The sequence below is a fragment of the Podarcis gaigeae genome, assembly GCF_964106915.1.
Source record: "Podarcis gaigeae genome assembly, chromosome: 3".
Taxonomy (NCBI): domain Eukaryota; kingdom Metazoa; phylum Chordata; class Lepidosauria; order Squamata; family Lacertidae; genus Podarcis; species Podarcis gaigeae.
This window is the reverse complement of record NC_139680.1, coordinates 53656223-53728311: the sequence shown is the minus strand read 5'-3', so window position 1 is coordinate 53728311 and position 72089 is coordinate 53656223. Positions and strand designations below refer to the sequence as shown.

The window sequence follows — 72089 nt, the reverse complement described above, 5'->3', positions numbered from 1 at the left end:
CACTCCTCCCCTTCCGGCAGGACGTTCTGCTCCGAACTCCTTCCCCTCTCTGCTCCCTGTTCTGCTCCTTCTGACACACTGGTAACTCCACCCCCTTCACTCCGTTCCGACGGAGAGGCCGGTCCCGATCTCCAACCCCCACTGGGGATTCCCTCTTCGTTCCCCTGCTTCTGACTGCTTCCCTCTCTACTGCCCCTTGGCCTGACCAGGGGGGCTCCCTTTTGGGAATCCTCGGATTCACTTGACGGACTCACTGACAACCTCGGGTCATCGTCGTCCTCTTCCTCGTCACCCTGGGACCCCTCCCCCTCGCTCTCTGTCCCTGAAACCCTGACATCCATCCCCCCCTCGAAGCCCCCCCTTCCCCCCTCCCGCCCATCGGGTGCAGGTTGTAGGAGCTGCAGCTCTTCGGAGGTGGATGCAGGATACAGGTTGTGTACCTCCATATCCTCTGCTTGCAGTTCGGTGTATGAGTGTTCGAATTCGGGTTCTTGACCCAAAGTGTTCTCTTCTCCCTCTTCCATTGGTACCTCGTCTGGTGCTGCCGGCCAAGGTCCCGTCAGCCATTTCCTGCGCCAGTCCTCCTCTGGTTGCTCGTCCCACCAATAGGAGGTTTCTGTGTCCACCCCTGAGCACGATCCCCTGGGCGGGCTAGATTCTGGCGTTCTCTCCTCGGCTGAAGAAAAACCCCGGAAAGTACTGCCTGAGAGTGTGGGCGTAAAGAGCCAGTCATCAAAGTACTCGGCTGGCATGGGTCTATGCGGGAAAAGGGCATGGAACTCGTCTTTTAGAAGAGGTTCGTCTAAAGCGTAGCCCGGCACCCAACCGTTGGCACTGGCTGGAGTGCCCTCTGTGGCTAGAAAGTATTCTACCCCCTCTTCCCCCCATCTCGAGTCCAGGATTTCTGTGACCTCGTTGAGTGGTTCGGCCCTAGGCGCCCTCTCCCTCTCCTGTGACTTAGTGTGTAGTTGCGGGACTGTTTCAGACTCCTGAAACCTGTGCGGTGCCTTGTAGGGGGTGAGCACCGACCTATGAAATACCGGATGCACTCTGGAACCTTCGGGGAGGGCTAGTCGAAAGGCTACAGGGTTGATCTTAGCCTCCACTTGGTACGGCCCTAACTGCCTGTGCCCTAGCTTCTTCTTGGCCAACGACTTGGCTGGCATGGCTTGGGCGGCTAACCACACTGAGTCCCCCACCTGGATCTCCTCCCCCGCTCTCCTGTTTTTGTCTGCCTGCACCTTATATGCTTGCTTGGCCAGCTCCAAATGTCTCCGCAACTCTTCGTGCACCTCCTGCAGCTCCGCTGCAAACTGGTCGGCTTCTTGCGCGTCACCCCCGTGGACGCGTGCTTCGTGTTGTTATAGGCAAACTCTGCCATCGGCAGGTAGTCCACCCAAGCTGCGGGTCGCTGATTGGCGTAACATCTCAGGTACTGCTGCATGATCGCGTTGACCCTCTCAGCTTGGCCGTTGGTCTGTGGGTGTCTCGCCGACGTAAGGTTGATCTTGACGTTCAGGATACCTAAAAGCTTCTGCCAAAAATTGGAAACAAACTGGCGCCCCCTGTCGGACAGGATGGACTGCGGCAGCCCATGCACCTTGAACACGTGATCAATGAAGAGTTTGGCAGTCTGCTCCGCCGTCGCCACCTTTGCGCACGGAATGAAGTGCGCCATCTTGGTGAACAGGTCCACAACCACCAGTACCGCTGTCTTCCCTCTGGAGCTGGGCAGGTCAGTAACGAAGTCCAGGGCTACCCTCTCCCACGGTTGCTGTGGCGTTTCCAGCGGTTCCAACAGCCCCGCTGGCTTCTGGTGTACTGGCTTGAACCTCTGACAAGTGTCACACCTGGCGACGTAATCCGCTACCTCTCCGCGCATCCGGGGCCACCAAAAGTCCCTTGCCACCAGTTCTATTGTCTTCTCCTTACCGAAGTGGCCAGCACTGGGGGCGTCGTGCAACTGCTGCAGAACCTTTGCGCGAAGCTCGTCGCTTGGCACGTAGAGGGCACCTTTGCGAGTTAGCAGTCCGTCGCGCAGTTGGAACTCTTCTCCACTCTGCACACCTCTGCGCAACTCCTCCATTTTGGACTGTGCGAACTGATCCACTTGCAACGCGCGTCGCACCGCGTCCAGATCTACTGCGATGGCAGCGCACGACCACGCCTGCGGTGCGAAAATGTGCTTGGCTGCTACTGGCGCCGCTTCATCGAGATATTGCGGTTTCCTGGATAGCACATCGGCTATAACGTTGGAATCTCCTGGGATGTACTCTATCCGAAAGTCGAAATCCGCGAAGAATTCCGCCCAGCGCATGTGTCTCTGGCTTTGGAGCTTCGCCATGCGCCAATACTCTAGGTTTTTGTGATCCGTGCGGACCTGTACTGTGTGCTTGGCTCCTATGAGGAAATGTCTCCACGCTTTGAAAGCTGCGTGAATGGCTAACAGCTCCCTGTCCCATATGGTATAGTTTTGCTCCGCCTTGCTGAGCTTTCGGGAGTAAAAGGCACCGGGTCTCCAGTTTCCATGTGGATCTTCTTGCAGGAGTACAGCTCCAACCGCCCTGTCTGACGCGTCGGTCTCCACTCGCATGGGCCTGCCTGGATTCACGTGCAGCAGTTGCTCCTCGGAGGCGAAAAGGCTTTTAAGCTTCCGAAAAGAGCGCTCTGCCTGTTCCGTCCACACGAACCTCTTCTTCTTGGAACTCAGAGTGTCCGTGATCGCTGCTGTCTCCTTTGCAAAACCTCTGATGAATTTGCGGTAGAAGTTGGCGAAGCCGACGAATCTCTGGACTTCCTTCCGATTGCGTGGGCTCTTCCAGTCCAACACCGCGCGGACCTTGACGCTGTCCATGGCCAGCCCCTTGTCGGACAGCTTGTAGCCCAGGAAATCCACCTCCGTCACATCAAACTGGCACTTCTCTAACTTGGCGTAGAGCCTGTTCTCCCGTAGTCTTTGCAGGACTTCCTTTACGTCCCTCTCGTGGGCCTCTTCCGTCTCCGAAAAGATCAGGATGTCGTCGAGGAAACACACACATTTCTTGTAGAGGAGTCCCGCTAGCACGTGATGCATAAAGGCTTGGAATACGTGAGATCCATTTTGGAGACCAAACGGCATAACTCTGTATTCATACGTGCCCAGAGGCGTGAACATGGCCGTCTTCCACTCATCGCCCTCCCGGATGCGTATGAGGTTATACGCTCCACGCAGATCCAATTTGGTGAAGATCTTCCCCTTCCTCACGGTTGCTAGGAGATCATCTATCTTGGGCATGGGGAAGGCCTTGGGCTTGGTCATACTGTTTATGAACCTGTAATCCACAATGAGTCTTTTTTGGGACGTGTTTTTCTTCTTTACAAAGAACACAGGACTGCCCCCCACTGCTTTCGATTCCTGGATGAATCCACGCTTCAAATTGTGCTCTATGAACTCCCTGAGCTCTTGCATCCCCTCCTCAGACATGGAATACAGTTTTGCAGTCGGCAACTGCGCTCCCGGCACCAGGTCGATGGCACAATCATGAGGTCTGTGGGGCGGCAACTGGTCAGCTTCCTTCTTGCAGAAAACCTCCAGGAACCCTTCGTACTTGCTAGGTACTGCCTGCACCATGCCAAGTCGCAGCTGGTGCTCAGCCCCCTCCTCCTGGCAGGACTGGATGCAATTTTGAGCACAGTACGATGAGCAAAAGGTGATCTGGCGTTGGTACCACGCTACAGCAGGACTGTGTTTCTCCAGCCAACTCATGCCTAATACTATAGGCGTGTCAGACAGTTGGGTGACATTGAAGCTAATGACTTCTCGGTGATCTCCTATCCGCATCACCATGGGAGGTGTCTGTTGCACAACTTGCCCTCCTAGCAATTTCCTGCCATCCACTGTGACTACGTTCAGAGGCGTTGTGGCGGGCAGAAGCGCTATGCGATGCTGCTTGACGAATTGCATCCCCACGAAATCGGCATTGCTCCCCGAATCGATCGTGAGGGGCACTTCTAGGGTGGTCCCATTTGGCAACTGAAGTGTTGCAGTGAGTTGCACCGCTGGCTTGGGTGGTAAAGGGTCTGTGGGTTGCAAAGACGCTGGGGACTGTTCTACAGATTCGCCTGGCTGAGCCCCAGCAATTCTGCTTGCAGCCAGGCATTGTCGTTTCCCTGAGGTTCCCCTTCCTGGATCACTTCTGCAGCTACCGTCGCTAAAGCTGCAGTGTGTTTCTGGAGCCTCTGGGGGCACTCTTTCGCCATGTGCAGTGCACTGTCGCAGATGTAACACTTCCTGGTCCCTCTAGGAGGCTTCGCCTTTACTGCACCGGAAACTGGGGCTCTGGCTGTTGCTTGAGCCTTAGCACCACCAAGTTCCATCGGCTCCTCCCCCTGCCTCCCCAGCGGCGAGGGATGTGACTGACTGAACTCCCTGGGGATGAAAGAAGACGTCCTCGCTGGTGTATGCACCTGACGTTCTTCCTCATTGTGCCAAGGACGTCCCTCGTGACGTATCCCAATCGCCAGCGCCCTCTGCACCACCTGCTCCAGGGTCTGAGGTCTGTCTCCCCTGGCAAGTTCGTCCTTTATGGGACCGCTGAGACCCTCCCAGAACAAATCCCTCACAGGTGTGCAGTCTTTTTCCCAGCGTAACGCAGTCAGTAAAGCAAAAAATCTGGAATGGTACTGACGCACAGTGGCTTTGCCTTGCCTCAGTCCAAATGTCTCCCTGCGTGCAAGATCCAAATCTACGGTTGACTGGAAGCAGGCATCCATCGCTTTAATGAATTCATCAGAATCGCGGCGGGCAGGGCCATCTTCACGCCACAAATTGCGCAACCAGTCTCTGGCCGGCCCATGCAAGTGAGAAACAATAAACCCCACTTTCTCCTCCTCATCTTTAAAGTCATGACGAAGCAAGTGTAATGCATACAAAACGTCTGCTCTGAAACTGGGGTAGTGCTTCAGGTTCCCATCGAAGTGGGTGACTAGGCTGCCCCCCCGCCTTCCAAGTCCAATGCCCTCTGATCTGGACCCTGGGAACCCTTCCCTGTTTGCACGCTCCCACCTTGATTGCAGGTCCTGGCAGCGCTTCTCCATTTCATCATGCTTCTTCTGAGACGCAAGGACTGCAGCGGTGAGTTCGGAAACTGTAGTTCGCAGTGCTGTCAGCTGATCCTCCGCACTCATGGCTGTCACCGTTTGTGAGCTTTGCAAAAAAAAATTTTGCGTTCTTTGTGAGGGGACTTACTGTCAGAGCCACCCGAGGTCCCAGCTCACAAGAGACCAAAATCCAGTCCAAGTTATATACAAAAGGTTTTATTGAAGAACATTGTTGTCGTTACATCCAAGCTCCGTGGCTCAGCATCTGTTACCCTTAGATGTTTGAAGTCCCCTCTGAGTCAGTCCCGCCCCTGCACCAGCTTAAGAGGCTTGTACTGCTCCACCTTTTCCTCTCCTTCCTTTTCCGCAGGGTCTTCCTGCCCCCCTGTGCTCCCTCCCTTCGGGACTCCCCCGAGGCTGAGTCTTCTGACGCCTGCTCCCCCCTCCTTCGTGCTTTGGGACCAGGCTCCTCCTCAGGGCTCTCCTCATTTCCGCGCGCCTCCACATTTGAACTTGGCGCGCGTACGTTGCCTCTGACCTTCCTTTCGACCGTTACGCTACTCTCGGTACTACACTCCTCCCCTTCCGGCAGGACGTTCTGCTCCGAACTCCTTCCCCTCTCTGCTCCCTGTTCTGCTCCTTCTGACACACTGGTAACTCCACCCCCTTCACTCCGTTCCGACGGAGAGGCCGGTCCCGATCTCCAACCCCCACTGGGGATTCCCTCTTCGTTCCCCTGCTTCTGACTGCTTCCCTCTCTACTGCCCCTTGGCCTGACCAGGGGGGCTCCCTTTTGGGAATCCTCGGATTCACTTGACGGACTCACTGACAACCTCGGGTCATCGTCGTCCTCTTCCTCGTCACCCTGGGACCCCTCCCCCTCGCTCTCTGTCCCTGAAACCCTGACAATTATTATTATTATTATTATTATTATTATTATTATTATTATTATTACTGTATACACTTATCTGGCAGTAAGACTTACGGTATTATCCTCAATGGGGAGAATACTTCTGAGTATACATTCATAAGATTCTTCTGTTAATGTGCATCCCGGTCAGGAGAACATGGGAATTTATTTTTAACAGTGCAAACCTTTAAATGTCTAAGATCATGCAATAGCAACAGGCATATTTTTTTTTTTAAAAAATGCTTCTCTGCTTTAGTAAACACATGCGACACCATTCTTCTTTGAATTTTGTATCTGAAGTGTAGAGTTTAATAAAATAAAATAAGTCACTTGCAATATATATGGCCCATCTCTTATAGTGGCACATTGGTTTAAAGGGAATAACAATATTTTTTGTTAATTGTGGGATCGTTTTGTTCATTTAAGGAAACAATCAGCAAGCTATCTATATATCTGGCTTAAAAAATATTGCAATGACATCATATTTCCATTTGTATGGAGATCACCTCATCGGCTCTAGATAATTATAAAGAAAAGTAATGTGAATGCTTCTCCAGTGGTCTATACTTAGCCAGGTCAACCATCATGTGTCTGCTCTGTAAATACTCAGTTTGACTTAGAAGTCATTATTTTAACTTTTCCTTCTGTACTGCAAAAATACCCAGAGTGTTTTGCCAGCACAGTGGATCTAAGATAGTTTGCCCTTTAAGTCTCCATGAAATGCTTTGTTAATCAAGGAATCTGAATACCAAGACGGCGCAACGTGTTTCATGAAAAGTGAGGATTGAAAGGCTAAATATTGCTTTCATACTCCTGAACTAACAGTAAGTATCAAGTGATTTTTCTAAGCTGTTTGTCATCATGGCTGGGGAATGTGTTTTTGTCTCCAAACCTGTTTCCACTCCCACCCCACGCTAAGCTTGGTGCCTAAATTTATCTTTCCAACTTTTACTTTTAACTAGAGATCTTTTCAAGATTATCTGGTCATGTGAAATTAACACAGGCATTGCTTATGCCTCCTAAGCGACAGCGAGCGTGAATGTCAGTCACGTGCTTCCTTTCCTAGTAGCGAAGAAAACTAAGCAGAGGCTGTAATAAAAAAAGGAATGGGTTACTAAGAATATGTACAGAGAATAGCAACAATAATAACTCAAACCCATTTAGCTGTTTCTTTTTGTGTCTGTGTTCAGATGCACAAATAAGGCTGCATATGTTGACACAAGTCAGGACTAAGGAACGCAATGTTTGGTTGGCAATTGTAATTTTGGGAGAATCGAAAAAGAACAGAAAATGAAAATGGGGCAAGATCCGTCCTCTAATGGGCACAGCTGCATGTGCAAGAGGGGGTTGCAGAAGCCTGCAGTAAGGACCAAGGACCCTAAAAAGACACACAGAGGGAAGAATTAAAAGCCAAAGCAAAACCACTTTTATAGTCCCTGTCGCTGCACATCTCCACCATTTGGTGGGCTTCTTTCTTACAAAAACATCCTGTATTACACCCTGTGTAATATTGTATAATTGTTAGTGCTATATTATATGAAACATTCATTGCTGTTATCTGTAGTGTCCCCAAAATCTGTGTATTTCAAAATACATTGGGCCAATAAAAATTTATTTCTGTGCATCCTTGCAATGTCATCTCTCTCTCTCTCTCTCTCTCTCTCTCTCTCTCTATCTCTCCCACCTCCCCTATTTTTCTGCCTTTTCCTTGATAATCCTTTAGTGTGTCTTCATGAGAACTCAAAAGGCTATTTTTATGGAGGGACTTATGGAGCTGTAAAGGAACTACCTTTCATCAATACTATATATTTTGAAGACACAAATGTCTGCAGCTGTTCCTGCATAATCCAAAAAGCAGTTTTCTAACAGCCAATGTTTAAGGAGAAATTTTGTCATGTGTGGTGATGTATTCTAATGCAATACATCTGCATAATAAATATGAACCTGCTAGCATTTTGTTTCTACGATCAGGGAAGATCAACTGCAGTTTCACTGTGCTAAATGCCAATTTAATATGGCACGTTGAAGCTGGTCCCCTTTCAGCTAGAATTTATAGACAAGGAAGGAACATTCCTGCCATTCTACTAATATTTGCAGATCTAGAGCCTGTTCCTGTTAGATGTTGAATCCCAAATATTTTCTTCTTAAATCAAATTTAAAGAATAAATTTTAATACTGAGCATTAATAATTAACACATTTGTGTTTGTATGTATCTATGCTGAGCTCCATGCAAACAAACAAAACCACTTTACCTGTCTATGCTCTTTATCCATTTTGAATCAAATTAAAAATCCAATCACCTGGTGGCCTTTTCAAATCTGGGAATATGTCAAATGTCATGCAAGGGCTCTTTTCAAGAAGGTGCCCATATATGCAGATCTGCTCTGTATTTGTGGGGGAGGTCATGATTACAGGACTCAGTGAATCCCTCTTTCCTCTGCACCTTTTGTTCACTTTCTGATGATCTGCGTAGTGAACATTCATCCTGATTCATTTGCACTAAGTTTGCAGGGATGTGTGACTCTCTTCGCTATTTTTTTTAAAGCATTCATTCTTATTTGCATGTGGGGAGGTTGTACAACCTGAATTTGCTGATATGTGTCTGAAATGCACTTGAAAATAGCAGCAGCCCAGATAGACCAAATAATATACAGTCTACTGTGTGTGTATTTTGATGTCTCCTTATGTATAATTTATACTTCAGCACAGTAGCTTGTAACCTTCTCAAAGCTGAAAAAGTACCAACAATCATTTGGATGAACTTGTATTGAATTGTAAACCAAACCAATTCAGTCTGTGAAGAGATGAGAGTGAATTGGAGTCAGTTCCTTTTTGGACCTGAGACTAGAACAAGTTACTTTTTACTTTCTAAGCTCTGGTTTTGTGGCCATTGAAATAAAACCTGATACCAATGTGTGGGCTAAATGATGGGCTACTTTATTAAAATCGAACACAAGCAGAACCTGCAAGGGGAAGTTATCGGTGTGGGAGCTAAATAACAAAATTTTAAGCAAAAGCTTGCCTGGGTAGGCGAAGGCAATTCCACCTCCCCACACCTCCAGCCTCACCAAAGCTGAACAGAGCAGCCTTTCTGCATCAGTTCCCCTGGTGCCTAAAACTCTGAATGGATGAGGCAGGTTCTGGTCAAATGTGGCCCTTAATCTGCATCCAGGCTGTAAAACCTAAAGGTGCAGGGCTTGGGAGCCATCCATCACCCCTACAGATGCCTAAGGGGATTACACCATACAATAAAAGCATATGGCCTCCTGCAAAGAATCCTGGGAACTGTAGTTTACCCCTCACAGAGCTATAATTCCCAGCACCCTTAACAAGCTCCAGTTCCCAGGATACTTTGGGGGAAGTCATGTGCTTCAAATGTATGTTGTGCATGCAGCCTGAGTTGCAGAGTGGGAATATAGTATCTTTGTGACATTGACAGCTATCATATCAGGGCTGTGAAGCTTTCCTCAGGGTTAATCTATCAGGGACTGCTTGCTGCTGATAGGTGGGGCCAGACCCCAAAGTGCTCTTTCTTTTTCCCTTTCAATAACCTCCCCCATTTCCTTGCCATCCGCATAAAAATAGGCTGAGGGCCACAGGCTGCCCACTGTTGCATTGTCCCAATCAGTGTGTAAGTCAGAGCCATGGGTCAGATTTAAATTGATGGCCGCCAGACACGGGGTGGAGAGAAGCAAGCACGATGCAGGTGTGTGTGCCAGCACATTGCTCATTTGCGTAAAACCACAGTTTGCTTTTTAACCAAGTCAGAGACTATCTCATAGTATGCAACTCATATGCGTCTCAGTATGTGTCAGTGCTGTCTCCATTGCTTCTGGCAAAGTCCTCACACAAAATCTGCAGACTTTCATGTGATGTAAACGGAGAACTTGTCTCTCTTGTGCAACCCACAGGTTTCACCTTGTGCATTAGCGAGTGGGGCTAAAAATGGTAGCTGGTCTAAAATCACATGCATCTTTTGCAGTTGAACACGAAGGTCAGGGGTTGATACTGTATTTGCCATTCTCTGTGGCACCACCCCTTCTCATTTGGGCAAGTGCATTGGTGAACTCTTGATCATTTTTATCAAACGATGTTTTAGGGTGCCAGTCACTTTCTATTTCCTGCAACAGGTTTGAATTCAGCGATTCCCAAATATGGTATGCAAAGCTGCATTCCTCTCAACAAAGAAATGATTTGCCACTCCACTAAAACACTTTGATGTGTTGCATGAAGATTTCTCCAGGGTCTCCCTCTGCTCAGATTCTTAAAGAAACCTGCAAGCCCCACTTCTTGCCCCATAGCCTTCTAACAACAGCTAAGGAAGACAAAAGGTAAGAGACCAAATCCTCTCCATCCCCCTGTAACTTAGGGTTTCACCTGCTCTTTTCTTCCTTGACTCAGTCTAGAGCCATTATTAAAGGTAAAGGTAAAGAGACCCCTGATCATTAGGTCCAGTCGTGACTGACTCTGGGGTTGTGGCGCTCATCTCGCTTTATTGGCCGAGGGAGCTGGCATACAGCTTCCGGGTTATGTGGCCAGCATGACAAACCAGAGCAGCGCATGGAAACACCGTTTACCTTCCCGCCGGAGCTGTACCTATTTATCTACTTGCACTTTGACATGCTTTCGAACTGCTAGGTTGGCAGGAGCTGGGACAGAGCAACGGGAGCTCACCCCGTCATGGGGACTGGGCAGTAAAGACCATTCCACAAACCTGGAGTCATTTCCACATTATAACAATAAGCGTAGCCTGATCATACCCTTTTTATACCAGAGCAAGTCTCACTATGTTAATTGAAGCTTACTCCTTAATAAATGTGCAGAAGATGTCAGCCTTCATATTTATATAGTATTTTTCACAGTGGTCAGAGTATTTGCATATATTATCTCAGTGATCCTTAGAACCCTGTAAAGCAGGCAGGTATTGCTTACTCCATATTATGTAGGCCATCTAGTGATTTCATGGGCAAGCTGATATTTGAACTGGGGACATCAAGCTAGCACATACTCTTTCCACTGTGCTACTGCCATTTAAATGTTTTGCCTGTGAAATACATTGGTGGTGGGAAAATAAGCAGGTCATAGTTACTAATGCAGATTTAAGCAGTGGCGCCATATTGCCTAGTATATCAGGATGATAAGAAGGGGCATCTTTATTAATTGTCCTGTATGGCAAATGAACACCATTTGGCTTCTGCTGTAAGCAGCTGTCTGTAATAGACATATGTGCATAAATGGAGAGTCTTGTGCGGGTGGCACTGTGGTCTAAACCACTGAGCCTCTTGGGGTTTCTGATCAGAAGGTCAGTGGTTTGAATCTGCGCGACGGGGTGAGCTCCCATGGCTCTGTCCCAGTTTGAAAGCACACCAGTGCAAGTAGATAAATAGGTACTGCTGCTGCGGGAAGCTAAATGGTGTTTCCATGCACTCTGGCTTCCGTTACAGTGTTCCATTGCACCAGAAGTGATTTAGTCATGCTGGCCACATGACCCAGAAAGCTGCCTGTGGACAAAGCCAGCTCCCTTGGCCTGAAAAGCGAAATGAGCGCTGCAACCCCATAATTGCCTTTGACTGGACTTAACTGTTCAGGGGTCCTATATGTAATTGTTTCAAAAGTGCCAGAAAAGGAATAACAGTAATCAAAATGCATTTCTACAAGACCGACCTTCCATTTTCTACAGAACTGTGGGAACTTGGGAGATACAGGAGTTTCAAAGCAATTTGTTGTTGTTTTTACTGCTGCTACATACCATATTTTTTGACCATAACACTCACTTTTTTCCTCCTAGAAAGTAAGGGGAAATGTCTATGCGTGTTATGGAGCGAATGCCTGCGGGTGGCGGGGGGGATCTGCTGCAGTCGTGAGCAGAGGATCCATGGTTCCCCTTCCTTCCCTCCTCCGTGGTTACAAAGCATGGATCCACATGGATCCTCAGGATTTTTGCATTGAGCTACTCCAAACTCACTGTCAGATCACATGTCTGTGGCCACAGCATGAACCACAAAAATCATATATCCACTATTTCGTTTAGAATTTTTTTTTCTTGTTTTCCTCCTCTAAAAACTACGTGCGTGTTATGGTCTGGTGCGTGTTATAGAGCAAAAAATACGGTATATAAGATGTTTCAATAAAGAAAGTTGTCCCCACTGGCTGATACAGAAATACCTGCAATATCTTTTCAGCTTTAAAGCAAGCCTGATCTTAATTATGCCTTCTTACGCCTATGGTATTCTGAAAGAAGCACCGCTGAGTTCAATGGGGCTTAGTCGCAAGAAAGTATGTATAGGATTGCAGCTTAAAATCTTTAAGCACTGTTTGCCTTGACAGCCGATGCTCTTGTTGAGATGGATGTCATGGCTGGTGACAACTGGGAGCTGTTCTTGGAGGCTCTCTTGCCTTTTTAGGCTATGAGGGTCTCCGTGTGTTTAGGATAATGTGATTGACGGCTCCACTCCGGCCCCAATTAGCACCCTATAATTTATTAGCTTCTGCTTTCAGATTATGCGTTAACTTCACAAATATTTCAACCACGGAAACAGCAGCTATCAAGTGTCTCCTGCTTGATCCAACTTGTGGGGGCTGCAGTTAAATACAGAGAGCGCTCTCCGGCTCTGTCAGGAGAGAATAATCATTTGCATCTTTGCTGTCAGACTAGTAGCATCGCAGCAACAGGGGAAAAGGGAGGGGAGGCAGAGATCAAATTAAGGTTCAGATCATATTTTGGGGTCTCAGTTTGCAGGGGAGAGGTTGAACCTGTTGACTCGGCTAAGGGAGGCTTTTGTTTGTCTAACGGCTGCCGCTTGCATAAATATCGCCGCTTCAGTTGCACGCAAACAGCAACTGTGAGAATGACAGGAGTCACCACTAGTGCCATTCCATTGCCCCTGACTGCTGAAAAGGAAAGCAAACATAAAAATAAACTGCATGTGAAAAAGCTGAGGGTAGCATGCACAGAAGAACATGGAGCCCAGAGTCTGAAAAGGGGATAATAAATCTGTGTAAAAGAGATATACGTAGCCTCTGATTTCTTGTGTTGTCCTTATCAGATAGGATCCTGATAAATGATGATGAAGGGCTGGCTCATGTGTGCATGCACATCAGTGGATATGTTTCACCACTCAATGGATTGCAGTTTAATGTGTGATTGGCCTCCATCAAAATAGTGTGCTTGATGTAATGCAAGGTGGTTCACCAGTGATGACTGCCACACCTATGCAGATCATTAGAAGTTGAGCAGGCAAATATGGATTCACCCTAAGCAGTTTGTACTGGTGAGGTGTGAACACATCCAATCAGGAGGAATTTGCACTTAAGGCCATTCTGGCTAGATGCCTGCTGTGTTGAGCTCTGCAATTGCAAGTCACGTAGCACCAGAGTAGGGAAACTGGCCCATTAGATGTTGCTTGACTACAACCCCCATTTGTCTCTGAACACTGGCTTTGCTGGCTTGGGCTAATGGGATTTGGAGTCAAACAAAGTCTAGAGGGTCACAGGTTCCCCATCTCAGATGTAGAATCCATATAAGGAGCTGGGAACCTTTGACCCTCCAGCTATCGCTGAATTACAACTCCCAGCATCCCTAGCAAACATGGCCAGTAGCCAGGGAAGATGGGAGTTGTAGTTCAGCAACATCCAGGGGGCCAAGGTTTCTCCACACCACCTAATGCATCCATAAAGACCTATTGCATTCTGACTATATTTCCTTTCCAAATATGCTTAAAGATGTCTTCAAATTAGATTACCTAGGTGAACACAGCCCACCAGATTTATGATAAAGCTAAAGCAGCCACATAAGAGCTAATGTAGGACATAGAAACCTGGTCATAATATTTGCTAATCTTTATTTCTCTTCCAACTAGGAGCAGCTCTGCAGAGGGCTAGGCATGTTAGTCTCAAGAAACAGCCTTGTGCATCTTAAGGACTAACAAATTTATTCTGGCATAACCTTTGATGGTCTGTAGTCAGGCAGGGATCTTTTACATCATCTGCATCCTTTTAAAATAGAGATTGTCAGGATTGGACTTGGGACTGTTTGCATGGAAAGCATGTGCTCTATGGTCCCTCACCAATAGTATAGTGACCAACCAACTCAACTCCAAATCAGGAAGCTTTGAATCTCATATCAACCCCAAACACCCTAGAATATCTCAGTCTAGTCCTTGTCACTCTGTTTCAGACCATCCTCCGTCATCAAAATAGGAATAAGAGCAATGGCTTACCTTGCAGGGGTTGGGGCTGGTAACAACTGCAAGTGTATGCGTTCTGAAATCCATAGTAGGACAATAACTTTATTAGGCCAACTAAAAGGTCACATATGGAGCCATAACTTTTCATCAGGTTAAATGGTCCAAATAACAAGGGGGTGGGAAAGGAAGAAAGGTTAGCTGATGGTGAAGCCAAGGAGTCGAAGTGTCTGCTCACAGTCTCTCAGCATGGCACGTGGGAGGAGGGGGCAGACATTCACACGAGGCTCTCTGTGATGTGCTATTCAGGTTAATCCATGTAAAAGACTGTGAACATTTGGAAGTGTTCATCATCATTGCCGTTAGAAAGCTCCCAGGTTTGGCCAAGGAGCCTAGGAGGCCGCTTTCTGGTGAGCTGCATTCAGTGTAACAGGCCACACGCCTGCTCTAAACTCTTACCAGGTATTAGCACAGATCCAAACAGAATTGCAAGGGGAAAGCAAGAGGGCAACGCACATGGGCATAGCCAGGATTTTTGTTGGGGCAGAAACTCAGTTTGCTATGTGATTTTATTGAGTTTTATTTATTGGGGGGGGGCAGCTGCCCCTTTCTTCCCCTCCTGGCTACGTCCATGGCAAGGCAACTCCTCTGCCATGTAAGATGATGGCAGTGCAGACAAGGTTTCCCAGGGACAGGCAACTCTCGCTCCCAGGAGATGATGTTTGTGCGCACAAGGATTGCTAGGACACAGCTTCACCCTGCAGCAAAAGCTCATCTCAACAACCCTGTGGCAAAAAGAAATGAGAATCCAGTGCTAAAAGAGGTAGTTTAAACAGTTCTAGCAGCAGGGGGACCCAAATACAAACTCAAGTTGTCATCTGTTATATTCTTTCAGCCGCATCAGTGCTAAGAAAGATTCTTGGGAAGCAAACTCTTGTTAAAATTCCGCCTCCAAAAATAAAACAGGGACTGGGAGCTGCTTCCCTGCCTCAAATGGAGATTTCCTTCTGTCTGTCCCACCATATTTTCCCGAGAGAGAACACTGTCTTCCAGTGCAATGCACTTAAACTCAAAGGTGGTGGTTATTTTGTTTTTTTCCCCCAACAACACATATTTATAGTGAATACAGTGATGTATCACACAGTGGCTGGGAACTAAGGAGCCCCTGATTCAAACCGCAGCTCAACTAAGTGGCTTGAAGCAAGCCATCTCTCTCCCAGCCTCTCTCCTGCCTTCTGCAATAGGGGGATGTTGATGTTCGTCAGGCATCTTCATTGTACTGTTTTCAGCAACTTCTAAAAACTCTTTTGTTTAGATGTGTCAACCCAGACATGGAATTTTATTATGTATGTTTGGTTTTATCTATATTTTGATAATTTTATTATGTCTACTGTTTTAAATTATGCTTTAATTGCTATTTTTAAAATTAATAATTTAAATTATTAAATATTTGTAAACTGGTTAGAAATGGGTTTTTAATTGTGAAGAATATAAAACTTTCTAAAGAATAATGCCAGCCTTCATTCCCCCCCCCCCCCCGGACTTAATACTTAATTCGTTCCAGAGGTCCGTTCTTAACCTGAAACTATTCTTAACCCGAAGCACCACTTTAGCTAATGGGGGCTCCCACTGCTGCTGTGCCGCTGGAGCACAATTTCTGTTCTCATCCTGAAGCAAAGTTCTTAACCTGAAGCACTATTTATGGGTTAGCAGAGTGTGTAACCTGAAGCGTATGTATCCTGAAGCGTATGTATCCTGAAGCGTATGTAACCCGAGGTGCCACTGTAAATATTATTCATTCATTCATTCATTCATTCATTCATTATTTTCAATAAAAAAGTTGGGTGGAGAAATTTTGTCAAGGAAACCTGAGCCTGAGGCAGTTTAACAACAGATTCAGAACATTTTGTGGCGTACCTCTCATTGTGCATATACCGCACAAGCACATAGCACAATCTTCATGCACAGTTGAGATGTCATGCTCTACACTCAAGCTGGCACACTTTCCCGCTACACTGAAGTGTGACCTAGAGGAATATTTGTGACATTTAAAGTGACTCTTAACTGACGTTAGCTAAGAAGGAGCATCACACACTTATCTAGATAAAATGATTATGCCATATATCATTTCCTACACTTGCAAAGCTCTAAATGGCCGTCCTCTCTAGATAAGCAGAATCCCCTGCCAAGTCTGCCTGAAACATTAGCAACCAGGGCTGCCCCCAATTTTGATAGGACTTGTTCCACGTCCATAAATCTGGCTGAATTATAGCCCTAAGGGAAAGCTAAAGATAAGATTCAAACTTTAGTGGCCTGGGGGGGAAACTTTTCCTGACCTTTCTGTATTGCTGGCAGTGCCCTCTGTTCTAATGAGAAGCCACCATATAGACGTGCTGCTATAAACACTGACCTTGGAACAGCTGCAGCATTTACAATTAGATGTAGAAAGATCTGAAGCAAACTGGAGCACAACCTTCCCCTCAGCTGTTGCTCCTTGCGAGAGAAGACAGGCGAGGGGAGAGCAGAGTGGGAAGGCCATTCTCTGGGGGTGACTGGCAGGCTAAGAGGTCAAGCCATCCTCCATCCTCACAAGAGAATGCAAACGTGGGGAGAAAAGGAAGCCTCGTCCCGCCAAGATCACTACCCCCTTTGATCCTAAGAGTAACACACAATATGCAAAAGTAACTAGCCAGCCAGAATACAGCTCAGCACCCCTGCCTCTCTGGGATAGCCACACATGATGCAGACGGAAAGCAGGCTGGTGTAATAGGTTTGGCAGAATCTTGCCCACTGACAGTGCAGTCCAACACATGTTTTCAGTGGGGACGTGGGTGGCGCTGTGGTCTAAACCACTGAGCCTCTAGGGCTTGGTGATTGGAAGGTTGGTGGTTTGAATCCCCGCAATGGAGTGAGCTCTCATTGCTCTGTCCCAGCTCCTGCCAACCTAGCAGTTCAAAAGCATGCCAGTGCAAGTAGATAAATAGGTACTGCTGTGGCAGGAAGGTAAACAGTGTTTCCGTGCACTTTGGTTTCTGTCACAGTGTACCGTTGTACCAGAGGCGGTTTAGCCATGTTGGCCACATGACCCAGAAAGCTGTCTGTGCACAAACACCAGCTCCCTCGGACTGAAAATGAGATGAGCGCTGCAACCCCGTAGTCACCTTTGACTGGACTTAACTGTCCACGTGCCCTTTACCTTTTACTCTTTAGTAAATTTGTTTAGTTTGTAGCCCAATCCCATTTCTTTCTAAATATGGTTAGGGCTTGGAAGCACAGACAACAGCTGGAAATTTTTCGTTGTCATCTACCATAGCGAGCTGTCCCAGAATTTATTTGTTTAACTGCTTGCCTGGGGTGAATATTTTGACCCACTCCAGCAAAATATATTGGCTGTGCAATTCTATGCATATTTACATGAAGTTAAGTCCCACTGTGTACAGTGAGACCTAGTCCCAGGTAAGTGTGTATAAGATTGCAGCTTAAGTGATGCATATTGGGGGGGGAATCCTAATTTCACATACACACTGCTGGGGGCTCAGCTGGTGATGACCTACCAGGAAAGAGATCTTGGTGTTGTGGGAGACAGCCGAATGAAATGCTGACCCTGTGTGTGACAGCTGTGAAAAGGTTGAATTCCATGCTAAGGATCATTGGAAAAGGAATCAAAACTGCCAATATCATAACTCCTTTTCCAAGTAAGGTTGGGAAAGATTTCTGTCTGAAACCCTGGAGAGCTGCTGCTAGTCAGTGTGCAGACAATATTGAGTGAGATGGACCAGTGGCCTGAAGTGGTATAAGGCAGTTCCCCATCTTTGGGGCATTTGAACTTTGAGGGGGGAAGATGAGTGAGAGAGGACATGATAGAGTTTTGCAAAACTACACGTGATGTGGAGAGAGTGGTGCTTTTCTCCTCTCCAGGTATCTGGGGTCATCCAATGAAACTGATCAGTTGAAAATTCAGAGCAGACACTTTAAACAATTCTTTTACACACTGTATAGTTAAATTGTGGAATTTGCTGCCAAAGGGTGTGTCAAGCACCTCCACTTTAGACGGCTTCAAATAAAACATGGAGGTTAAGGATATCACTGGCTACTGACCATAGTAGCTATAGGCAGCATCTAGGATTGGAGACAGCATAACTGCACGACAGCAGAATAATGTTTCTGGACCACAGCAGGAGAACACTACTGCCCTCATGCCCTGCTCTTGGATTTTCTATGCCTGCCCACTATGCAAAAACAGGATGCTGGACTAGATAAGCCTTTGATCTGATCCAGCGGGGCTCTTGTATTAACATTACCCACACCAACAAAACCCTTGTGAAACATTAACCTCTCCAGTCTGTTTTGCTTTCAAAACTCATACAATCAGATGGTGAAAGGAGACATCTTTAATTCAACTTTCCTACAAATAAACATCTCATATATGTCCCTTCAAAAAAGAAGAGAAGAGAGACCCAGTCACTGATCACTAGAAAGATACATACAGTGAGCATTCATATTAAATGGGGCCCTTTGTCTATCCAATTACTCCCCCACCCCAATTTTCTCCAGTTGTTACTTGTGTAGCCTTTTCTTTTCTTTTCTTTTTTGAAGGGTCTCTTCTTTCATCATAAAACGTTCCTTGTATAAAAACCTTATATATACACATATGGATGGATGCATTATCCAATGCAATTGTTGTGCCAAACTCGGAGAAGTGCCACCTTAGTTGTCAAGTTTCTAGAATTTGAACAGTTGTCTCTTGAACAGCTGCATTTGTGTAAGCCGGGAGGGCAGGTGGCCTGTGCTAGTCACTTGCCACTCATCACTATGCTGAAGACTGAAAGGTCTCTCCATTTAAAAAAAAGGGAGAAAAAATCCCAAACGTGCCTAGGAGTTTAGAATTCCTTTCTTTGTTTCTACAGTGAAAAGGACAACAATCCCATTTACAACGTCTGAATATCTTCTCATGCTGCTTTGAAAAAGGACTGTGGAGGTGTTTTTGTTTTTTAAAAAATGTCAGTCAAAAAGAAAAGTCCATGCGATTGTGCCAGCAGCAAACACTTTTTGCTTCCTAAAGTCAGCAGTTTCAAAGTCCTTCTTTGTTCATCTTGACTCTTTAGAATGGCCTGGCCACTGTTCATGGATGAGGGTGCCCAACCCCATCATCACCCCATCATCATCTTAGGTCCTGTTGGTTGAAAGTTGAAGTCTAAGCAGCTTTTAACTCCCACTGAATTGCCCGTGTTCTTGTCCTTGTAATGTGACACGAGATACTGAAAGATGGAGGGGGACAAAGAAGATGGAGTTGTGGGGTGGTTGGGAACGCTTTAGAATCAGCAGTTCAGCTCAGGAGGGATCCACCACAGAAGGAATAACGGCGAGCTGTAAACCAAGATCAGAAGCTGTTACAAATCGACTCGATTCAGCTCTGTCACCACCAGTCCTACTTAGGCAGAGATCTGACTAGAGGGGAAGAAGAAAAGGTGGAAGGGCAGGTCTAAAACCAATAGAGGTCCTTGCTTTTATCCTGAGGCTGTAAACCTGAGAACAGAGAAAAGAGAGAGAGAAAGAGAAAGAGAAAATGGAAATAAAATAAAACAGAAAAGGGGGAGGAGTATAAATATATAAGGATGGGGCAGGGGTGGGAAAAGACAACCACCACCATTTTCTTGAAAGGGTAGGTAACCTATCTAAAAGCATAGCAACGCACTCTCAAAATAAAAGGAAAACCCAAGTTCAAATGGATAGCTTCACAAGAGAATTTAGGGAATCCTGGTGGAAATCCGGTTTTGGCACTGTCCCTCACCTTTAGTTCCACATCTGTAAAAATGGGCACTTGGAATTGAATCAAACATTTTCTAAACAGAGAGGTGACTTGACTATAAACTAGGCATTAACAATGGGTTGCCATGATGAGCCCTCACAAACACAAAGAGCTCACCCTACAGGCTTATTAAGAGGATGGTGACAATTTAGAAAATTATACTATAGAGCTCAAGGACAGGAGCAACTCCATAAAAATACACATTAGGGGAGCAGGGGGAAGTGGGGAACATTTGCAGGGGGAGCACCTGGACCCATTGTTGCTACCCCTTGGAGTCATCCCTGCTTGGGGAATAAATGCAATAGAGACTCACAAGAGATGTGACCAGTTTTATTTACAACTAGGCCCCTACAGGGATAATTGGTTTCACCCTTAGTCTTTTGAATTGTAGAATCCAGAATTCTTTCCTTAGAGAGGGAAAGAAACAGAGAGACAAACACAGAGAAAGAGAGAGAGATGTTACCTAAGTTTGCACACCCACTAAACTAAAAATAAAAATAGTAATATCTGTATTTCATGGAAAACACATAGTAGACATCTCATCTAACAAGAAAACATTTTCTATCAGGAATTTAATAAAAACTGAAAGTTTCTTGAGGAAAGGTTATGTTCATTTTGTGAACATACTCCCTAAGATAGTCGTGGATAACTTTTGAACACCGAGAGCTGAATTATAAGTTGCATCAAGGAATACTTGAACTTGGGCTCTCCGGTGTGTTTCCTAATGTCACAATCATATTACCTATTTTTCTCAGTTTGCCTGTATCAGTGGCTTCAAGTGAGTCCACCTATGATGTGTTGAAGCAGCTACAGAACTATCACCATTCAGCTACGGGGCAAGAGTGTTTGCATGGATACGCTACACTTAATGTCACTGCACGAAAGCTAGATTTTTCTTCTTGATAATTACAGCATTTATTATTATTTTTTTGCAGAAAGGCAAGAAAAACACTTGTTAAGTTTAGAAATAAATAACTCAGTTTTATGTCTCACTCTGTTTCTGTTTGGTGCCTTACTTTGTTTTCATGAGTCGTCATTTAAATTTTTTTATTATGGCTAAGGACCTCAAAAGCTGGAAGTGGCCCCTGCCTCTCTGGACCTCTGAGAAGGGCTGAGGGCAGGAATTGTATTCTATTACTGTTCATTTTGTTATTTGCATTTATTTGGGGTAGAGCAAGGGGACCTTACTGATGAACACACACACACACACACACACTATTCAGGATGTGAGAAAAGGGTGGATGGACAGAAACAGAAAGCTACACCTGCCAGGCCTTACCTGTGTCCACATTGAGGCCTAAACTCTGTGCCATTTCCCCTGCAGGACTGGCAAAAGGTGCTGGCGTTGTCCACGCTGAAGTGGCAGGCTCACTCTTGCCCAGCTCGCACGGAGGGCTGACGGGCGTGGGCACTGAGGCGGGCGTGAGGCGGTGGGGGCGCACGGAAGCGGCGGGCACCAGCAGGGAGCCATAGCGAGGGTCAAAGTGAGGGCCATAGACCTCGTGCACAGCGGTGGGTCGAGGGTAGGCTGAGCTCTGTGTTCCAATGTAAGGGTGGTGGTGGTGGTGATGGTGGTGATGGGCAGGGTGCCAGGGCTCCGGGGGCCCCTGGTGGAGGTGACTGTGCAGTGAGCCTGGAGAGTAAGGGTCCGCTGTGGCAAAGGGCAGTTCACTGTGGGCACTGGTTGACAGTGGGCTGCCCAGGGACGCAGGCACTGAAGAGGGCTGGTACGTGCTGTTCCAGAAGGAAGGCGGGAAGCTGCGTTGGCTCATGGGGAATGATCCATCTGAACAAAGGAAGGTGGAGAAGCACATCAGAAAGGTGTGATGTCCATCCATTCCGTTAACCACAGGGACTCCTACTGATAATGCATGTGCTTTCTAGATAAGCATCCTTCCTGTAACCTGTTTCCAAGGCAAATTGTTTCGCCAAAAGGGTCTTCAGATTAGCCCCTCTCCTGGACTTTCACCCTGGCCATCAACCTCTTTTTCTGATTCACATCAAGAATAGAAGGGTGCTCTACAAAAAAAGAGTCCCTTGAATTATAAAGGCCAATGCCATTTTTACCAGTGATGCTTTAAATAGGCAATTTCAATTGGTCAGCTGTAACCATGACTAAGGGCTCATCCTTTTGCTCCACACTTTCTAGGAACAGGTCCTGATTTTAAAGCTCTGTGTTCAAGCGCTCCCTCCTTCCACTGCTTACCTCGAGGAAACCTGCTCTTTAATGCTTAATTAGGACAAACAGCAATTCAGGTTTTCTGTGGATTGCTGTTTGGTCCAATTCAGTGGTAAAGAACATGTTTTTGTGGGGAAAGTGCTGGGGAGGGAAGCACTAGGACAAGAAGCTTTAAAGCATGGACCTGTGTCTAGAAACGTGGCACAAAAGGAAGTCTGGATGAGCTTCCAGATGACCTGATTAACCAGCATTCAACCTGATTTGTTTGTGGAGAGATTAGGCCACATCAGCTGCTTGATGAGCATTTGCCTAGACATTTCTGTGGTAAGATTGGATGATGTTGCATCAAGCCACTGTTATCCCACAGAGTGCATTCCCCTGCCCATTTCCTTATTGTAAAAAGTCGGATATTGCGGGGAAGTGGGTTTGTTTCACAAAAGCTCAGAATCAGCTTTAATTGCACAGCCTGAATTTGCTGCTATGCGATTGAAAGTCTTAAGTTTAGCTGGAACCCTAACGTTCATTTTTACCCTTGCATCATGTAAAGCCTCTGTCAAAATACAAAATAAGCATTAAAATCCAACCAAGACCCTAGAAGCACATTAAAAACTAACCAATTTACTATGGCAAAAGTTTGTGTGGATCTTAGTCCATGTTGTCAGGTACATTAAATGCAGTTCTATTTGGCAGATACACATAGGAGTAAAGGGATGGGGAGAGTAAAGTTTGGCATTAAATTGCAGTGAAATGCATGACCAAAGCTGACAATCTACTGATTTAAGTTAGTCATCATGTCCATTGATCTCAGTGGGTCTACACCGATGAGGACTGAGGATGGATACATCCCATTTTCTGTGGCAATTTATTCAGAACTGAAATGGAATGATCCTAGCTTGCTTTTTATGTTTCATTGTCACTTAACTCCATCCTTTACATCCATGTATACCGTATACCTTTATTGAAATTGGCTGAAATGTAACATGAATTTACTTTTGTATTTTGTCCAGCATTAAGAAGATTGGTTGAATAATATGACATGAGCACAGATGAGTTGTTTGGTGTCTTGTGTCAAAAGGAAATATATTCTGCACTTTCCTAACTAAAAAGTATTATTGGCATCTTTCAAAAAATAAAATAAAAATGTCTCTAGTCCTCCAGAAACTTAACTCCACCCTGGTGAATCTTTTTAAAGAGAGAGTGCACTGAATGAGCCAGATGAACCCTGAACCCTTGATTCCAGAAGCGATCCACACTGTGAGCAACCCATGATTCTTAAGAGCTCATAAGCAATTTGATTCCCACGGAGCAACAGACAATCTCAGCTGTCAATGAACCTTCAGGCAGATAACAGAACCCTAACAACATCTGATCTCAAGAGATTATTTTTGGGATTATTCTCACAGAATCCCATAGTGATAAAATCTAAATTACACTCCACACAAACTTTTTTTTAATGTGTTAAGTATACCATTGGGGGGGGGGGGCGCATCTCCTGCAGCCACCACAAGGATCCCATCAGGTTGCAGGATAATCATTTGCTTTAACCAAGGACACCTTGCGAGCTTCATGAGTAAGGGGGCGGGGGGTTAGATTTCTCATGACCAAGTCTCAAAATGGAAGATATGCATTGACAGTAAGGTCATGAGGGAGCTTGCAGATCTCTCTCATATAATGCCCTTGCAACTTAACTATGCTTCATTATAGACATGGTTCTCACTTATTTTATTTTTAAACAGGGCGGGAAGATGCTTTGCGCCTGCGATCCTGCGCGCGCTTCCTCGGCAGCAAGCCCCGTGGAAATGTTTCTGAAGAAGCATGGCTAAGATCAGGCTGCAGCTCGAGACAACGGCATCCTGTGTGTATCTAAAACAACCCTTAGTGTCTCCTCGGGCGTTCAAATCGCGTCCAAAGCAATCGCTGATCAGAGCAAGTGCTTTCCTACCAGGGATACCCTGCAAAATATTCGAGTACGCGGGAAAGTCGCGGAACTTCTTTAAGAACAAATGTACATCGGATCGTGTCTCTTAGCTGCTGGCTTCAAGCAGAATTATGAGTGTCTGGGGCCGAGGTGACACCCTGCGTCCTGTAAGCCCCTATTTTTGGAGCGCTGCTGCAGTCCCACGGAAGCGCCCTTTAGAGTCACAGAGTCTGCCATGGACTCCTTTCTCTCTGTCAGCCCTTCTAGTCGCCAGGAGGCATTTGAGTGGGGATCGGGGCCGAGCGGAAAGGATTAAATTGCCCCTGGGATTGGGTTCCCAGGTGGTGTTGGACTACAACTCCCATCATCCCTTGGCCACCGGTCCTTCTAACTAGGGATGATGGGAGTTGTAGTCCAGCAACAGCATGGGACCCAAGCTGGACTTAATGGTGGTGGAACTCTTCCAGAGGGTAACCTGTCTATCACTTCGCTAAGCTTACTTCCCTCCAAGTGGGGAAAGCAGACCTGCTGCGTCCGCGGACCCGCCTACTCATTCCGCTGACCGCGACCCCTTGCTGGATCTCTGCGCCGAAGTCTTGCCCTGGACCGCACCGCTGCTCCCCACAAGGCTAAGGTTCGAGATTTTGCAAGTTTTCCAAGGGTGATTTCTGCCCCAGTTTTTGCGCATTGCTGAAGGGCGATGCAGAAGCGCACTAAAGAAACGAATTTGCACTTCCGATCTGGAAAACCCCGGGGCTTGCTCGAACAAAGTGGGGTGGGAGCATGAGACTCTCGGGGTCGTGAGTTCGAGCCCCATGTTGGGCAAAAGATTCATACATTGCAGGGGGTGGACTAGATGACCCTTGTGGACTCTTCCAACTCTACAGCTCCTTTATGATTCTAACTAGCCGGGGAAACGGAAGTTGGACCCCAGTGGAAGCATGTTTACTTCGAGAGAGTGATGCCTGCAAAGAATGGCTACTCAGGTATGGGGCTGCGGCCTGACTTTGGGACTTCTGCGTAAACGTCTCTGGAATGGTGATGTCCGCGTTTAGACAAATATTGCTGAATTTCGAGATTTCTCCTTCTCAGCAGCTTGTTTTCTGGCTGCTGTGACTGTGCTTTGATATCCAAGTGTGTCATACATGGACGTAGCCAGGATTTTTATCAGGGGGGCAGGCTTTTGTTAGGGGGGGGGCAGAACTTCAGGTTTATATTGATTGGGGGGTAGCTGCCCCCCTAGGCTACGCCCATGGTGTCATACTCCGTACTGATTTTTGGAGAGCATCACCCAGCGTATCCAGAAATACCCCAGCCATCTCTTTCTTCACTAGAAAATGCCATATACTGCGGTGCAGTATTTCAGAATACAGGCAGATTTTTTTTAAAAAGAAAAGAAAAAGAAAAAAGGTGATGGTAGTTGAGAATTAATTGCCAATTTTAAAGATTTGCCTCTTTCTAAAAAGAAAGCAATTAGTTATCACACTAATTAGTAATAACTAAGATAGCAATTAGTTATTACTGTTCATTACCCTGTCCGCTTATAAAAATGATTAAAAACCCAGTAAGATCCATGAATCGAGAGTGAATGCGTGTTCTAAAACCCAACTTTTTCTCTCTCCCAGAAGTCGTTGCTTGGCATCATCCGGCCTAGCCAAAAAAACCAAAAAGGTGGAAAAAGGCGAGGGGGGGGGCATTATCCATATTAAACAAAACACCTTGGAATCGAATGGAGAGGGAATGAGACCCCCAGTCTGTGACTCCGGTTTGTTAAGTACTTGAATTTAAGGGGCCTGTCCTAAGCGCACATATAATGGGGGTACCTTTCATTGCTGAACAATTCCTTCAGAGTGAATGTACACATAATTGTGCCGTTAGCCCGTGCAATTCTACACTTGCATTTACTCCAGAATTCGATGGCATTTCTCCCCCGGTAAGCTGTGTGCCCCAATTCCAGAGGACTCCAGACAGGAACACCCGCTGCTGCAAAAGCATTCCTACAACTATTTAAAATCACTTACTTTCTATATTTTTGCTTCAGGGTCGCCTTATTTCTACAACGCCCGGAACCAGGACTTAAAAAGCATTAAGTAATATTTGGGGGACAAAAAAATTATTTGCTCTCTTCAAGTAGCCTAACAGGTTGGGCGATGAGGCGGCTACATTTTGCATCCCACGTCTTTTTAATCAGAAGTAAATGGTATTGCATCCCATTGAGTTTCCTCTCAAAAGTGTTGTTTGGGGGCTTTTCCTTTGCCTTTATCGGGCAGATTGGATTTTTCGTTTCTTAGAGCCTTGGAAAGAAAACCCCGTTCTTAAATGTGCAATTTGCGTATCTGGAAAACCCCAGCCTCTCCCCCGCCTTCTGCGTTCGTTGCCGGATTCGTTTCCTTTCCCCATTGAATTAAGACGCTCCTCCCTATTTGCCTCCTTGCGTTTCCCCCGCCCTATGTCCCCTGCCCCAAGTCGGCGGCCATTACGGGGCCGGGGTGTCTGTTGGTTAAAGGGGACGGTGTCTTGCTGCGACCTGTCGCCTCCCGATCGCCCTTTAGAGTGAAGAATATTAATCCCGAAATTAACCAGTCCCATGCAAGATCCCTTTTTAAAAAGGAAAAGTTGGTACTACGATCCTGTCATCTCTCTGCTTGGAAGTAAACCCCCATGGAGTTCAGACGAGCTGCTTCCAGGGTGAAAATAGATAGTTTTGCAAGCTCTCTCTCAATTATATCAATGTTTAATTGGTGTTTTTTTTTAATGCTTGGTGTCCCCTCCCCATGTTTTGAACTGTTCTTATTTTTATCTGTAAACTGTCTTGAGTCCCTGGTCAGAGGAAAATACGGGGTACTGTATAAATAAATAAATATACTGTATTGTTATAATATATATATATAATATATATTATATATAATTTATATAAATTCCTTCCAGTAGCACCTTAGAGACCAACTGAGTTTGGTATGAGCTTTCGTGTGCATGCACACTTCTTCAGCTGCTACTGGAAGGATTTTTTTATATTTTGTTTCGACTATGGCAGACCAGCACTGCTATCTACCTGTAACTAGTGTTATAATAATATTACTGATCTGTATGTATTCAGCCCTCGGTGTCCACGTGTCCTCCTGCAATAAGTCTTGTTTTCTCGTGTTCAAGTTGTTTTAAAAAAAACCCCAATAACCCCAAAATCACCATCCTCCTCCCGCCCCTGTTCATTTAACAGCTGCTTGATATGCAGGAATTAACAAGCGCCGCTTTTCGCCGCCGAAAGAGAACGGAATCCGCTGCTAATTGCTGCAGCTCAAGCGGCGGCCCAAGCCTCCGGCATGCTAGTCTCGCTCGCCCGGGCGCAGACGCCCCAGCTTGTTTCTCCCTCCCCCCAGTTGCGCTCCCCGAGGGGCTGCCGAGATTTTCTTGACAACGGCCTCTTGGGGGCCACAAAAGGCAGGGCAGCCCTCTGCCCTTCTCGGCCCGGCAGCTGCTCCAGGGAGACCTTGCTGGGCCATTTGTTTTGTCTTTCTGAGATTCCGGCAGCTGAGCTGCCCTCGTCGGGGACTTTTGGAGTTTGGTAGGAAAGGGGGGAAATTCATTTCTCCCGTCCCTGTGAAAAGTTTAGCCCTGTAAATTCCAGAAAGTGGAACTTTAATAATAATAATAATAATAATAATAATAATAATAATAATGCAAACTTTGGAAATGTACAAAGAGGTAATGTTAAAATCAGTGGCATAGTGTGGGTTGTCAGCACCCAGGGCAAGGCAAGTAATTTGCGCCCCCTAACCCGTGGATTTGCGCCCCCTAACCCTAACCCCCAGATGTTGCGCCTGGTGCGGCCGGCCCCCCCTGCACCCCCCACGCTACACCACTGGTTAAAATTCTAAACTGGATTAAACATGTGTTTTCAAAACTACACACTTTTTGATCTGATATGTGTGAGCAGAAATGTATCAGCTTGGAGAATTTAGTAAGAGAGACATCACCTTTCACAGGCAGCTGCCTTGGATTGAGCTTTTGGTCCAGCTAGATCAGAATCGTCCACAGTGATTGGCAGAGACTCTCAATTCAGACTAGGGACATTTGCAGCCCTACCTGGGGATTTGACCTTCTGCAGGCAAAACAGGTGCTCTACTAGCTACCATTGCACTGCTAGACAGGGTTTAGTTTGCAAGAAGGTTATTGAGATAAATGGGATGCTGGCAACCGGCGCTTTTTTAAAAGAATAAAGAAAATACTTAAAGGCAAATGGAAAGGTTAGATCTAGATTAAATTGAATAAAGCATGGACTGGCATGTCAAAGGTGACACAGCAACTTCCGAAAAAATTGCATGCAAGGAGAGAACCCATCCCAAAACAAATTCCAGTGTGGATGCACCCCTAGCCTGTTTTTTCTTTAAAAGTTCTATCTCTCCTATATTCTCTTCTATACAGAATAGAATTCTATAATAGAATTCCCTTCTATTCATATGCATAGAAGTTCATGTACCTACAGGACAATTCAAAACACATCATACACAACCCACCTTTTGCAGTGGAAAAGATTTAGGCTGTAATCCAGGAAGTAAACCTCACTGAACTCAGTGGGGCTTCCTTCTGAGTAGGGTTGCACTGCCAAACAGCACAGAACATGGGGCTCCTGTACCTTTAAGAGATGTATAGATGAAGGTACTCCAGCAGATGTAGCTATAGGTACCTGGTCCTCCAGTTCCCATTGACCCCCATGGCCAGGGAAGCATCTGGTTTTGCCTCTTTGTATTTTTACCAACTACAGAAGTGCCCTGCAGGATCAAACACAGCCTTCTCATTCAGCATCTCTCTTCACACAGTGGCTGACCAGATACTTGCTATCAGAAGGCCACAAGCAGAGCATGAAGGCAAAGAGTCCCCCCCCCCCCTCGTAAATAGTTTCAGTGATATATTGTGTCTGAATATGGAGGCTTCATATAGGTTTCACACACTTAACTGTTCAATTAAGATCAATAGGGCTTAGAACCCTATTGACCTGGCCCACGTCCTTTACTCAGAGCATTCAATGCATCTAGTGTTGGGAATCTGATATATGTTTTTGTGGCTCATTGCTTCCTTCCCCCACCGTTTTGGAAGCAAGACACAAAAGATGAAATATATGCCCCTCATTGCTTCCAATTAAAGTTTGTTTGTGGATTCTTGCAGGCTGCTATTTATTCATAAATAAGGCCCATTTAGTTGAATGCAACTTATGCGTCACTAACTCCCAAGTGAGCCTAAAGGATTACAGCATTGGTGAATGTGACTATTCCTGGATTCATTTATCGGAGTAGCTACTACAGACCATTAAAGCTGTGATCCTATGTACCCTTATCCTGGGACTAAGTCACATAAGGCCAAATCAACAATATAGTCTTAGGCTGTGTACACACTTCTGTTTACTATGCATCCAGTGTGTTCCCGCTCCTAGTTTGGAAAGTGGTATACCCACGATGTTAGCCATATATATCCTGCCATTGCTTATGAAGTACATTGTTTTGATGCATCTCTTGCCCCCTCAAAAAACCCCAGCTTTGATCCAGATTGGGAAAAAGAAGGACCTAGCTGTGTTTTAAGCTGGTACTGTGTACACAATCTTTATTGCCTTGGCTCCCTTCCTAATTTCAAAGAGGATAAGATCTTTTATAGGTGATTATAAACAGATATCCCTGGAGAAAATGTGTCAGCCATTATGTTTGCACACATGCGATATAATTCTGCCCCAGCCACTCCACACTTTCCCCACTGCAGACATAGAACTCTGTGGGTTATGCCGAACATATCTATTCACAGGTGAGCAGCACACCTAGGTTGTACCAAATGCCCCTTGCTTCAAAGCATTGGATCCCATTCAAAGTCTGTATCCAGGTCACTGCTGCTCCCTGAGCTGCCTGGCTTTCAACAACAGCTACCACACCTTAAGGCTATAGTGGCACAACATCGTGTGCTAATTCTCCCTAGCCCTTTGCCCGGAACTACAGTTCCCTGCTGGGAAGGCACCAGTAGTTAAGCCAGATTCAAAGAGTTTCCTAGTGCGTGCGCAGACAGACCAGGCAGCGAGGGTCCTGCAGGGCCAAGAGGCTTATCAGCTCACCCCTCCAAGAGCTGGAGCTCCTCATGGCAGCCTTCATGCTGGAGCTGCTGGGCGAGTAGCTGCTGGGCTGGCTGAGGGCTCGGCTGAAGTGCTCGTCCACCACAGCACTGATGTCCCCTTGGAAATAGGTGAACAAGACGCATCTGGAATTGAGGACTTCGGCCTCCGGGGGGCGCTCTTTCTCCGGGCTGCACTCTTCCTCTTTGATGCTGGCAGGGGCAGTGTGGCTGGAGAAGGAGCTGCTGGCACTGCTGCCGCTTGTGCTGGCGCTCTCCGCGGCTTCCTGCATCTTCGAGTAAAAGGCTAGTTTCTGTGGAAGAGAGCAGAAGGCAATCAAGGTCCGTGCACACAGGCCTGCCCATCAGATATGTGCCAATGGCTCCCCTGCCAAACAGTTGCATTTCGAGGGCAATGAGGCAGCAGGAAAGTTCTGCCTCTCAACCCCAGTTTTTGTGTATAAATAAATGAAATGCAACAATCCCCAGTCTTTTCTACAAACCTACCCATGTAGGAGCCCCTCTCTGTGCATCAGAAGGGAATGAGGTCTAGAGGAGGAAAGCATGCATACATTGGGCTGGTGGACTGATAGACATACATAACTTTAAAAAATGTGTGTAATGAAATTCAGAGCCAGTGTGGTGTAGTGCTTAGAGGGTTGGACTAGGACTTGAGAGACCAGGGCTCAAATCTCCACTCAGCCATGAAGCTCCCTGAGCCAGTCACAGTCTCTTAGATGCTAATCTACCTCACAGGGTTGTTGGGAGAAGAATACAGTGGTACCTCAGGTTAAGTACTTAATTCGTTCCGGAGGTCCATTCTTAACCTGAAATTGTTCTTAAACTGAAGCACCACTTTAGCTAATGGGGCCTCCCACTGCCACTGCGCTGCCGGAGCACAATTTCTGTTCTCATCCTGAAGCAAAGTTCTTAACCCGGGGTAATATTTCTGGGTTAGCGGATTCTGTAACCTGAAGCGTATGTAACCTGAAGCATATGTAACCCGAGGTACTACTGTATTGAGAAAGAGAGAACCATGCACGCCATAACAAACAAACAAATACAATTAAGCACTCTGATCAATGACTGGTGGTATGATTTATTGTTATCCCAGACTGAAAGTTTCTTTGGCTACAAAAACTCGCATTGCGACTGCTTTGCCAAAGGGCTGCTGGGCTATTTAAAAAAATAAAAAAAGCTGGGGATGGGAGGGGAGACCAACACTCTATACGTCTGAACTGTCTGTCTGCCGGCGTCTGACCTACTCTGGCTCTTTTATAGGCTCAGGTGGAGGTCTGGTGAAGAAGGGCTGGGTAGAAGGGACATGTGAACACAACACTCAAAATGCACGGATTCCTGCGAAGGCAAGCTTTGCCTTTCACCAGTGGGGAGATTTGGGACACTGTGGTTTGCGCCTCAGTCAGGTTTTACAATCTCCCGATCCACAAACTTTTCAGGCAAGAGAACTTGGAAGGGCTTTGCTCCAACGGTTCTGGCTGAAGGAGCTGCTGGATCGCAGCAAGCTGCCCCGTCTTTTTCTCTGGAGGGAAAAAAGCTCTCTCTTCCTACTCTTTGAATCGAAGCAAACTGACCCAGTTCCCTGGCCTTGGAGGGCTGCGGCCAGCGGAGAGGAGCAAGAAGCAACGCGCTCCGGGTTTCTCTGTTTGGCTAGCGCGCTTCGCTCGCAGCACTCAGCGCCGGCGGAAAATTTGGCGACGTGCCTGGCTAGTGGAGGCCGACGCGCCGCTGAGAAGGGCCCTCGGAAAGCGGCAGCGCAGGCCGGACAGAAGGGAAGGCTCCTGCTCGCTCCGACCCGTATTTTGCAAGAAGAGCGGGAAAACAAAAGCAAGACCGGGGTGGAAATGAACCAGGCAACGGCCGACGTCCGCAGGCAGGAGAGAAGACGGCCGCGGCATCCCGCTTCCAAGCTAGCCCGAGACAGCTGGAGCAGGCGGAGAATTCCATTTCTTTGTAAAGATAAGAGGTGACACCAATTGTCCAAATTGAAGGGAAAACACCAGGAGGAATCGTAACCACAAACTACCTCGCGCATCTGAAGAAGTGTGCATGCACACGAAAGCTCATACCAAGAACTGACTTAGTTGGTCTTTAAGGTGCTACTGGAAGGAATTTTGTTTTGTTTTGACTATGGCAGACCAACACGGCTACCTATCTGTACCTCGCGCATGAAAGCGCTGCGCTTTAACAATGTCCGAATGGGACACAATGCGGATCGAAATCCAGAAGATGTTCGTGTACTTTGGTTTCTTAATTATGCCAACAGCAAAAAGCCCTGTTGATTCTAAGAGACCGGAATGGCAGGCCAGAGATCGCCCTGAACCTGGTTATTCGCATGAAATTACTCTCAGTGAAGGGTCCCTGGAGCACCAACCCTTTCAAAACCAAAAGAAGGAAAACTAAAAGCTGATAAGACTATTTTCTGAGTTTACTTCTAGTAGGATCAAGAGGCGGCGGGAAAGCCACGCAACTGGCAGGACTCGAACTCGGTTTGGGAAGAACAGCGCCCGCTTGGCACGGGGAGAGAGAGAGAGAGAGAGAGAGAGAGAGAGAGAGAGAGAGAGAGAGAGAGGCATTTCCGACGGGACCAGATTATTTTTCACTGGGTTCTTTGAGAGAGATCTAGAAGGCCTGCTAAATGTTCTCCATGTTTGCTTTGCCGCGGTTAGCGTGTCTGCAGCTGCTGCTGCTGTTGCTGCCGCCTCCGTCAAGGGCTATCAAAATGCAAAATGAATAATTGGATTCGGACACAGCGCAAAAGTCCTGGAGGGAGAGTAAGAAGACGTTGGAGGGGGCGGGAGGCGAAGCAGCCAGGCTCGCCGCTCTCTAGATTTCTGCGATTTAATTATGCTACGACGTGGCCATCTCAGGAGCAGAGCGGCTTTAAAAGGGCGATAGACGCATTCGCGGAGCAGTCAGTGAGTGGCTACTGGCCACAAGGGCTACTTGCACGGCCAGGGGTCTGTTGTGCCTGCGAATAATACGAGTCTTGGTGGGGGGACGGGGACAGCAGGAGGAGGGAAGGACTCCTGCCCTCCTGGCCTGCTTGGGGCCTTCCCAGAGGATCTGCTTGGGCACGGTGCGACATAGGGCGGTGGGCCGGATCCAGCAGGATTCTCCTTATGATGGAGCGATTTGGGAGCGTATTCTGACCTACGCCTGCCTCAGTCCTTGCGCTGACCGGCCTCCCACTCCAAGCAGCAGATATTGGAGGGAGGGACCGGCACCCAGAAAGCCCAGCAAATTATTTTTCATTCGCTCCATTTTCACCACCACGGAGGGCCCTGAGAGCGGCATCTCCCGCTCCTCACTCAGCCGAAAGACTGACAAACCAAACGGGACTCGTATTCTTCCCCTGCTGAGTGACCTTCCCATTTCCTCGAGCTGCACCTCCTCGCGTGGAATGCACAATTGTAAGGTCCTCGGGGCAGGAAGCTTTCCTTCTCTTTGCTTCGTTACTGTGGCAAAGCATCAGGCGCATTGGCTTGGACAAGCCACTCCGGTCCGTGTCCCCAGACGGGTCATCAGAAATGTCCCATGTTTAATAGTGTCTCGGGGAAAGAAAATTAGGTACCGCGATCTCCAAATCCTACTAAAACTCATCAAGGTGCTTCAGAATCCAGGTGCCGCCACAGCACGGAGTCGGCATAGGGAACTGGGTCCTTTCTCAAGGGACCCTATTCTGACCGGCCTTGCAGAACTATCTGAGAAGGAGCCTGACAAATTACGAATTACAAGCATTATTCTCCATACATTGGTGGGAAGAGGAAAAAATAGCGAGGGCTACTCTTGAGACGTTATCGCGGAAGGAAGGAAGCAACTCGTGGAACTATTATCTGACATTCATTCGTTTTATGGAGGAACCTGAATCGACGGGGCAGACGTTCCTAAGGATTTCAAAATGAACTAAATTGACTTAGCCGCCGGCTGAGTCCTGCAAAGCCTAACTTTTCGTTATCAACCACATTCATTTGGAAGCAAACGCCTAGGATTGTTGGGCTTGTTCCGTTTAGGAAAAACAGAAAGATGTATTTACAGAAACACAGAAATATGAAATAGAGAAAGAGTGTCGGACTGAATGTCGCCTGCTATCTCTTCCTTTAATGCTGAGTTTCAGTTTTCCTTGCAAACTGAATTTCTATTCCGCCCGACACAATGAAACAATTTTGAATTTCTTTTGCTGTGCAAGACGGGCTTTAAATGGAAGGCAATATTTCCGCATTTTGTCAGTTTTTTTTCACTTAATGATATCTTATTTTTATCTGAACTCTTCAAGAACCAGAATTTATTTCTAGCAAAACAAACAAACAAAAAACCCCAAAACAACAACAACAATCCACTCACATTCGTTAAAGAGGCTCGCAATACAATTCAGATCTCCTTGATTCAAGGAAGGTTGGTCTAGCGACGGAAATGAAAACGAATTGCTTCTCTTATTTGCAACAAGGAACCGAGGGGCAAGTGAAGGTGGCGGTCTCGGATTTATCGCCGCGCCTTTTGCATGCAAACGAACAGGGCTGAAACATTTTGCTACTTCCGAGTCCAGAGTTCTGAACTTTCTTACAAAAAGCTGCAGAACGCGTCCCGCCTACTTAGCTTAGGAAATTAACCGAAAAAAAGATAAAAGCTCACCGAAAATTGCAATGGCCCGAGAGAACGAAATTGCAGGAAGCGATTCTCACAGGTTTCTAAAAATAAAATAATCATTTGGGATAGTTTGCATTTATACAACGTATTCCGAGTCCGAAGCAATGCACGTTGTTAGCTTACGACATCCTCGCAAGGAAGGCCAGCGTTACTGCACATACGGCTGCGAAGAACGAGGTAAAAATGGCATTCCGAAAGCCACCCCTGGAATTAGTGGCTGAACTATTGTTCCAACTCCTGTTACAATCTCATTAACACTTCTAACCATTACAGTCGTTCTCCCATTCCTGAAAACAAGTTTAAATACCATTGGTGTCCATGGGTAATATATTTTTAAGTCCAACTGGCGCGCAGGCTGAGCTCGCCGCGAAACATCCCCACCCGCCATCCCGAGAGCACTTCGTATTCCGAACATGAACACGTTTGCAAAGAAACCCAAAATAAAATCACCACAAGCCTGACTAAAACGGAACCATTTGCTAATTCAATTCCCCCAGAAATCGCGGGACCGCGGTCCATTTGCATTTCAGCCCAAGAATTTTCTGACGGTAAGAGCTGTTCGACAGTGGAACGGGCTGCCACGAGAGGTGGTGGATTCTCCTTCACTGGAAAGGCTTTAAGCAGAGGTTGGATGGCCACCAGTCATGTATGACCTAAGCTGAGATTCCTGCACTGCAAGGGGTTGGACTAGATGACCCTGGCGCTCCATTGAGACTCTCAACTCTACAATTCTATTATTCATCCAGGGAATACGAGTGGGGCGGGAAATAGAGCGATACAAGAAGTTGAGCCCCAGGATTCCCTTAACCTCTCCGCCCCCCCCCCCCCAGATTCCTCCGGCTGCGCTCATAAGTCACCCCCGGCGAATTATTGTGCCAAGCTCGAGATAGAATCCTAGAATCATAGAACTGGAGGGAACCCCGAGGATCATCTAGTCCACCCCCTGCAATGCAGGACTCTTTGGGCCAACGTGGGGCTCGAATTCACGAGCCTGACATTAAGAGTCTCATGGTCTACCAACTGAGCCATGCCAGGGTATATGCCAGGCCAGCGGCACCTCCTTGACGGTGCCTGGGGCTTCCCCGCCTCCCTCCGCCCCCGGCGACCTACCTGGTGGTAAGGGCTATAGGCGGCTGCGAAGTACGGCTGGGGAGGACCATAGACTTGGTACATCACATCCAGGCAGCTCATGGCGAAAGGCAGCCGCGACTCCGGCAGCGGAGCGTCAGTTCTGGCCCGGCGGCTGCATAGGGGGTTTTCCTATCGGGCCGCCCGCCCCTCGAGCAAGGAAGGGGCGGGGAAGGAAGCTCGCGGGAGGAAGGGAGCCTGGCCCTGCCCCGCCGCTGTCAGCCAGCGCAGCGCCAGTCCACGCGCCCACGAGGAACAGGCGCGGCGGGCGCCAGACGGGAAGCATTTAAACCACACGCTCGGCGTCAGGCGGGGGCGGGGCGGCCGCGGCCAATGGGGAAGCGCCCAGCGCGCACGCGCACCCCTCTGCCCGGTTGCTCTGTGACAGGCCTCCCTCGCGCCGCCGCCGCCGCCGCTGCCAGGACAGACGTCGCGCCTTTTCCTGTGCCCCACTCCCAACCTGGTGCGTTCGGAGCCCATCGCCAGAGCAACGGTAGTTCCCGCCCCTACGTGCACGTGCTTTGCATTGTGTGTGCGGTGGGGGGGGGGGGGAAATCCAGGGGAGGCTGCAGGCAAGCAGGTAATATAGGCAGGAAGAAGGGCGATTGATGCCGCGGAGGAAAAACTGGTCCAAATGTTGTTTGTTTCTTCAAACCGAAAGGTCCACAGAGCGCATCACGTGCAGTCAAAGCAGGCAGTCCCTAACTTGCAATCTAAAAAAGTAATAAGAAAAAAAATCAACGCATATATAAAAGCAGAGTATGAGGAGGGAATGCGGCCAGGACGCGGGAATCGATTAATAGAACTCTGCAATTCTGTTTCTTTAAGCTGCATGTACTAGAGCAGAGTATTTGAGAGAAAGCAACGAACACAAGCCGAATATCTGGAGGATTCCGTTCAGCGGCAAGATTTGCCTCCCGGGGGAATATTGCTTCCTTCCACACCACATCTCTGCTGTGGCAGATACTCATTCATTATATTTAGTCGTTTAGTCGTGTCCGACTCTTCGCGACCCCCTGGACCAGAGCACGCCAGGCACTCCTGTCTTCCACTGCCTCCTGCAGTTTGGTCAAACTCATGTTGGTAGCTTCGAGAACACTGTCCAACCATCTCGTCCTCTGTCGTCCCCTTCTCCTTGTGCCCAGGGCAGTGAATAGCGGCTACTTCTGCTTGCCATCTGCCGCAGGTGGGTGAGCAAGCAGCAACTTGCTGCTAGGAGTAGCAGCAGACACTGTGTGTGTGAGAGAGAGGTGTACAGGTAGTATCGGGGAGGGATGCTCCTTGTTAGGGATGGAGGAGAAATTTAATATGGTATTCATTTAAAGTCAAATCTATCAGATTCACACTTTCTGAAACAGTATTTCTTTATTTAGAGCATTCGCACCCTGCTGTTCCGCCACAAAGGCTCCCAAAGTGTCTTACATGCTATGGAAACAAGACAGGCCCTACCCACAGACCTACAATCTAACCCCCCCCCCCAAAGCACAGCTATCCTGCACAATTTGCACTTATCCAAATTTTGCAATGCAGTTCTCCAGTCAAAAATTTATTTGTTTACAAAAATTTATATGTTGTAAGTGTGCTTAAAATGAATATATTAGGGAAAATAACTTACAAAATTGCATTGGATCAGTGAAAATTGCTTGCAAAAATATGTACATGGGTCAAAACTGCATATGACCATGTGTTCAATAAGAGAAGTTCTCACAAAAATGCTGATGAATTTTCATGAGGATTAAAAGAAACAAACCCACAGATTTCTGGAAAATGTGGAGAACGGAACTGGAAAAATGAGAAATGGAAAGAACCAAAATTGACAAAATTCTTCTATCCCTGCTCCTTGCAACTAGTGACCCTTGTAGTGGCTGGCAAAGAATAGCAGCCATGACCACTGATTGCCCTGTCTCTGTAGGCAGCTGTGCTGGCAGCAGCAGCTGGTACTCTTAACAGGCATTGCCACTCACTTGCATGGCCATGACTGGTGATGGCAGCAGCTGCCACCACCTGCCATCTAACTAGGAGGAGGGGGAGGAAAAGGAACAGCTATTCACCTACGAACCCACTGGACTGCATTTTGCCAAGGATACCCCTGACACTGCAGCCAGTGCCAGATTTATGTATATGCTAAGTAGGCTGAAGCCTAAGGCCTCTAAATCTAGGGGGCCTCGCCAGCCCTCCTGCTTCCCAGTGGGCAGTCTCCCCTCTCCCAAAATTGCAAACCCAAGACTTTATGTGAGGGCAGGGTAACTCAGGCCTCTAAATCTAAGGGGCCCCGCCAGCCTGCCTGCTCCCCAGTGCCGCTGTCTCCCCTCTCCCAAAATTGTAAACCCAAGATTTCATGCAAGGGCAGGGCAACTCAGGCCCAGCAACTATGAGACTCGGCTGGCCAGCGGGGCCCAATTTGAAGCAGTGGGGCACAATGTGAATATTTTTTGGGGGGTAGGGTCCCAGTTCACAGCCAAAGTCTGCAAAATCTTATAGATATAAATAAAATCTATCTAGATTGCCCTGGTGCAGGGGCTCCGTTAGGAGCGGCCCACAGGGCCCAATTTGGCCCAGTTGCTCCAATTGCCTTAAGGTCAGCCCTGATGAGACTGACAAGCCCTGCACCTTCTAGGTCCCTGGTGTCACCATTCAGAGTACAGACTCAAGGACTTGTTATGGAAATAAAGGGGGGCACTTACTGGAAATCAGTTTTGTCACCTCTTCCTCCCCCCCAAACTCAGAGGCAATGAGCCCTGCCACCTTTTATTCACAGTCACATAAGCACTACACTACACTACAGCATGGCCATAAACTTGTACGTTCAACTGCTGAAATATACACCCAATATGAAGCAATGGAGATTTATCATCTTTTTCCAAGTATAAGACTAGGTTTTTTCCCTAAAAAATAATATCAAAAATTAGGGGGCGTCTTTTACACCGATAGTGCCAAGGGTGGACTGGCGATTGGTTGTTGCCACAAAAATAGATGGAAAAATAGATGGAAAAATCCATCTTATAGATGGAAAAATATGGTATGTTGCTGCTTTATGAATGAATACTGTTTTTTATGAATGGTCTCTGTATTTTGTGAATTACCTAAGAGCCACCAATAAAGGGCTCTAGAATCTGACATCTAACCAATTGGGTACTACCAAAAGTGACCCCTATTTCTGAAAGCAGGTAACCAGCAGGGAATGCTTCAGCTCAGCCTTTGCACTGTTGACTGAACACCCCCTGCTGTGCAGACAATGGAGAAAGCTCGTAAAGTGTATCCCTTCTGGCATCCTGGCCAACTCTATTACGCTGGTGTAAACCCTGGTGCACCAGAAGCCCAGAATAGCAGCAAATAAAATCCACTCATACATCAGCAACTGATAAGACTGTTAGGATATTTCCGTTCCACCTTAAAAGGGAGCAGGCTATTGTGAGTCACAGAGTCTGCGTATTTCCTGTACACAGGATGTTTATGTTTGCTATTGCTTTCGTTTTCTCTCTCTGCGCCAGAACACGCTAGCAGGCAGTCACATTTGTTCTTTGTTCTGACCAACGCTGAATAAACATTCTAAATGATACCCTCCTGAGTGCAACTTTTGCTGTGTGAATTCTGCTGACAGAGTGTGCACCAGCCCAAGAAAGTGGCAAGCTATTTCTTAGGCTTCGTGTCGCTAATTGCTGATACTGTATCTACGGGAGGTTGATGGATCGTCCGGCAGCCGGCTTGGGGGCTCAGATGGACTTTATCTCCCTGGCAGTATCCCAAAGACTTCTCAACCAGTTCTTCTAAAGTCTTCCTAAATTATAAAGCTCCAAAATACAGGCCAAAAAAGAGAGCAGGTCTGGGAAGAGTGAGGCATACAGTGGGCACCACCAGTGAAAAGCCCCTGCTCTGTGTAACGCCTGCCCTGTCATTTGATAGAGTGCCCACTTGCCCTCCTTCTTGACATGGAATGCTCTGTATTGGAGTCTCCAGGTCCAGGACAAAGACCATAAGAAGGGGGAGCAGAAACCTTGAAGTTCCTAACAGCTGTTAAGCAAGCAAGCAAGCAAGCAAGCAAGCAAGCAAGCAAGCAAGCACACAGGTCACCTTTGTCACAGTCAGGATGCCTACTGTATGTCCTGGCCAGGCCTGCACCCAATATTGTTTTTGTACAGTCTTGTTTGTCCTCAGTAATCAAAATTGTATTATCAAGATATACAAGCAGAAAAGTTGTTTTCCTTCATTTGCAAGGAATTGTACAATACAAAGTGGCACTAATAAAGAAAAGTTCCAGGGTGACAACAGAAAGCAAACTAAAAATCAAGTTATAGGAAAACTGGTGCTATTAACAGTAATCTTTGTAAGTTGGTTAATTGGTTCAGCAACTTCCATGCACATGACGTGTGATGCTACCCCCCCCCCAGTCAAATGATAACTCATCAGAGGCAGCTACAGGAGAGCTATGAGATTCAAGTGAGGGTCAGATGCCTTGTCAATCCCAGCAGGTATGTAAGAGGACGACCCGGCCTGCCTGAAGCTGCACAATGTGTTGATCTTACTCCTAATGGATGGGGTTTTCAAGAGCACATTGCACCAATACTGCACTGGCTTCCTTTTGCTTTCTTCGGCACAATTAAAGGTGTCAGTTTTGACCTACAAAGTCTTTAAATAAATAAATAAATAAATAAATAGGAGCCATTTGGATCTTTGCACAAAACAGAGAAGGCTTACTGGGTGACACAGAGATTGCATTTCTCACAGACACAGATTGCCAGAATGCAATATTACCCCAGCCATGTTCCTCTGTCCTGCAGCCACATCAGCTATGTTGACAGAATGCAATGTAAACTGAGTATGCCATTTCTAAAACACCCAGGATTTCCTCCATGCTAGGGGAATCCTCCTCGGTTAGCTGACAAATGAGGCAAAGACAAAGCAGCCTCAGAAGGGGCAGCTATTTAACTTCTGCTTGTGACTTTCTTGGGCTTAGACTGCAGAAGCATTAAAATACCCTCAAGCATCTGTAAGAGAAACACATTTGCTCACATAAATTTTGAGTAATTGAAATGCACTTGCCAGTAGCCATAAGCAACAGAATGTGTGCATCATTGTCGTCACAGCTCAGCCCAACACATTTTTATTTACAATAATGGAATTCCTACTGAGTTCAGTGGGTTTAGGTAAAGGTAAAGGGACCCCTGACCATTAGGTTGAGTCGTGACCGACTCTGGGGTTGCATGCTCATCTTGCTCTATAGGCCGAGGGAGCCGGCGTTTGTCTGCAGACAACGTCCGGGTCATGTGGCCAGCATGATTAAGCCGCTTCTGGCAAACCAGAGCAGCACACGGAAATGCCGTTTACCTTCCCGCCGGAGCGGTACCTATTTATCTACTTGCAGTTTGATGTGCTTTCGAACTGCTAGGTTGGCAGGAGGGTTTACTCCCAAGTAAATGTGCAAAGGACTGCAGCTTAATGGGTAAGATTTTGAAGCAAACTAGTCATTGAGATAAAGTGGCAAAACATCCTGACCCGCTGCTGGGTAATCATTTGAAACATTTTTAACCAAGGAAAGAGAATCAATTAACAGAATCAGCTGGCAACAAATTCCATAACTAAGGAGAAATCAGAGAAAGAGCATGAACATGTGAAGCAGAAAGAAATACAATCTTAACCAGAGAATGGATGCACACAAGGGAAATAAAATAACATCTTGCATGGAGAATACAATGGGAAAGGTAAGTAACCAATGGAATTAGTTTAAAAAATGCAAGATAGATACTGCAGACTTGTACAGCACAATGCTTTACATGTCTACGCAGAAGTAAGTCCCATTAAGATGAGAATAAGGAAGACCAGGCCTTATGTTATCAGCAGCATCAAGTAGGAAAGCTTTCCTAGGTTGAATGTTTGAATGCTCCCACCTTCAATCAAAGCAAAACAATAGCAGTTGAAGGCTTTGATTTCTAAGATCCCTAGAACTGAGTGCAACTCCAAGCCGTGACTGTGTAACTGAGCCACCATAGACATACCTAACACCACAGATGGAGATTTCATGTCACCTGGGCATGCAAGCAATGGCAAGAGTGAGGAAGTGAAGTAGCTTTCTTTGTTTGCCTCTCACTTTCTTGTGGTTGCACAGGTTGGACCCACAGGTCCAATGAATGGGAAGGAAGGAAGGAAATAAAGGAAGAGGAAGTAAATGCATGCAAGGAGGAGAATCATTGGGAGCATCTTTCCAAAGTCTCCCTCCCAAAACCTGGAGTCAGCACTGAGATCCAGGTTCAAATCCCCAGTGTGCGAGCAACACTCATTGGGTGACCTTAGACCAGTCACTATCCCTTCACCTTACCAATCTCACAGGGTTATAAGAATAAAACAAAGGGTGGAGGAGAACCTGGAGCTCCTTGAGAGAGAAGTGGGCCATACCACCTAACAACCAACCAAGCAGCCAATAATACCTATCGCTTGGATACTGACTCACCTCCAGTGGTGGAGACACAGTCACATGGTCTCCCTTCCAGCATGTAGTACCATGTATGACATGAGAACTACGTGCAGACATCCCGATTCAGGTTGCTTCTTTGAAAAGAGAAAGAGAATATGCAGACCAGGCCTTCAGGGGTGTAAGAGTGAAGCCCTTGCATTCCTTGTTCCTTGAGTTGCTAGGGAGAAGAAAGAGAGGTGAATCTCAATCCTCCATCACAAAGGAAGGGAACTGGCAGCTGGGTGGTTGAATGAACAGGGCTCATGGCTATTCCCTATTATTAACTGAGACCACTACATGGCTTGAAATTGAATACACATTTAAGGTGCCATGGAGAAGAATGTTGAGGGCTTTAATATCCCTGCAGTATTCTAGATAATTAATTTATTCAGTTTCTCAATGGGAGAAAAAAGGTGTGAAATTAAATCTGCTCTTTGCACCAAGTGATTATGTGCTTTTAATAGGAACTATGCATTGAATAGTTAACCGGTTCATATTAATGCACACAGATAATATTTATTACAAGCACATATGCTACAATACATCTGTTCTGTACTTCAATATAAAACTGCTTGAAAGTCTGCTGCGGTTCTTATTTATGGGGTGTGTGTGTTGGCTGAGAGACTGAAATATGGCATCTGCTCCACGTCAGTCACTTTTCTCATCCAGTCCCAAGATGAGTTCTCCCTATAAGTGAGATGTAAGCATCACCAGTCCCATTTTTGTTGATTGCCGTAAATGAGGTGGTCTTGGAGGAGAAAGTGAGGAAATATATTTTAAAAGTATGATAAACTATTCCACAGCCAGATTACAGCAGGGTTCTCTCCCCGCCCCCATCCTGTGCCATATAGTTGAAGTCAAACTTGTGTCTTTAATGACAAAGACTTTGTGCTCCCTCTCTAAGTTTATTAGTGAGAAAAGGATCTTTTTAATTTGTTGGGTGCTTCATAAGCAGACAGAGACATCTGAATTATAAGGATTCCCTAACCTTGATGAGCATACCATTAAGTCAGGGATGGGGGAAGTCTTTTAAGCCCAAAGGGCAGGTTCTCTCATAGGGAGCCTCCTTGAGGGGAGGCATGGTGGTGTTGGTGGAACAGCACAACAGGTGTTGGTTTCAGGTTGTGCTGTCTGTTCTAGAGAAGGTTGCTAGCTGTGGAAGCATTTTCCTGTTCCTTCCTCTTCCCACTGCTCTTTGTGAATCTCTGGCTCCCCCATACACAGAGACACATGCATGTCTTTCAGTATTTCCCCAGCCTGTTTCCAGGATGCTCTTGCCAAGCCATACTTCAGCCTCTCGCCTTCCCGCTCCTTGCAAACACCACACGGTCCACACATTCCTGCGGGCCAGTAGCAAGCTTTCGCGTTTCTTTCAACAAGAAGCATAGATTACTGTCGCAGGAAGCAAGTCTGACATCACAGCTGAAACTCCAACTTCCCTCTTTGTATAGGGGAGAGAAAAACATGTCCCGTAAACACATTATAATGGTGCTCCAACATCACTGGGAACAATGTCCAACAGCATACAGTAGATTCCACATTAAAAGGATTCTTCTTCCCCACCCACATCTCCAACATTCGGTGCTACTTTTGTTTCTCTCCTACGACATTCTTAGAAATAAGCAAATTCAGAAAGTTCTGTGCTCTGCTTACAGCTGGGTGCTATCGTTTGTGTTCACTCTGTGCAGCAGTCAGGGTGGGTGGGGTGCAGTCAAGCACCAGCTGAGCACTCCCACCCATGGGCGTAGCCAGGATTTTTGTTTGGTGGGGGGCAGGCCTTTTGTTAGGGGGGGCAGAACCGAAGTGATTGGTAAATTAGTTAAGTATTTCTATTGTTTTACTTGATCTCTCTCTCTCCCACCCCCGGCTACTCCCCTGCTCCCACCCACCCAAAACATCAGCACATAACTTAACGGGTGCTTCACTTGGGCTGGAATGGACTGCAGTGAAAACGGCCCCCATACAAGCAGGCTTGGCATGACATTCCCACAGCCTCCACAGCAGTTAGGGATGCAGACGGAGCAATAACGACAGGTGGACAGGAGTGTTCAGATGGGTGACAGTCACTCTTGCAGACTGGAAAATAGACACACCTCAATAATATTCCAGGGCACAATATATTGAGGAGTCTGGTGGGTCAGAGATGCCACAGAATCTTTCAAAGTTTGCTGAAAAGACAGTGTTGCCTAACATGGCAGAAGTGCTTCAGCAAAAATGAAGTGTAACAGCAGCAATAGTAGCAATAGCAGTGCCCTGATAACAGTGGTTTGCTGTATGTATGAGAGGCTCCAGTGTACATGATGCTCACCAGTTTTCTTCATGGAAGAAAGTGTGGAAGCCCATTTACTCTGTTGCTCCATGTGTGCTTCAGGGCTCTGGATTGGGTGCAAGCCTGAAAAAAACACACACACTGCGGCAAATAAAATATTGGTAGACTAATGACAGCATAAAGTGGAGAGTCAAAATGTGAAGCATTTGACTTCTGGTTGAGGTCCAGAAATAGCTTTCTGACTCAAAAATTTAAAGGGAAATCTTTAGGAGAAAGAGGAATGTTCTAGTTTCACAAAGGAGTAGCCAAATAAGAGTTGGTAATTGATAAATCTGGAGGCACAAACATACATTAAAAAAAGGAAAATCCATGAACCATTAGGCTTAACAGACTATCCATACTGTGAAAAAGTATCATCTTCATACACTGAGGATGTAAGGGAATGTTAAGGATGCATTCCTTGAATTTTCAGACGTTATTAGTGAAATAACACAGCAAGGTGAATTACACTGAGATATTTTTCTAACCATTCCAGCAATCTTGGTCCAAGTTGTCATAGGGCTGGATAAGTCATGAACTTTCGACCGAAGCTCAGATTGCTGGGAGACACATCCTCCTTGTTAGTTTCGGATGACAGTTCAGTGCACTAGAGAGATCCACTTGTGTATAAAGAGGAGGAGAGACGGAGGAAGATTTAGCACTGCATTTTCACAGGGGCAAGAAATTCCATCCATCTCAAATGTGTTTTGGCATGCAGCCCAGCTCCTTGTCAAGCACATGACCATCGCTTTGCCTCCTATTTCTGGCCTGGATTTAGATCTTGGTGGCTGAGCGAGCCACGTTAGAAGTTAAAATTAGGCAGCCCAAACTGCAACACCACACACTTCTCTCCAACAAAGGGAAGGCCCATTTGGAAAACCCAGAAAAAGGACAAGGGGCTTTGAGATTGAATGTCAGCCCTGTGTGCAGTTTCTCTATTTGCTCAGCAGTGTAAGAAAAACTACCTGGGCTCCCTTTTGTTTTGATGTCTAGTTTTTAAAAACTCACTATTCAGTTTATATCCTGCTGTGCTTTCCAAAGGAGTCCAAGACAATGAAGACTGTGACAAGGGTGGCTAACTTTCAGGGGCGATGACAGGAACAGCAGAAGCTGCCTTACACAAAGTCATTTAGCCAGTCTAGTTTAGCTCAGTGTTGTCTACATCATCAGCCTAGACCATTGGTCATGATGGCTGCGACTGGTGGGAGTTGGAGTCCAAATTGGAGAATTCAAGTTGGGAAAGAGCTAGTCTGCATTGGCTAACAGAAATTTCAGAAAATACTAACAGCAGCTCCTATCATTCAAATCCATTAGGCAGCACTTGAGCCATCTATTTATTTCAATTAGCAAAGATCTTTGCACAATCACATTTTATATGCATGTTGGTGTTTACAGCTTTGATTATTTCCCATGTGAAATCCTTATTATTAAGCCATTGTGGAAATCTGTGCAGCAATTAATAAAAATCTACATTTTAGTGTTTAGTGATGATTTGCCCATTATCACATCCATCTTCCCTGCGTGGAATCCTTGTCAAAACCAAATGAGCTCATTCAGTTTGACATGACCATGCAACTTTGACTGTATGTTAGAGACACAAATGTCATCTATATACAGCAGCTACTCACGTATCTCTTTTGGCTGACATTATTGATGTTTCTTATAACTGGTCCTGAGTGTTGGCTAATAGCTACTGCTATGGCTCTGAAAACAAATCACAGAGCATTGCAGCCAGAGCTGGCTTTACCACTAGGCAGCTGCAGGCTTTGCAGAGTACAGAACCTTTGCTGCAGCAAGAGATGATTTTCCTTTCCAATGCATTTCTCTTGCTCTGGAACAGCAGGTAAAGGTAAAAGTGAAGCTCTGTTGATGCGAAGGGACAGTGAAACTGGCAAATCAGTCTAGGGATGAGCATTTGTCTGTATCTCCTCCTCCTGCTTCAAAATCTAATCTGTTCTGAGTTGCCCTGAGTTCTTTCTGATTGGATGTGTGCTCTGGATCCCAATTCACTCTGTGTAAAATGAATGTTTCCTATTCACTCTAATGGAGGATCTAGAAATGGCTATAATTCTGCAGCTTTGACCTATGCAGATGAAATTTACAGGCATATGAGTACCTCCAGAGTGTACTAAACAAAACCATAGTGGCAGTAACAGAGAGCAGGCATGGCACCCAGTGATCCGGAAAGGCTGTGTGTGACATCATTTCCCCTTACTGCATGAGAATTATTTAACACATGCTACTCAAGTGCAATGGAGCCCACCAGGTACTACAAAATGATGCTTGATTCCCCCTTTCTGCCCATACATCCTAGCATATTTCATTATTCTATTCAAAAGTTGCACAAGTCACAAGATACATTTAAATTATGTAAAAGAGGCTCAGAGTCAGTTCCACATACCATTTAGCATCCAAATAAGTCAGACGTAGAAAGAAGGAAAAACTATGGCTGCGTTTATAGAATAAATCTGCAGTGGTGGGAAAGCCCTGCAGGACTGGCAAGAAAAGAGCATAGTGTCTCCTTTTGTAGTCAATGTATTTTAACTCTGACCATGTTATATTATCAGAAGAAAAAAGAGAGTCTTTTTTATCTCCCTAGTTCAAGACTATGCTGGGACTGAGCCTGGTCACTCTGCAATTGGGGGCATAGAGGAGAGCTAGCTATTCTTTGCTTTGGAACTTGATGTCTGCTGTAGTTGGACGGATGGTTGCCAGAGCAGAAAACCTAAGAAGGCACCCCAGATTCTAGAAAGTGTTTGTTTTGGTTGATGGTCCTACTGAGGTTTCACATTCATACAAAGAGTCATGCTGTATGAGAGCAAAGGCTCATCTGGTCCAGCGTCCAGCACTCACAGGGCCAGATGCTCGTGGAGGGCCAGAAGCATGACAAGGGTGCAGTAACATTTTGCCTCTTGTGCTCCCCAAACAAGTGTTATTCAGGGGCATATTGCCTGGGGTACTGGATGCAGTGCACAGCCACCATAGCTAGTAGTCGTCAATAGCCTTTTCTTCCATGCGTTTCTTTAAAGCCCTTTCAAAGCCAGCTGAGTTTGTGGCCTTTGCTACATTTTGTAGCAAATTCAATCGCTGATGCACTCTGTAAAGAAGTACATCCTTTTCTCTGCCCCAAATCTTCCAAACTCCCATTTCAGTGAATCACTCGGAGTTCTGGTATTACGAGGGAGAAAAGCTTCTCTCTATCCACCTTCTCCTGAGGCACTCTTGACATCCAAATGTCCTGAAAGACAATGTAATGCGCCTCCAGGGGTGAAATCAAACTGCTGGAGAATCACAGAGTCTGCTGTGGCTGCAGGGACTGGCAACTCACCACTGCTTCCTCCTGTGTTGTTTTTGCTGCAATAGCAGCAGCGAAGTGACTTCCCAGAGGCACAAGCCTGGGCAGTGTGCATGGAGGTCCTGGGCTGCCCAGACAATAAGACCCACCTCTTGGCCTCACTAATGTGTTCCAAGGCAAAGCAAAGTACGTTTGGCACCTTGAATAATTATATACACCTTCATCATACCCCTCAAAGCAGACCAAACTCCACCTATGACTCACTGCAGCAGGAGCTCAAAAGACAATCCCCTCCCAGGAGCTGAGATTGAACAACAGCATCCCCTGGCATACGCAACAGCACCATACTTTCCCTGATGAATGTTTGTCCTTTAAAAACACTCCTTTGTCCTTTAAAAGTCAGGAAGGTGATTTTGAGAGGAATCATAGCCTATGGTAGATGGGTGAACATCTCTCCCTCACCTGTCATTCCTTTGCTCTTGTTTGTAGTCTCATGCATTTACTTTCTATTAGTTGGGAGAATTAAACAGGTCTCTCAGGAATATTGAATTTGGCCTTGAACCTGCATGCTGAGGACAATCTTTCTTTGGGATTTTTACACCTTTGTGGAAGCTGATTTTTACACCTTTGTGGAATCAGGGGGAAAGTGCACTTAGGGTGGGGATAGAATCAGAATAGGAAAGAAGAATGCGGGAGCTTGTTTGGGGGAGTTAGAGCTGTGTCTGGAGTTCATTATATAGGACCATCTATCCATCTATCCTTCTCTTCATATTCATTTCACAGCAATGTTCAAAAATGCAAGGCAAAGAATTAATGGTCATAGCTATCATCTTCCAGCAACTTCATAATAAGAACTGTAGAAGCTAAGAAGTGAGAAAGCATTCTAAAATGACTTTGGATTTGGTCCACATTTTCTCCTGCCAACCAAACATGTCTCACTTTCACCAGCCGTTTAAAGGATTTCTAGGAAAGTATGTTCCAGTTTTTCCTCTTGTTGCCATAAAGAAATTTGCCTTATTTTTTCTGTCTCATGTAAACATCAATGTCTAAAAGATGTGCTACCTATAAAAAAACCCAAATGGCTGCCCCCAAAATGTAGCTGCACTAACCCTATTGCATGTAACAAGAGACATGGGGTTCAGCCATAGTGTCATATAACATGGATAATAAGCTTCCAGCATCTCCATCAATTCTTCTCTCTGTCCATTTGAGGTTATCTTCCAAATTGCTGCCTTCCAACACTTTCCCTTCCTTCAGTTTGGATTGTCTCAAGCCAGGGTGCTCTGAAAAGGAGAAGGCATAAAAAAATCCAGACTGAGGGAGGGGAAAGTCTGGGAATGCAGTGATTTTGAGAAGATTGAATGAGTAGAAATCCAGTCAAACCTACTGGATAGAAGGCGTGGACTATAGCACTGTGACAGAGTATTTGCTTTCTATGCAGAATGTCCCAGGTTCAGTCCCTAGCATCTCCAGTTACTGCTTGGAAATATTCCCTCCTGAAATGTTGAAGAGCTTCTGCCTGCCAGTGCTGACTAGATGGGCCAATGGTCTGACTTGATATAAGGCAGCTTCCTATGTTTCTATCCGATTGTACCACCTCAGCGGTGGCAGGAACGATAATGCTGATTTCTTCAGCCTCTCGTAATAGCTGCCATTTTATTTTCCCAGAATGCATGTGGTCTTGTCCCCATCCTCCTCCCTGCTGATGAGTCCTACAAAGGCAACCCTTAGACTAAGGAGGCGGAGGCTGACAGTCCAAGCCATCCCCTGGCTGCAGTAAGGAAGGAGGCAGCCAGATGAGAGCTGGCTGTGGGCTAGATGGGCTTTGTGGGCAGTGCCCCCTCCATCTTAAAGGACCAGCTACCACTGGTGCTCATGGATAATTCATTGTCTGAAACAACAAAGAATCTTTTTATAGAAAAAGAGGCGCCAGATCTCACCATGAATCTAATTCTCTTATAATGGCAATGGTGCCATTTTGAGAGGTGCTGGAACTGATTTCCAGTGAGTTCTGGCTGAAACGAAGCCCTGCCTATAACATTTTTTACGGCATGATCGTTCACAGACTGGAGTCCATTCTAGTCCATGACTCTTGCCATTGTTTTTGCTGACACAGACTTACCTGGTTACACCCTCTGGTCGTCTGAGACATACATTTCAGTGGAGTGCTCTGTAAGAAAATGTCTGCCATGGCCTGCTGGAATGCCAGATATTCTGACGAGGAATGCTTCAAGTGGCAGGTAGACCAGGCCACATAAACAAACAAAATTAGGCAGGGCCTTGCACACAGTAGCTATGTGAGCTCCCTGTTAACTGTCCTCATTGTATATCACCTCAACATGTTTTGCTCACTGCTTTAGGTTTCATCTTGTTGTAAAGTTAAAGGGTGGCTCTTTAACGACCTCTTTCCACCTGCTTTTTGAGCATAAACGGAACACATGTAATTTCACACAGCTTAATACGAGCGATAAGCTAAATCGCCTCTGCTTACAACCAGTACTTAGCGCTTGGCTTTTCACTGGGAAAGCGAAAGCAGATGTGATGCTACTAAAAGAATAAAATGAGATGCTGTCAGTGTGCGCCATTTGTCTCACTGAAGTGCTGCTACTGGTGCCTCTTTAGACTTCAGCTGTTTTGATCTGGATGAAGACCAGAAAATAATCAAGGAGCACAGGATCTTAATTCAGCATGGCTTTTCTCTGGAAGAATTATAATGCTATTGATAATTAAGTGCGGGTGAAATCAAAATCCAGGCTGCAGTCCTATGCATGCTTACCAAGCAGTAAATCTCATCAAACTCAGTGAGGTTTACTTCTGAGTAGATCCATATCACTGTTAAGCACAGGAAACAGTTTTCAATATCTGCATTTCTCTTGTGGTTCCCATTAGAGTAGCATGGGTAAGAATAATAGTGAAATCCACTAATTGCTGATATAATAACCCTAACCCTAATATGCTAATTCTCAGATGCTGATGTTTAATCCCTCTCCACATGATTCATCACTGAAAATGTATGGGGAAAAGAACACAACCTACTTTTAAGAAGAAGAAGAAGAGGAGTTTGGATTTGATATCCCGCTTTATCACTACCCAAAGGAGTCTCAAAGCGGCTAACATTCTCCTTTCCCTTCCTCCCCCACAACAAACACTCTGTGAGGTGAGTGGGGCTGAGAGACTTCAAAGAAGTGTGAGTAGCTCAAGGTCACCCAGCAGCTGCATGTGGAGGAGCGGAGACGCGAACCTGGTTCCCCAGATTACGAGTCTATCGCTCTTAACCACTACACCACACTGGCTCTCTATGTCAACACCCTCCATATGTTTGGGGACTGCAGCTCCCAGAAGTACCAGCTTATCTTCCTTCATATAAAAGTCTTCAAGGCCCACTGATTAATTTTGTTTGCCTCCCTGTCATACACCTGTATGGTCACTATGAAGGAACTGTCACTTGGAGACTTTGTAGGAAACTGATGGCAAACATGAAGTTGTCCAAGGATGGGTGGGGGAAAAGCAAGAATGATGGGACTCTCTATTTTTATGTTATTCCATGCCCCCCCACAGCACCCCAGTATGTTATGTCATACTGCCATGGCAGTCATTTTGTGTCCACACTCTATCAAAATTCAAAATGTGTTCACTGGGCCAAAACGGTTAGCAAACCCTGTTCTAGAGTCCTACCATATGGTACATTGCTACCTGGTAGGTTTTAAGTAGATTAGTCTCTGGTCAGCACTTGGAGGGGAGACCCTGCCTGGGAACCATACGTAGGCTTCCTTGGGTTTCATGATGGAAGAAAGGCAAAATATACATGCAGGACAATCAGACAATCAATCAGTAAATCAATCAATCAGTAAATCAATCAATCAATCAATCAATCAATCAATCAATGTTCAGACTATAATGATTACTCAGTCAATTGGTGACCCATTTTAGTCATGCTTAACTGATGGATCTAAACAATTGATTGACCAAGGCTTGTAGCCTTTTGTCAATCCTCCACTGGCATAAATCCATCAATTAAATGGAATGTCAAAACACTGGATTTTGGAGCTGATGGGAACACAACTTCCTTCTGGGCCTGCCTCCCTGGCCTGACTGGCAAAAAGGAGGCACCTTCAGATGTTTACGAAGCAGCTCGTAGATCAGCTTGCAGAGCAGGGATATTGCACCACAGTTCAGCTGGGAGAAACATGTTTCAAAGATCTGAGGCGGGTGTTTGGGGAGGTCAAGGGTAGAGAGCCTTTGGAGTCTACTGGGAATTGCTTTCTTTAGCCTGGTCGTGTTAACGCCCTACTTGTATGGGCTGAGTCTAGAGAAGGGATTAATTGCCAGCTTAAAAATTGATCTCTTAACTTTGCCTTTCAAAAAAGAACACAATAAAAGGAGCCTTCTTTAAAAATAGGCAGCTGTCGGTGAGGCAATCGGACTGAGGAGAGAGTGAGTATATGGAACAGAGTGGCATTTGCGGAGACACAGGACTTCTTTCATAGCGTCGAGCCGGTGGTGGTGACAGAGCCATCTGTCCCGTCTTTTTGCCCTTCCCTGTCTGCCATCAATTTCCTACAAAGTCTCCAAGTGACAGCTCCCTCATAGTGACCATACTTGGAAACAAGGTGTATGACAGGGAGGCAAACAAGATTAATCAACGGACCTTGAAGTCTTTTGCAGAAAAGAAGAAAGATAGTGAAACTGGAACTGGGGGAACCATTAGGGCAAGGAGGAGGTGGCAGCGGGACCCTCCTAAAATGCTGATTCCAGCATTGAGGATTCCTTTTGGCATTTTGGTATTGAGGAATACTTTTGGCATGTGTGCCACAAGCCACAAACAAGCCAATGCATCTGGAGCAGCAGCTGGTGGAAAAGGAGGAGAGGTGAGTGGGCTGCCATTGACAAGGAACTAGGGGGTTGGACTAGATGATGATCAGGGTCCAATCCAACTCTACAATTCTATGTTTCTGTATCCCTGTCTAAGATGTCTACAGGAAACATGCTTCCTTAGGGAATCCCTTCCTTAGGGAGCTTGCTACCACAGTGTGTGGAAATGGCCACTAGGTGATGGCTATTAAATGAGCGGCGAGAAACATGTGGTCTCCCAAGTGTGTTGGACTTCAGCTCCCATCAGTCTCAGCCAGAACAGGGAATGGCGAGAGATTATGGGAGCCATAGAACTAGCAACACCCAGAGGACCATGTTTTCTTTAAAAACTGAGTGCCAGATGCTGGCAACGCTCAGTCCCATTTACAGGCTTCCAGTGTTGTGGCAGATGAAGCTTTGGTCTGTTTCAGCAGGACTTTTCTTGTTTTCTTACATCCACTTCATAAAAGGTATTCTCTTGATCTGTTGCTTAGCAGCCACCCTGCTTGAAAAAAACAAATAAGCACATTTGAAGCTATTTCTATGCAGTTTATGTAAATATATATATAAAATACAACAATAAGCAAGATCCACTCAATGTTAAGCACTTGGAAATCCAATTCATTTCAGCAGGAGGATCTGAGCATGTGCTCCTTTTGAAATCAACAGAACCTAAGAATGCTTAATTTAAGCTTGGCCATGCCCTAAAAATTTACAGTGAAATTCGAGTAGGCGGGCCATTTCATTGGAGTAGGCTGAGGTACAAGGCACAGATCACATGGGTAGAGTCTCTCTGTGTATGTGCTTGTGCAGCCTCTGTTCAGAAGATCAGATGACTGCACAAACTATCTGGTGATGGATGCCTGTGGTAGGAACAGTTGACATGATCCTGGCATTCCCTCCACATGGTCACATTGGTAATCTACATAGGGATGATAACTTTATGCTGAATTGATATATGGACTATGATTTCTCTCTCACCCTCTGCAATAGCAGGCAGGCAGGCAGGCAGGCAGGCAGACAGACAAACACACCAGCAGGATAGACTTCATTTTTATGGCAAAAAAACCCACACAACCCATTGGGAGAAACAGGTACTGGACAATTTATGACCATATGATAGAATGCTAGTGCTCTCGGAAAAGGCTTGGTGGTTGGCAGTAGCTTGTAGTCATTCCACAGATGCCTTATGGGCATATGACATCTTAGTAACTTTAAATTCAGACTAGGGGGTCGGAATCACACTTCAATATACAAGCTCTTACCTTAGGTCAATGAAGCATGACTAGTATAAATAAAATTATTTCTTAAATTGGTTCTGATGGGATATTTTGTTGGGTTTTATTAACAAACTGTGCACTGAAGATCAGTCCATGAAACAATGTCTTCCAAATGGTCACTCTTCTGTCTGACCATCCTTGCTCAAATCAGGAATTATCCTTGCAAGCCACCTGATGTACTTGAAAACGGATCTTCATCCAGCTTTCTTGGACACTTCCCTGGGTAGATTTATCATATCAGTTAGGACTTTGGGTAGGGGACACACACATTACAGGCTTGGTGAGCATGCTTCTTATGAGGGCTACTGTACAACCCATATCCACTTCCAGGGTGGGAATACAAATTTGATCCACTGATCCAGCCTTTGCCAACCTGCTGCCCTCTAGATGTGGGGAATTGCAACACACATCAGTCCCTGTTAGCGCATGTCGTTCAGAATGCCAGAAGGGCACCAGGTTGGCAAAGGCTGCATTGTTCTGTTAGTAGTTATTATGGAGCAAACCACTGGTATTAAAACAGGGTTTTTTACCCTGCTCTTATAAGCATTCAAAAAACAATGATGGAGAAAAATGTCCAATCTATTTGGTGAGCTGCCTTTACACAAAGGGGTTGCCCCATCATAACAGCTGCCCTGTGGTTTCCATGCAGCGACTGCAAGAGGTGGGTCAGTCTTGATGGACATAATTTTATTCTTCATGCACATAATTCCTCAACATTCAGCGACTCACAATTGCGTGATTGTGTGAAGTCCCCCTTTTGAAACGCATTGTGTATCAAGTGATATTAAAAATCTCTTTCATGCAATTTAATCTGTGGTGCCATTGCAGTCATCAAGTGATGACTCCCCCAAGTGTGAGCTCATCTGAAGGACGCTAGCTTGCCAAAGGCTCCCTGTACTCTAGCATAGTTCATCTGCTCTCCACTTTCTCCTGCTACGTTTATGTAGTACTGTTATATTTTGCCCCATTCTTGCTTCTCCCGTGACCAGTTCCTCTCCATAGCAAAATGATTACCGAAGAGCCAAAGCAGAGCTTTCCAGGACAGGACACCAATGCTAGAGAAGTGCCAAAGGTTTTGCAAAAATCTAGGGACTTCTAAACATGAGTGTGCCTTTCCTATGACTCAGTGCATAGGAGTCACTGAACTAGCATGGATGCAATTTCTTACATTCACCCAGTCAGTTAGACTGCAAAATTTGAATACCTGCCATTGTGGTCTCATAGGTGTTGATGGGATTAAACATTTAAATTGGCTCAGCACTGGCCTGTGAGTTGTCTTTTTGAAAAAAGTGTGTACAGTGATTAGACTGTCAGACTAGTACACCTGGGAGACCAGGGTTCAAAACTCTGCTCAGCCAAGAAGCTCACTGGGTGTCCTTGGGCCAGCCACTGTCTGTCATCCTAACCTACCTTACAGGGTTGTTGTAAGGCTAAAATGAGAAAGGAGAACACCATGCACTCCACCTGGAGCTCCTTGGAGGAAAGGTGGAGTATAAGTACATCGTTGTGTTATGTAAAGAATAAAACCTTGTGCTGCTTTCATCTCCCGCTCTTTACATTTTCAGTTCTTGAGTGCTATGGAAGGCTTTTCATTGTGTATCCAATTTGCTGATCAATGAGTTAAAGTGCAAGCAAATTGCAGAGCTATATAGCTATATAGCTGAATTTTAAATACCTTTATAGAAGGCTAAAATCTTAAGATCTTAAGATCTTACATTAAAAAACCCAAAAACCTCAAACCTAAAGTATGCAATGTTTACTGGCACATAACTAGGGCTATTATTCATTAGTTTTGCAGCAATAGTGTAGCAGGTGCTATAGATTAGATGACAATTCTGAAATGGCTGGGGTGTAGGTAATCTTGCCAGGAGCTGGGGATGAATTGTACATTTTTGTTTCTCATTTTTCCAATCTTTGGTTCTGTTCACCACATTTCCACATTAGCTTGTGTACATTTTTAAGAAGCCGTCATGAAAATTCACCAGCATTTCAGTGTACATTTTCCCTAATATACTCATTTTTGCAAAGCAGTTTCCCCTAATATAATGGATTTTTGTGTGTTATTTTCATCAATATATGCATTTCAATGCACACATTACCCCAGTATATGCATTTTTGCACACTTCACTTGGCTGAAGAACTGCAACACAAAGAAGTGTGAATTTTGAAGGGTGGCTGTGCTTCAATTCACATGCATTATTTTTGGAAGTGATAATACCCTAACCAAATTTCTCCATTAATCTCTAAACTGGAGGAGGGTCAACTGGGATTGAATTTTAGTAGGATCAAGTCCAGGAGAGATGGTTTGATTTCTAATGCTCCTGGGATGAAGTTCATAGGGAGCAGTACCAAAGGAAGCCTGGGAAAAGTTCCACCAGATTCCAGTACAGATATGGGGAGCAACATTACCCCAGGGAATGTGCGGAGGACCAAATGCTGGCCACGGGCTAGGCTGAAGCTAGTGGTGACCTTAAGTCAGAACCAAGACTGGCAACCCCCCCCCTCTCTCTCTCTCCTCCAATCCCATTTCCACAATCTTTTCCCTCCTCCCCACTCATATGAAATTATGCTGATGGCCACAGTTTCCCAATCTAGTACAGAACCCAGCTACACCCAACTAGTGTGGAAAGTCATTTCTGCACTGGGATTTTACAAGGTTTTCCTTGCTGTGCTTCTGAATTTAGCACCTGGGGCAGTGCCAGTGGCTCCTTTTACTGGATTAGGACCACATTTATAATACCAAATAATAGATAATTGGTGTTGTCAGTTCTAACAGCACCAATCGCCTGGTTTAGGAGTTGTGAGAACAGATTGGACTCTTCTTACATTTTTAAGAAAGGGATAATCTGCAATTATCATCTATGAAGTTCTACGACATGGACTTAAAAATAAGGGTGTGCTTTTTATAGGCATCTATTTATTCAATTGCAATGACCTGAAGGCCACATATTCCACTGTTTCAGAGCATGCACATGGTACTGGAGATAGCATTGTCAACCACATTTTCCTTTTAGCTATAGAGAGGAAGACAGCTAGGCTTTCTCACTTGAGATTTTACCTACAGGGTCTCCTACAGCCTACAGCCCTTTCCCCAAAGAGTTAATGTGGCATTACCAAGAGCATGTAAACATTAGCTTATGAACATATAGTGTACATCTGTGTGTTGCCATCATGCAGACCAAGGTGTGGGAAATGGCATTTACCGTAAGTATTTCATGTGAAAGCCTGCTTCTGTCTAATAGTCGATCAATACAGGATCAGAACATCAAGCAGTTTTCAAGAGAAGGATTCATTCTACTAAGCTTTCTTTATAAGAGTTTCGCCTTGCATTCTTAGAATTATGTAATTCTAAGCCCCCTCCCCTTTTGCCTTGCATGCTATAGGTCACAGATCCCTGTCTTCTTAAGCATTAGCCCTTTAGCAACTCAGTGAGACCATTTTAACTTTCGATCCACTGTCTGGAAAGATCAGCTCCGCACAGGTGGAGGAGTTTACTTGCATAGATCAAAATTCAGACTGGAAACCACTGTAAAGGAAACATGAGAAAATGAGAGGTTTTTTTGTTTTTGTTTTAAAGAAAAGAATGGGGGAGAGCTAAACAAGTAGTCAGAAAAGAGAGTCAGAAAACTTGAGCTCAACACAAGTCATACACAAATGGAGGGACATTGTTTTAAAATTATGTAATGGAATCTGTAGCTGTTTAGAATAGCCTAACTGAACTGCTTATGGGATCCAAATAAGTAATTGAACATGTCACATGTCATAAGCTAACCCTTTCATTCGGGCATTATTACTGTGATCACTGTAATGCCCTCATGCTTATTTTTAGCAGCAATTTTCCTCTTGAAAATATTTACCAGCACTTAAAATACCATATAGGTATATACTTCCAGGGCCTGCTGTGTCGATTGGATCTTGGGACTAGGGCTGAAAAGGGCTTCTGTCAATGAGATCAAATTATAGACAGCTCCACTAATCTGCCTCTCATCAGAAATAGCCAGAGGGGGAGGGAAAAAATGCACAAATGTAAACATAAAAGGCGAAACCTCATGATTTGCATACTTGTCATGTTTCACCAGCAAACAATTCCAAGCGCTTAGGGTGGGATGGGCCAGAGTTTGGCATTACTTCTTGGGATCTTCCCTTTTAACAAGAGGGTGGGCATCAGTGATATTAATTGATTGGTGGTTTTCACCATTCTGAGCATGATAAACAACAACAACAACAAACCACCACTCTTTTGTATTTAGGCTTCCGTTTATCAAACAAGTGTGCCAAGCCACCAGACTAAATGAAAATATACCCTCCGCTAACCATGCACGGCATCCCTCATAACAAGCTGCAGAAACTCTCTAAAGCATTGCTGTTATGTTGTGGGGAATCTTGGGAATTTAGCTCACCATGCCTTTGAGCCAGGAAAACGGGCCAGTTGGAGGCTGTGGCGGGTGGGGGTGGAGTGAGGAGGGGAGGATTAATTATTTCTTCCAATATTAACACCTGCCATTTTAAGGAAAAAGCAGAACGTTTGCATGTACCCAGTTACTGGGGGCTGCAAATGTGTACGAGATGATTTGGCAACATGAATCTTGGCATTCGAAACAGGCAGGCAGTCATTCCTTGATGGATATGGATCTTGACACCAGAGAATCAGTCTCAAACTCCAAGCCCCTGTCCCATCCAGACTCCCCTCCCCACATCTTTTGGGAGGAAAGTGCATTGTACTATTCTCCTTCTTTAACAAACCTTCAGATCCATTGGATTCTCTTTTGTGGATCCAGCAACATGCTGTCCAGAGTTTCATTTTATGGCACTTTTGTCCCTTGTTGTCCTGATGTGAATCTCTTCACATATGGTAAATGCATATGCACACTTCCTCTTTCTGGGAATTGTGGACTCCTCTCCTGCAAAACAACACTAGATGTGAACCATTTTACAGGCATGTATCCCATACATCATGCAATAAATATGGCACGCTGCACAAGAAATATGGGAATGGAGGGAAAATAGATCTGTGTGTAGACAGAACCGTGAAGCTGTCTGTTCTGGGAAAACACATACCTGGGTTTAGCTTTGATATTAAAAAAAAAAGCAGCAGCAGAAACTAGCAAGAGATCCATGGTGAATGAGTGAAATGTGGCACAATTGAGCCAAAAATAAAAGAAGAAGAAGGGAGGGAGGAGAAGGAGGTAAGGTAGCTCAGTGACAGAACATCTACTTTGCATGCGGGTCTCAAGCCCTTTCATTGCCATCTTTAAATAGGGCTAGGAAATACTTCTCTCTGAAATTCTGGGGAGCCACTCTCAGTCAGTGTAGACACTAGTGAGCTAGATGGTGTAGACACTAGTGAGCTAGATGGATCAACAATTTGACTTAGAATTAGGCAGCTTCCTATGCTCCTATGAAGGCTCTAATAATAATCCCATTCTATCCTGTCTTGGTTAGACTCCACTTGGACGACCATGTTCAGTTTGGGGCACCACAGTTTAAGAAGGATTTTGACAAACTGGAGTGTGTGCAGAGGGGGTCGCAGAAAAGAAGCAAAAAATGTGTGTGCACAAGAGAGAGAGGTGGAGAGAAGTCTTAAGTTGTCTGTGTGGGCACACGGATGTGTGGGAGAGAAAGTGGGTATATGTATGTATGTGTGTCTGTGATGAGGGATGTTTGTTTTGTGTGTGTTTGTGAGAAAGAGGGGGAAAGATGTGCGTTTTGCTTGTAAAAGAAAGGTGGAGAAAAGGGATGTGAGTTCTCTGCCTCTGTGTGTGTGTGCGCGTGCATATGTGTATCTGAGGGGAGTGATGTGTGTTCTCTGCCTGTTTGTGAAAGAGAGACTTACTCTCATTAAGTGTGCAAAGGACAGCAACTTGTTCAGTGTGGATTTGGAATGAAACTAGTCTGTTGCCTTTTAGAAGAAGAATAAAATGGAAAGGCGCTGCAATCTGAAAGGAGGAAAAATACTGTTTGTTTTGGAAGTACAACTATGTTGCTTTGGAGTAGAAGAAGTGAATATTATTATGGGAAGGGACTAAGATAGAAAGGCTTGCTTAAGGCAACCTTGTAAGATCATGGCAGAGGTGAGATTCAAACCAGGGAATTGCAGTCTCTTAGCTACATGGACTCATGTCTCCCAAGTATACACATTTTTGTACACATTTCTTGACTAGAATACAGCACTGCAAAATTCAGGGATGTATGAATTTTGGAGCTGGGATAGCTTAGTGAGTATAGCATGAGATTCTTAATCTCAGGGTTGTGGTTTCGAGTGCCAATTTAGGCAAAAGGACCTGGCATTGCAGGGGGTTGAACTAGTTGTCCAGTGTGGTCCCTTCCAATTCTGCAATTTTATGATTCTATTATGCCTTTGTTTTGGTTGTTGTATTGTTTCAGAAAGTGTGAATTAGGTACAGTAGGTGCACTTATTGAACTGATCTTCTTCTCTATGCCTACATGTGAGTAATTGCATGACCAGGGCTTGGATCCTTTGTGCCTACTTAAATTTCGGAATCACTGCTATGACTGCCATTGAATTATGGAAATTTCTCCTTATTCCTATGCCTAAAACGAGACCACCACACTATTTAATCTCAGCTAGGGAACAGCCTTCAAGGGCAGTGACTTTTGGCAACTACTGACCTGGGGCTCATTCCAGCCAGTGACTTATAGGCAAAAGGTTTTGGATTCAATTACCAGTCTCATGAACTGCTTGTTCCCTGCCAAACATTATAAATTTCACTCACAGCTTCACATAACTTTTTTATTAGCTGAATTAAATGCTAGCGGCTACTAATCAGGACTCCTTGTCCTCAAGTATGGAAAAAGGACTCACAGCTATGTGAATCAATGAGGTGCTTAAATTCTCACAATCCCCTTTCAGTGATCATTAGATGTCAAAGACCAGAGGGAGAATGGAGGACCATTAAATTCTACTCTGTATTTTAAAAGCAATTGAGAACTAGATCATTTTTATTAACTGCATGCTATATTCATTGGAAAATAACATTCATTCTTAAACAAAAATAATCATCATCTAACCAATATGTTAAATCACATTTGTCTTAGGAATTGATGGGGGAATTTTGGGAAATGTTATGATTTTTGTGTGTGCGTTTTGTTTTTATCAGTCACAAATTTTGACCAGCCAGCAGAAACCATAATTAGAGCCTTTAGAATTAATAAATAAAAGTGGGATTTGCAACAAAATATTGCAGAATGGAATGCTGCTGCTCAGAGTTCCAGCCAGCCATTTTCATTGCATTTTATCTCATGCTGGTTTTGCATTCCCAACCCCACCTCCAACCGTGAGTCAGCATTCCATGGCCACTGAGCATACTCAGTCCTTACTGGGCTGTTCTGGGGTTTCCCTCTCCCTTAAGCTCCCACTACAGATTTTTCAAGCTTGTGCAGACTTTGATCATCCCCCAGACATGCAGTTACTTTCTTCATGTGCACAGATAGTGCTGTTTTGGCTACCTAATAAATGTGCATTAATATACAGTAATAACCAATAAATGTGCATTAATATACAGTATAGGATTTTCCTTGGATGCATGTAGATCACTGACTCCCACCTTGTTCAAATGGGAGCATGGATGCATACAGGTGTTTGTTGTGCATCTGGAAGGTGGAGAGACAGTGCAGTGTAATTCTAGCAACTGGATCTAATGGGGGCAGACAGGGATCTGAAATACAACCCTTACAAAGGTCTCCATAGAGAGGTATCAGTTCCACTCAGTCCTCTCACGCTTTACTTTCCAAGCATCTCAGTTGAAAGTCAAGTTTGATCCACAGGACTTCATATCATTCTGACTTTAAGTTGATCTAAATGCAAATAAATGCAGGTTTGTGCCTTATTGTTTGTAGCAGTAAAATGGCAAATGTGACTCAAGTTAATCAAGTGTGAAGTGATGCACTAGGGCAAAGGATCCTAATTTCACAAATATGATCATGGGGACTGCACTGAAGCTGACTGATCAGGAGAGAGATCTCAAGGTTGTGGTAGATAGCTAGATAAAAATCAAAACCTAGTGTGAAGAAGGCCCTTGATTGATATTGATTGATCAATAATGACATTGTACAAGTCTACACTGTGGCACGCTTAGAATACTGTGCACAATTCTGGACCAAAACAATATTGCAGAGCTGGAAAAGGTGAAGAAATAGGCAACCAAAATGGCCAAGGAGCTGGAACCATTATCTCTGTGAGGAGTATTTACAACTTTTTGGGGATTTTAGTTCACAAAAAAGATGAATAAGGGTGGAGGGTAATCTGATAGGTGTGCATGTTGTGGGGAAAGTGGACAGATATTGTTACACACCACCCCAATCTCTGAGCAGTGTGAAATTCCAGGGGCTCCAGGCAGTAGCATAGCAATGGGGGGGGCGGTGGTGCGCCCAGGTGCCATGTTTTTTTTGGGGGTGGTGTTAAGAAGGCAGCCCGTGGGGGCTCACAGTGGCACGAGCAGCCATTGTGCCACCACAGCCGCATGTGGAGGAACCTCCATTCGCAGCTGCAGCCACGAGCAGAGGATCCCGGTGCCAGCGGCAAACTGCTATGTACAGCGCATGTGCGGCGCCACTACGTACTGCGCATGCATCGTATGTAGCGATGCCGCACATGCATCCTACATAGCAATGCTCCACCCTGGGTGTCATGACTCCTTCATCCGCCCCTGGCTCCAGGCACTTACCCAGGGTTTTGTTTCCTCTTGCTTCTCCCATAGCTACAGCTTTGGATTTCAGCAGAAATCAAGCATGGTTCTGACTCCCTGGTTTCCCAGCCTGCTTCTAGCTTCTAGCTCGCATCACTCAACTTTCAGCTCTGGCATTTCTCTCTAACAACCAGACAGTTGAGGGAGGGGGACCCACCCATTTGCCATCTGGCACAGGGCCCCTTGCTTTGTTCTGTCAATGGCCCATACTTAGAGGGCCATTACTTCACTAGGAAGCTAGCCTGGCTTTTCCAGGAACTGAATCCACGCCAGGCTGACCTATATGGGTTACTTGTCATTTAAATAGGTGTTAATGTAATAACAAGAATCTTTCAAAATCTAAATACAAATATGCAAAAAACAACAACAACAACACTCAACATAAAAGCAAATCATAGGCTATGCATGTTGAAATTCAAAAATTTCCATAAAATTTGATATCTAGCTTGAACTTTGTACCCTCCTTATGGGTTTCAAGGTACAATCAAGTTTAACAGTGAAGAATATTGAGTTTTATGCCCAAAATCCAGCACTGACTCACATTTTTTATAGGAACCCAAGCCCCATTATATCCTTATTGAAGACTCTTAATATTGAGTGAAGGACTTCCTGACTTGTAATCATCAATGATTTTGTTTCTGTGTGACTTTCCATCAACTATATTATTTTGTAGCATTTATATTTCAGAATGATTAAACCTAAGCGGAATTTGATCAAGACTGATGTTAATTTCTTTTTCTCACTCAAGCTTCCTGATGTGTAAGCATGTGGGGAGGCAGATTAGAATCCCTACTGAATTATGTTGTAACATAGTTAAAATACATGTTCTTCATATCTTATTTCCCCTAGAAGAAATTTAATTCAGTGATGAGTGGAAAATATATTCCTTGTCCATGTGAAGCAATATGAAAAGATTTGGAGGTGGGGTGAGTATTATACATTAATATAACAACAAAGGACTGAAAATGTTATGGAGCAGCGATTAAGGAAAATTGCTGCCTTGTGGAATTCCTAAAGGATTTAGTCAATTTGATTCTGTGTTTTACTCCCAGTAATGAGATTCCAAAGCCGCCACTCTGCAAGGATCAAATTTATTGTTTTCTTGGCCACCCAGATGGGTGAAAAGGAGCTGGTCCAGTCGTTGGAAATAGTTTCTCAAAGAAAAATGTGTAAAACAGATACATTTCTGCAGCATTTTGGACTTGCAGAATTCTAAACTTGTTTACTCATGTGTCAGCTCCACTGAGTTCAATGGAAGTACTCACAGTCCCAAGTCAGCATGCATAGGACTGTGGTTTTAAATGGACATAACAATATCTTCTGTTCAGTAAGGGTAAATACATCTGCTTTGCCATTTCAATTTAAAGCGCTTCACTTTACTATGTAGAGAATGTCTGAACAGAGATTTGTAGTACAGATTCTTCTTTGGAACAGTGAATCAGAGCCAATCAGACCCCACTTTTTGTTTTTGAAAAAAATATGTAAAGTTTTTTTTTTTTAAAAAAATCAGTCAACACATTCAATGGCAATATAAAACTGTCTGCAGAAACATTGCCGTAACAGAAGAATTGGAAAGGTGGATCCTGGACCACAGATGCATGCCTAGAGAAATAAAGTTGTAGAGCTGGAAGGGACTCCGACGGTCATCTAGTCCAAGCCCTTGCAACACAGAAATCTCAACCAGATCATACATGACAGGTGACCATCCAACCCCTGCTTAAAAACCTGCAAGGAAGGAAAGTCTACCTCTTGTGGGACTCTCTTCCACTGCTGAGCAGCTCTTACTGTCAGAATGTTCTTCCTGATATTTAACTGGAAACTCCTTTCGTGACTCCATTGGTTTGAGCTGTAGTCTCCAGAGCAGGAGAAAACAAGCTTGCTCCATCATCCATGTGACAGCTTTTTAGATATTTAAAGATGGTTACCAGTCTCCTCTTTACCAGGCCAAACATCCCCCATTCCCTCAAGCGTTCCTCACAGGGCTTTGCTTGCAACCCTTCTATCATATTAGTTGGCAGCCTCTGTAACATCACCCTGCCAAGCCTCCTCCTACTTATTGGGCAATACATTCTGAATATTGTGCAAAGACTGCTGCCCAAAATCTTTCCAGGAATGGAGAAAAATAAAAAGGGCACACTAGCAATGCCACATTGGTATTTTGTCTCATTCATTAGAAATCTTTATATTCTTTACTTTTTGCCCCCACATATCAACTATTTTAGAATAGGATGGCAAGGTTATCAGAAAGAGATGACAATTTTTTTAACTTTAAAAGAATGATTTTTTTTTCCAACTGGAAATAATACTGTAGTTGCTTTCAGCATTTGGGGTTGCAACATATTCCTGCATTCCCCATCCTATTCATTTCCATATGCTGCCAGGGCACCTCAAATCTTATCAATAACACAACAGCCTAACAGTGCAATTTCACGTTTCAGTGGGTGAGTTGATGGATGAGACCAAATCAACATCAAAGTTCAAAAGCCAATTTCAGCATAATTCAAGATTGAAATGCAAAATTGTAAATTCATGTTTGTGCTTACTTTTTATCCCTCATCACCTTCCCCAACCTGATGTCCTTCAGATATTTTGGACCCCAACACCCTTGAGCCCCAGCCAGAATGGTCAATGGCCAGAGATGGTGATAGCTGTAATCCAAAACATTGGGTTGGAGAAAGCTGTATCATCACTAGGGACTCATTATCAGTTGTTCCCGAGTAATAACTACTCAACCTTCCCCTGTGATCACCTGCCACTTTAAGATTGCCCAGTATCTCTCCTTCTCCATTCTGTTTTAGCAAAAAAGTCACAAAGTGGGGAATGGGTCCCATCTGGCAGGGAGAAATCTGCCCACTATGATAGCCCAGCTTCTAAAAGGTGTGGTCAGCTCTCAGATGAAGATTATTGACTTCTGATTGGCTAAAAATGGAGCCTTGTGTGGGTGTTTGTAAAAGGGTTTTCAAGGAGCCCTGTGCTGTGCTTTGAAGTCTCAACAATCAGGGCTTCAAAGCATAGTGTCACTTGATGTTATAATGGTGTGAGGTGGCCGACAGGTGGTAAGGGAGATAACGATCTGGCCTACTGGCCAGAAAAGGTCCTGAAGTAAGGATTTCTTCTTACTGAATTCTTCTGGACTGCTCCAAAAACTTTGACTCAACCTGTCCACATAACTTTTGCAAGGACAAATGTGTGATCATATGGTGACACAAGTCATACATTAGGACAAATTACTAGTTTGTGTGAAAGAGGAGATACTGAAGTCTATTGCAGTTCATTGGGTGAATGACCACTTTAATAGGATATCTGTACTTACAGGAACAAGTTTGCTTGTGGATTTCCCCCCAGCCTTAATTGGCTCATCATTTACAAGGACAGTATTACTCTGGGCATGAAATGCTGCAAATTGCTCACAGCTGTCCTGCTTGTTCTTGTCTTGTCATTCTTCTCATGTCTAATGTAATGGCTACAGGAAAGGCAAGATTTTCCTCTAAGAACTAGCTACCACCAAATTTATGCTGTAACGGTATCTGATGTTTTCATGAACTTTGACAGATGGAGGATTTAGAGACACTGAAGCAAGACAAGCCCCAACTAGGAGGGAGGGGGAAGAGCTATGGGTGTAGTTGCATGAACTATATACTTTTTACAGAACGAACTTTTGCAAGGGGGAGGGATTGCATGTCCAAATAGAAAACAAAATAACTTGTGTTAAACTTGAAGGAAGACAGAGAAAAAGGTGAGGGAATGGCTACTCTAGTAGCAACTATGATGTAATTCACATCCATCAGCCCTACTGAGAGACCAGAGATATTTGTTTCTTCCTCTGCTTGAACAATTTCAGTTTCCGCTGACCATTATAAGAACATTGTTGTTGTATAAAGCAGTATAAATGTATGCTGATGCCCACACCTTTACTTGTAAACCTCTGCTACCAGAAACCAGTATTCCCCCCCTCCTGAATGTTAATGAAGCATGCAACCCCACTTCTGCAGTCTGTGGACAGGGTTGGAAAAATGAGATGACTTATCATAATCTAGGTAATCTAGAGATAGTTATCATAATCTAGGTAAGCTGTTACTCAGAACTGAAAAACCAAGCCAGGAACACACCAGGGTGAGGAAGACATTGTAGCTCAGACAAGGTCCCAACCTCAACAGGAAGACTGTTAAAGCCCTTCCTGCCCCAAAACTGCAGCAGACAGCACCCCTTTCTTAAAAGAACAAGAAACCAGGACTGATCTACCTCAGTAATCAAGTGAAGTAACTGGGAAAACAATATTTACCTTAAACAGCATACTATGACAGAGCACCCCTTCCTTCTTAAAAACAAAGAGTTTTTAAGAAAGAGGGAAAGATGGAGGATGGGGAGATGTCAATAGAAGAAAGGAGAAAAATGAAGCAGAGCCAAGCCAGCCACCACCACCAGTAGATATGGGTTAGGTCCACATGCTTACCAGCTCAGACTGTTGACAACCAGGTGCCCTTACAACACACATAAGGCAACGTGTGAATATTGGCACCCCATGCAGAGACATTTTCATTTACTTACATATTAAAATATTTCTGTACTACTTTTTGTTTACTGATGGAAATACCAAAATGGTTCACACAGCAACAAAACATAACTAATCCAATAAAAAGAATTATAAATACAAATCAATAACATCATCACAATGACCAATATTAATAATATTTAGGAAAGCTGGGTTGAAAGTATATATCTCCACTAGGTAGCAGAAAAGTCCCATTGTTGGCACTCGCCTGATCTCAGTGGGGAGAGCATTCCACATGGTCAGTGCCACAACTGAGTAGGCCATTCTCTGTGGCTCTACCAGATGGCACTGCAGATTGTGGTATGGCCAGGAGTGCCCATCTGCAGACAACAGTGCTGCTTCTTTTCCCTAAAAAGAAACCCAACAATTGGCAAGATCACCCTGAACTGGGCCTGAATATAGACCTCCACAGGACATGGGTGGCACTGTGGTCTAATACCAAAATGGTTCACACAGCAACAAAACATAACTAATCCAATAAAAAGAATTATAAATACAAATCAATAACATCATCACAATGACCAATATTAATAATATTTAGGAAAGCTGGGTTGAAAGTATATATCTCCACTAGGTAGCAGAAAAGTCCCATTGTTGGCACTCGCCTGATCTCAGTGGGGAGAGCATTCCACATGGTCAGTGCCACAACTGAGTAGGCCATTCTCTGTGGCTCTACCAGATGGCACTGCAGATTGTGGTATGGCCAGGAGTGCCCATCTGCAGACAACAGTGCTGCTTCTTTTCCCTAAAAAGAAACCCAACAATTGGCAAGATCACCCTGAACTGGGCCTGAATATAGACCTCCACAGGACATGGGTGGCACTGTGGTCTAAACCACAGAGCCTAGGGCTTGCTGATCAGAAGGTTGGCGGTTTGAATCCCCATGGTGGGGTGAGCTCCCATTGTTCGGTCCCAGCTCCTGCCCACCTAGCAGTTCAAAAGCACGTCAAAGTGCAAGTAGATAAATACATACCGCTCTGGTGGGAAGGTAAATGGCGTTTCCGTGCACTGCTCTGGTTTGCCAGAAGTGGCTTAGTCATGCTGGCCACATGACCCGGAAGCTGTCTGTGGACAAATGCCGGCTCCCATGGTCTATAGAATGAGATGAGCGCACAACCCCAGACTCATCTGCGACTGGACCTGACGGTCAGGGGTACCTTTATCTTTATAGACCTCCACATGGAGTGCCCATGTCCACACATTGTGCTATGCCCAAAGCAGAGGGGGGTATACATCCACCCATATCAGATGCATGGGCAGATGATCATGGCTAGATGTACATGTGACTTGGTGCTGTGAGGACCTTTTGGTCCTTAAGAAAGAAAAATAAAAATAAAAATAAAAAGAATGGGATCCCATGTTGCAGGCTAAAGGCAGGTTGTGGCTGGGAAACGGCTGGAGCCTACTTTCAATGAACTCTCTTGTTCTCACCTCCCAGACTCTGTGTTCAGTGCAGAAAGTACAATCCTTGCACTGGTTTGTATCAAGTATGCAAAGCAGCATGGGGCAAACTACCCTGCATGCCTAGACTCCAGGGATTAGAAGCAGCAGTACGCCCAATACCAAAATTAGGGCAGTCTGGTCTCCAAGCTCAAATTCTTCTGTTCTTCCTAGCTCGGAATTCTGAGGCTGCCTTCCTGTAGCTCCAAAGTGAATTATGGAGAAGGAGACCATATTTCCATAATGTTTTACAACATCATAACGGTCTATATATACATACATAACACACTGAGTTCCCAACTTGTGTTACCAACTGTCCGCTCATCCCAAGCTGGCAGCCTGTGGGGGATACTTAGCTGGCCCCCTGCTGATTTGTCTCTCTGTTTTCTTCTCAGCTGTCCCATCCAGAAGCCACAGTTCTAAAGTTACAGGACAGTTTCTAACTTTGTGCTTGTCCCAAGGCATCAGGACAGGGGCACATGATTTGTAATTTATGAGGACACCCATAGAGCTGTCACTTTCAAGGCAGGTGTTAAGAAACTGGCAGGCAGCCTGAGCAAAGAAAAAGACTGACCTCACCCTGGAATAATGGCGGCTAACATGGTCACAGGACAGAAAGCATTGACATAAGCGGACTTTAAAAATAAAGCACTAGGTCATTCGGCAAGACTACGGACGTTTGCACAAGATGTCGTTTGCACAAGATGAAGTTGCATGTAAAATCTAGGTTGGAAACAGATTTTTTGTTTTTTGTTAAGAGTCAAAAGTGGTATAGTAAAGGCATCATTGCACAGATTATTTTGTGTTAACTTACAGATTTCTCAAAATGCCATAAAATGCCACTCAGCCTCTTTTGCAAATGGTGTTAGTGGCAAGAATGCTCAGCCTCACCCCACGGGCAATGAATCGTTCCTCACACAACTATCAATATTTAGAAAATAAGACTCTTATTATATATAAAATAAGACTTGCATTATAATTTACAGTGATTTTGGAAAACATCCCCTCTCTTCTCCTGCATTGCTAAACCTTGCAAACGATGTGTTCCTTACTAAACAGTGGTCTTAGCTTTGTATGTGCAAATATTGTATCTTGAGGATTTTCACAAAGTAGCCCTCAGTTTTTAAGATTTACATAATAAGCACCTCCCAGAGACATGGGGATATGATTCAATAATCTGGTGAGTGTGGCATTTTGAAGATATTTTAATAATTTAAGAACTATATCTATTTGGAACACTATTGATAGTGTAGAATGCAGCAAGCCTGGATGGAAAGATTAAGATACTATATACTGTGGTAATTCACTAGGCTTATTAATAGTCAGGCAAAAGCAAAATAACAGCACAAACACACATGCCATAATATAATTGTGATGCAGTCTGTATTCAGTAGCTGTTTTTGCCATCGATTTCATTGCGATCGTTCCTTTACTTGTTGCATTGCATAGAAGGAAGTCTACCAGAGTGTTACATTGCACTTCAACAATGCTACATGCACAGACAGGAGAGAACAGAAGCATGTAGCTATAGCAGTAATAGTTACATTTAAGGTTAGAGAGAAGATGCTAAAGTGATATCAGCCTAAACAATAAGCAGTATTAGTCTTTGGTGATTTGCAATTATTATGTTAAGATATGTTGGAGACCTGGTGTAATAGTAATAACAATCTCTCACAAATGAACTTTTTAACAAGATAATTTTTGAAGGAAAACCTCTGTGGTGTTTTTTGTGCATCTGTTTTAGGGTGGTATCATTACAACCACTGTTATGTCCCAAAATGTGATACTTTTCCAAGATGGGGGCTTTTCTGATGCCATTTCCCCTTGCTGATTGTACCATAGGAAAAACAATGCTCACGTATTTGCCTTGGTCTCTTCATGGTAGCAAGCAAATGTGCCCATCATTCATGCCTTCAAAGCCTATCAAGACTGGTTCTGCTATTAGGGAGAGTGAGGTGGCTGCCTCAGGTGGAGAGCTTGGAGCAGTTCCATCAGCCATTTCTATCCTATCCTCCTGTGGTGCTTCTTGTTACTGGCCTTAGGTGTCTTGCTTTCTTGAAAAATTACCCTTCCCCAGTGCCTTTTGGAAAGGCCCCTGACAGAACAAGCCAGAAGAGAGAGAGAGTCGGCCCAAGCCATGGACTTCAGCAGCCATTGCATGAGTGCCTGCATTGCTCTGCTCATGCAACGCATGATGCTGTTGTTGCCTTACATTATTTGTTCGAGTGCACAACAAGCAGGTGCAAGATGGAGCAGGGAGTGGTGGCCAGTAAGGTGTTGGGAGGACAGAGCTGTGCACTCCCAAAGCGAGCCTACTGCCCCCAAGCACTGCGGAAAATGCTGCCCCATCATGAACACTGAAGTGAAATTCAGCTTTACGTTGTCCAGTGGGGTAGAGGCAATGTCTTGGACCAACCTTATTTCTTCTCTTTATGGCACACGGTACAGTAACACAGTATTGCTGATCTCCACATTTGTATTGGAATTGTTTTAAATGTTTTGCTGCCCTGGACTACTTTGGGAGTGTGGGAAATAAATTAGATAGATATAGATAGATGATAGATATAGATAGATAGATAGATAGATGATAGATAGATAGATAGATAGATAGATAGATAGATAGATAGATAGATGATAGATAGATAGATGATGATGATAGATAGATAGATAGACAGATGATAGATAGATAGATAGATAGATAGATAGATAGATAGATAGATAGACGATAGATAGATAGATAACACGGCTATTCTTGATAATTTGGTTGCTTTGGGTTTCTCTCAGGGGAATGGAACAGCACAGGATTCATTCATTTATTTATTTTGTTAAATTTGCATACCGCTCTTCATCTGAAGATTGCAGGGCAGCTCACAAATTTAAAATACAAAATGAAAACACAAAATACACAATGAAAAGAAAAACAAAACAAAACCCAATAACCGCCTTCCAGAGGATCCTTGGCCAGCTCTGCTTCTCCCTGTAACATCTCATTTCAGGATCCACCCTGGTTACCACCAGTGGAATGGTAGCATTCACCCCACCATGCTTTCTGTGGTCACAGTGGAGGCTTCTGTAGTGGTAGTGCTTCTCCCAGCAGCAGTGGCTGGCAGAGATCTGTGGATGGGGGTATCTACCACATTCCCTCCAGCAGCTCAGATTGGGGCCCCAGATTGCCCTGGATTGCTAATATTTCCATTTAATCTCCAATGTGATATGATGATGATGAATACCCACCCATTTGTCTGGGTTTC

At 45.1% G+C, this 72089-nt stretch overlaps 1 protein-coding gene across 6 annotated transcripts; it reads right to left on the bottom strand.

Moving 5' to 3' along the window:
* Positions 1-18546: 18546 nt before the first annotated feature.
* VGLL2 (vestigial like family member 2) lies at positions 18547-36219 on the bottom strand. 6 transcript variants are annotated; one of them, XR_014562259.1, is made up of 5 exons: positions 35942-36219; positions 30171-30480; positions 21262-21768; positions 20296-20389; positions 18547-19699 (listed from the first exon to the last, which is right to left on the bottom strand). XR_014562259.1 is itself a non-coding variant. In XM_083731471.1 (5 exons), the coding sequence occupies exons 1-4, from the start codon at positions 36020-36022 to the stop codon at positions 20355-20357; spliced, it is 933 nt and encodes a 310-aa protein (XP_083587597.1). In that variant the 5' UTR covers positions 36023-36219; the 3' UTR covers positions 18547-19699; positions 20353-20354. The 6 variants fall into 6 exon arrangements, 5 of the variants coding, with proteins under 5 accessions (XP_083587597.1, XP_083587598.1, XP_083587599.1 ...); XM_083731471.1 differs by having other exon boundaries at positions 20353-20389; XM_083731472.1 differs by having other exon boundaries at positions 18547-19540; positions 20353-20389.
* Between the last annotated feature and the right edge of the window lie 35870 nt (positions 36220-72089).

Excerpts from the sequence above, each read along its gene's own strand:
- VGLL2 (XM_083731469.1), bottom strand. The coding sequence starts at position 36,022 with ATGAGCTGCCTGGATGTGATGTACCAAGTCTATGGTCCTCCCCAGCCG. Across the intron at positions 30,481-35,941 it reads CCTATAGCCCTTACCACCAG|AAACTAGCCTTTTACTCGAA; the intron begins GTAGGTCGCCGG and ends TCTCTTCCACAG. Across the intron at positions 21,769-30,170 it reads GAGCTCCAGCTCTTGGAGGG|ATGGATCATTCCCCATGAGC; the intron begins GTGAGCTGATAA and ends TCCTTTGTTCAG.